The following is a 72,089-nucleotide window of genomic DNA, read 5'->3' on the forward strand; positions in this document are numbered from 1 at the left end:
TAGGAATCCAAGACCACAAATTAAGATAGTCACTTTCTTTCTCGCACAAAATCTTTGAGGCACACTAGAAACTAATCTTCTCACAAATATCAAATCTCTCTCTCACACAGAATCATAATGGAAGGAAAACTTTTCTCAAAAAATACTATCAATGAATGAAATCGAACAAAAATCAATGACAGAAATATCTCTCATAGAAGAGAAGGAATGAACTCATGAGATCTCACTAAGAACTCTCAATCGCTCAATCTCTCACACTCTCTCCTATGGATCACAATGCCTCATCGGAAGGCAAGGGAGCTCTGATATCATGAGAAAATATGAGGGGAGAGGAGAAGAGTGGAGATGAGGAGAGCGGGCACAGCTAGAGCACACACCACAAATGACTAACTATACACTAGATTTAGTTGAAATTGTAGAATATAAACAAGGCCTTTTAGGGTTAGGGTTAGGGCATCTAACCCTTTCCTTTATAGCACTCTATGCATTAGTGCTATGCACAATATCAAAAACACAATGTTGAGATGATCTCTCAACAAGACTTGATGAATGATGGAGGAAAGAAAAGGAGAAAGGATCCTATGGTGCAACTGATGAAAATGCAGTGATTTCATATCCTTCTTTACAAATCATATTAAGAGTTTCATTTAGTATAATTTCATTTACAAGTGGCAAGCTCTACAATACAGAGACTGTATCAATGTTATGGTCTTAGTAATTGATTTTGCGAGCATTGTTTCTTTAAAGAGTAGAATGAAATACAGTCCATGCACTGGTATAATTATTAGATTACCATCTTAGTGCACATAACATATGTGTGCACTACTTTAGACAATGCTAGAAAAACTCTCCATTTCTATATTTTAGATGACAAGACACATGAAACCCTCTTTGTGCAACATTGCTTTCTCTTACATGACTAGTGGCTTAAATATCAGGGTCTTGCACTAAAACTTCAGTAGGTGTGGTTGGATGGATGTGTAGCCCAGTTCAAAGCCAAGCATCCTTTCTACTTTGTTGCTAGGAATTTTAGTGTAACTAGATTAGAAATGTTATGGAGATTTTTAGCTTTAGGCCATGGGAAAGGAAAAAATGATGGAATTGGAGCTGTGATTAAGAGAGAGATTATACATGAACAACTAAAACCAAATAGATGGACTTTGAAGTGTGTGGCTAATGTCATGAATTTTCTAAGGGCGAGGTTTTGTGGCAGTGAAGTAAATATAGTATTTTGGGAAATCAAAGAGGATGAAGTACAGAGCGATAATCAATGGGAATGAAAGTGTGTGCGGAGTTCATGCTCTATGCATTTTGTTAATGGATATTTAGCTACAAATAAATGTGCCTTGAGATATAGGAAGCTATCTTTCTTTTATGATCCATCTATACAAGGAAAATGTGAGAAAATGCAATAATAAAAAGTTGGGAGTATCATACTATTGTCCACATGGGTGATGGTGAAGGATCTAATGATAGTTCCAATGATGGACAGGGTGTTGATAGCCCATGTATGCTGATCACCTAGATGCCATGAGTGATGCATTGTGTTTGAGAGATCTTTGTTGTTAATGTGTCAAGAAATGGGAAGAAAGGTGAACACTTATATCATTAAGTGCTACAAGGAAAAGGAAAGAATACCTAGGGTGCTGTTGGATAATTAGGGCAACATCTTGCTACTAGATCACTAGTAGTTACAGGATACTACTATGAGATAGGAGTCCATGAAGATGTGTGGGAGATTCTTGTCAAACCAACCTCCAATTCTCATGTATGCACAAAATTATGGGCCATCAATTTTCAAATGGAGCCCATATTAGGAGAGGAAAATCTATTCAAGCTATCACTTAAGGTTGAAGTAAATATAACAGCATGCCTTTCATCAATTAGCTCAGTGTATATTGTTACAAATATCTTCTAACCAAACAAAACTTCTTCGATTTTGCAACATCATAGATTAGAAGTTCCACAACTATAGCTGCAACATGATGTGTCTTTGACTTTGGCTAGAATGAATGTCCAATAGTTTTGAATCTATGATGCTTTGAATATTATTGACAAGTTTTCCAAAAACATGTGTATATCAATGTATAGGCGAGTTGTAGTGAGTAGTTATGGGTATATGATGTCTGGTGTTTCTCAAGTTTTGTGAATGGTTAATATGTGGGTTAGCTAGTTACATTTAGATATGGGTGAGGGCATGCAACTTGTAAGAAACTTGGGCTCTTTGGATCTAGCTAGTGCTCTCTGAAAAAAGAACTTCTAAACTTGCAAAATATTATTGTGTATAGGACTTTTTTCTTTTCACCGCTGCATTTCAAGAAGTTCACATTTGTTTATGATACTTCTAAGTATTTTACATTACTTTGAACCACTTTACAAAACCTTGAAGAACTTAGGACCACTTTATTATTCTTGGAAAGAAATATAAAGAACTTATAAGCAACAAAAGGTACTTTACAATACCATAATCAATCGTAAATATTTTCTTAAAGTACTCTAAAGCACTTTATGATTGCTTATAAAGTACTTTGTAGAATATAGAAAGTTCTTCACAAGTAATACAGATACTTTACATGCATATAAAGTATTTTAGAAGTCTTAATAGAACATCACCAAGCTATACGAGTCCTTTACAAGTATTATGAAGCTTATAAAGTACTTTAGAGAACTAAAAAGTATGTATAAGTACTATAAAGTGCTTATACATTACTTACAAAAATAATGAAGAACTTTAAAGCATGTTTTTGTACTTTACATCACAATATATATAAGGCATTTAAGTACTTTAAAGTAGCTTTTAGTACTTTACTATATCTTGAAGTACTTTGTAGTGCTTGTCTTTATATTGACAAGGCACCACATTACATAAATACAGTATAAGGAGGGGTACATAAATTGCTCTTCACCTCCTCCTCTTTCTTTTGGCTACCATACTCCATGTGCCACCATTCTTATAAGGCTTAATCTTTCCTCCTTGGAGCATAGACTCCTCTACAAATTGATCTTTAACATTGGTATAGCCCATTAAAGGAGCTCATTGATGTCGATTCCATATGATCAAGTGATCATTTAGACACTTAAACAACCATGGCCCAAGCTCTTCTGTCATGAATATTTTAGTTGTGCATGAGGTTGACCCTCCATCTTTGGTACTATCACATATGTGCCAAGACTATTTTAGCTGCACTTGTACAAAATTTCATCCACGAGTAGAACCTTGGACTTGTTGAATGGTGGGTATAACTTTCAAAAAATTCTAAGGTGCCTAAAGAAGACTGGTTTCCTTTATGGAAATCTAAAATCTACTACAAACAAGCTTCTTGTGCTATCCAACCAAACAAGCAACCTATAGCTCTTGGAAAGCATTTTCTCAACTTATTTTCTGCATTGGCAAGCATACCAGTGCTCCAACATCGCTATAGCCAAGAACACATCCGCATCCTTCTACACATAATGCTTCATGCTACCTTCATTATGATAGCATCTATGTCATCTAAGATAAAATCAAGAGGACCACCACTCCTAGGGTCAAACGTCATCATTAACACATTGCTCATGTCAATGATGAGAGGCTGGCTTTTCCTTCCAATCATCCTCTCTAAACTTTGGAGGCGTCACATACTTTGGTGGCACCCTATCAATCTCTCTCTCTTGAATTTTTGGGACCTAGGCTTGTGCCTTTTTTGGGCATCTTAGCCCTACATAAATGAAAAATATTAGCAAACAACATGCTTCATAATGTACAATTATTGCATAAAAAGAACTATACTTTCATTACAAAAAGAGATAGCACAACAAGACACAAAAAATTTCATTCCAATAGGTTCCCATGATATTCTAGCAAGATAGGTGGGAGGCAAATTAAGGTAAGGTGAGAGTTGGCCCCCCATTCCAATACACATCACAATTTAGCATAAGGTACTTTACCAATTAACCTAGACATTACATAACTTTAACGCAGCATCACCACGCCTTTGCAATCTTTCATGTGCCTTCCTTAAGTTTCCCTACTTCCTCTTTTCTCTCCCAGTCTCTCTTAGAGTATGCCCTCTCTCTCTCTATCTCTCTTCCTTGCTAGTCCCTCCCTCTCTCAACTCTCTTCCTATACTTCCTTCCCTCCTTGCTCCTCCCTTCCTCCGTGTTCGAAGTATGTGATGTTTGCCTTAAGGAGTGACCAGCTGATACTCTCCTCTTGAAATAGTGATGAATAGTAGGAAAGCTCGTTTAAAAATTTATTGTTGGATTCCTTCTCTCCCCTTGCTACTCCTTCCTTATTGTGATCACCCCTTTTTCTCTCTCTCTCACTCCTTCTCCCTTGCTATGCTAGGTTGATTTGCCAAAATTGATTACATGACACAGGCTTATTGCAGTCATAGCCTTGATGCAAAGCTTATTGACTTGAATAAATTCCGTAGTGATCAAAGACAAAATATTGGCATGCCAAAGATCTTTGCCTTTGAATGAGATGATGATCTTCTCCAAAGAAAGAAAGATGAAGGTTGTCTTGAATGGATAGAGGATGGATCTTGCACGAATCCAGAGGCAGAAGGGAGGTGATGGGGTAACTGAAGCACAGAAAGTCGAGGAGGATTCATGAGGTACTAGCATGGGAGGCCATGGGGAGGCTAGAGCATAGAGAGGGGACGGGCTTCTTGAGGTACTCAACAAGGAGTCATCACACAAGCCACACTAAGCCCACCATTAGCACCTACTCCATCTTAGGTCTCGTCTGGATTGTAATAGCTCTTCTTGAGCTCTAGAGTCCCCTATCCTAGCTAACCTCTTCAATGCATTGATGGTCTCTCTGATTTTACCCATTCATCATGCTCCTTGGCCCTGTCTTTTCTTACTTGCATTAGACCTTTTCAGGTGCTCTTCACTACTCTAGCCAAGAAACTTCAACGGGTCTTTGTCCTATGAAAAATTCCTCCCAAATATGACTAATCTTTACCTGTACACTCCTAAGACCAAAGAGTTTTGGATCAAGAGATGGATGGCCTTGAAGAGACATGGAGGTAGGAGAATGCCAAGCTAACTAGGAATGGAATGGAAATATGGAAAGCATAATGGAAAGGCAAAATGGAAAGCAAATGAGAGAACAAGTGCTATAGGCAATGATAACCAAAATATTCACATGATATAAATCTTGATGTTGACTGATGTGTAAAGACTCAAGACAAGTACAACACTATATAGTGTGATACTAGACTCTAGAAAGCCATTGTGTATATGGGATAACTTCCAATATGACACGTGGCATGTTTAGGACTCACTAGACTATAAAACACCCTCTAGCCACCTAGAACACTCATTTTTTAACTCACTTTGGCTTCATATTCCAACACCCCCCCATGAAGGCGCAAAGTGAAAGACTACTGGAATGGAACCAAGAACAGAACATGATAATGACGATCATCAAATTGTGCATGCCAGTCTCTAGAACTAGGGTCTAGAACTAGACATGGCTCCCACACACTCTCAGAGGCAAGTGAGCATGGCTCAAAGGCTAGTGAGCATAACATAGAAAGCTCATCTAGCATGGCTCATAGGCTCATCATCCATGGATGCATGACCAACTCAGAGGTCTACGAGACCAATGCACCAACATCCTGGAACTCTCAAGCCAGGCCTGATAAACAAATAGACCTATCAAAGCCAATACATATGGCTCACACAATACCATCCAAGGCTGAGTACCTTATAGACTCAATGAAAACAAAATACTCAATACATATCACTTTAGGTGGACTACCTAGGGCAGAGGACCCCACAATAACATCAAGCATGTAGTAATAAAAAATAGATCTCTTATGATAAGAGATGTCCTCCAAGTAGCCACTACATGTGTGCACATCCCTACGAGATGATGACGATGTCGATGAAGGGCTAGGTAGGAATGCCCCAAAAGATGTGTCGGTGAAGTCCATGGGGTAGCTAAATGGAGCACTCACATGGTGACTCTCAAAATGGCTAAGGGAGAGTCACCGATGTCGAAGTAGAGGTCGGAGGTGTCACGAGCACTTGGAGAGTCGATCAAAAGTGGAGCGCGAGCACCAAGGGCAATTGGGGCGGTAATCAAAGAAGTCGGGCAGTGTTTAGAGCTCACATCAAGCTCGGAGGAGCTTCACTTGTTGACGAGATGTGGAGCAAGTGGCGGGCAGAGAAGAGCTGGAGATAGGTAGAATTTGTAGGCAGAAGACTCTTTGGAGCAGAATGGTGGGCATAGGAGCAGCAGCTTGACAGCAATCTCGAGGGTAGCGTGAGCAGCAGATCTAAAGCTCTATGGGTAGCACGAGCAACGTGGGCAACATGGAGCAGGGAGCTAGAGCTGATTGCAGGGAGCTAGAGCTGATTGTAGGTGTATAGTCTAGCGGACACGCTGTATGGGTAGGCGGGCAGACTGGTATGGCATGGGACTACACAAAAACAATCCGTACGAACTATACAGCCTACTTGTAGGGGGTTGTATGGCATGTTTGCAAGTTGATGGAGCAGCTGATGGTGAGGCATGGGTAGAAGAGGGAGTGCTTAAGGAAGGAGAGGAGGAGAGGAGCTCAAGGTGGAGAGGCAAAGAAGAAGAGGACCTTCCAATGAGGAGGAGGGAAGGTAGCTTCATGGCTACTCTCTTACCTCAACCTCTTAGAGGTGGCTTTGATACCATATGAAGAGACATGGAAGTAGAAGAATGCTAAGCTACTAGGAACACAATGGAAATATGAAAGCATAATGGAAAGCAAATGAGAGAACAAGTGCTAGGCAATGATAACCAAAATACTCACATGATATAAAGCTTGATGTTGACTGATATGTAAAGACTCAAGACAAGTATAACACTATATAGTGTGACACTAGACTCTAGAAAGCCATAGTGTATATGGGATAACTCCAGTATGACACGTGGCATGTCTAGGACTCACTAGACTATAAAACACCCCCTAGACACCTAAAACACTCATTTTTTGACTCACTTTGGCTTGATATTCCCACAGGCCTCCCCATTCCAGAGTCACATTGGAGTGTGACAGGTTTATGGTCACAGAGGGAGAAAGTAGGATTAATCTAATTAGTCAGAGAGGAGACCTCCCTTAAAGGTCCTAGGAGAGAGAAATTCTATCTAGCTTGGCCTCTCTTCTATTGAGACTTATTTGGCTCTTGCACCAAGTGAAAATGTCTTCTCTAGCCATGTCAACCAATTGTAGCTGCTCCTTGACATTCTCCTAGGCATCTCTTTCTGAACCTTTGACAACTAAGACTTTTTCTTGCCATCTTTCCTTGCTAATTCGACCATGTTAAAATCACCAAGGAGAATTCCTCTTTCACAAATTGCATCTAGTGAATCCTAGGTGATCTTTTCTTGGGAGGTATGAATGCTTTATATAGCTTCCAAAACAAGTGCATAAAGGCACACTTATGGAACTGGGAAATGAGAAAGTTGTGGTATACCATGCTCATACAAACAATGTTCCTTTACAAGTGCCCAACCTGGGCACCTGGGCTCTCTAGGGCCTACTGGAACCGAATAGATACTTTGCATAAACGATTTCTCATAGGGGAGTTAGGGGTGAAGGCACAAACACCGTATCCCATCCCATTGGCTAAGAGAGGTATGATACTTCTCGAAGGGGAGGCATTGTGCCAATTCATGGCATCCCTCAACAAAGTTGGAAAGGTGGACACCAATAGGATACCACACAAAGAAATGGAAGCTATGTGAATCGCTGGATGGCACAATGAGGGGATGAAATGGATGGAATTATGGGGTATAACCGCTACTGATATCTCCAAAGATGCATGGGAAATCAGGGAGCTAGTGATGCAGAGAATGCTACAGAAGCTATGGCAAGAACCGCGGGCAAAAATGCAGTTTTATAAGCAAGAAATCAATTCGATGGACAACTACGGAATGCAGAAACACCTTTGGGAAGACATATCAATATTTAAAAGACATTTAATCTGTAAAATTAGAGCCAACTCACATGATCTTGAGGTGGAGAGGGGAAGATGGGCAAGACCCAGGGTACCAAGAGAGGAAAGAGTATGTAAAATCTTCCCCACATAAGAAGTATAAAATGAGTAGCATGTACTCCTAACATGTCGAGCATATGCACAAATCAGAGAATGTTATAAGGGCAATAGAAGCAACCTGAAATCCCTACTGGACTGGCCAGCCAAAGAGCTAGGCAACTACATAAAGGAAATTTTAGAATATTGCAACAAAGTACTTGGCCTAGCACACAGGCTAGCACAACAAGTACTCATTACATAGCACATTTATGCTTTTATTTATGCTATTTTCTTTCAATGGATGTAAACAATCACTACTTGTTGATAGTGATCACTATCCCATAGATCCTGAAGGCTCTCACAAGGACGTTAATACAATCATATCATATCATCTCTCTCTCTCTCTCTCTCTCTCTCTCTCTCTCTCTCTCTCTCTCTCTCTCTCTGTGTGCGCGTGCTTGTGGGTGCATGTGTGTGTATGTGTGTGCATCTCTAGCCAACATCGAATCATTCTCCCTCTCCATGATTCTCTCTCTTTCTCTCTCTCTCTCTCTCTCTCTCTCTCTCTCTCCCCTACACGATGTGTATGTACTACTTTTTCCAATACATTTCATTGTCTTACAAATGCAACTAGAAAAATCATGCGCATGCCCATCTTGAAGCAACTAGCAAGCACTAGATAGAAGTCCATGCTACATGCTTGAAAACAATATTGCAATACTTGGAGGTGCATACCAAAAATTATAATGTACAGTTGCAACCAACATTACAATTATGTTTCTTCTTCCTATTGCATATGTTGTCTTGTATGAGATAGTATTGAATATAGACAACTCCCTTTAGTAACAATAGCTATATTCACTAAAGGGAGTTGTATATATTCACTATTTTCATAACCTCTCTTTTATATGTTGTCTATATTCACTATTTTCATAACCTCTTTTTTATATGTTGTCTATATTCACTATTGTCTCTTAACAAATAAGACCTGTCTCTTAGCATAACCTCTCTCTCTCTCTCTCTCTCTCTCTCTCTCTCTCTCTCTCTCTCTCTCTCTCTCTCTCTCTCTCTCCCTCCCTCCCTCCCTTCCTCCCCCCCCCCCTCTCTCTCTCTCTCTCTCTCTCTCTCTCTCCCAATTTGTATGTTTATTTTAATAAGACCACTCTCTCTCTCTCTCTCTCTCTCTCTCTCTCTCTCTCTCTCTCTCTCCCCCAATTTGTATGTTTATTTTAATGATCCCCTACATGATGTGTATGTACTACATTTTCCAATACATTTCATTGTCTCACAAACGCAAACAGAAAAATCATGCGCATGCCCATCTTGAAGCAACTAGCAAGCACTAGATAGAAGTCCATGCTAGTTGCTTTTAAACAATATTGTAGTACTTGGAGGCGCATTTTAAAAAATAATAATTTACAATTCCAAACAACATTACAATTATGTTTCTTCTTCCATGGGTTGCACATGGAAGGGATTTTTGGATACAAAATCCTAAAGTGTTTCTGCATAGGTTGCTAACTCTCATAGATTGGGCAATAGGCTTGATAGGAGAACTGTATCCATGGGGTCCCCCATAAAAGTGGGGGGGATTATGTACGTGTTTGCTGGATTTTGATCCATCTTCTCCACACTGCACAAACAACACTACTGAAGAGTCGAAGTGTTGTTAGTCGATGTCAGTCAAGCATTTCCAAACTTTGGGCTTCCTTCCTTTTCCGTTCGCATGCCTCGCTCCTCTTCCTGCATCGGTAGCCTGTGTGGTACATCTACTCAGGCTATACTCAAAGACAAAGAGGGGTGTGTGGCTAGTGGCTTGGCGACATTCTCTCTTTAGGAGGCCGAACAATCTGTGCAGATTGCCCTACTCTACCAAGCTCTAAATAGCCACATCAAATTGCCTCCCCACCTCCTGTAGGAACTCGACCACACCAAGTCTCAAGAGGACCCAATGACTCCCTAGCTCAAACCCCTTGATAGCAAGGCACCTTAACTCTTTAGCCTCCTATGCAGCAGCACCCCATTCAAATAATAAATAACTAGCCTCCTCAAATTTGGGGGCAACTGTTCACGACCACAAGCTCGATGAGAGTACAAAAGGGGAATATTGCATTATCAAATTTGAACAAAGATTCATGCACATGTCAATTTTGAATTTACACATTGCCTCTTAGAAATGGCACCTCAACATGCAGGCACAAGACTCTCTGCCCCTCTTGCACTATGGCATCCGCCAAATCCCCACACCCCGCATTGCAGGATTGTGTCTCCATGTTCAAAGAAGCCCTGTAACAACCTCATCCAAAACACACGTCCACGTTGCATGCCACCTGCCAAAACACCAAAAATCATTCCAGGTCCACTTGTATGTTTTAAACTATGGCAAAGTCGCTACACAATTGCCAAGCAATACCTCGCATGGGCCTATTGTCCCCATCGCGCACTCGTTCCGTGGTGCTGATCTCATCCTCCCCAAAGTCATCTAAGGAGTTTTTTTATCCCTTTTTAGCCCTAGCATTTGGGCCATCATTCTGGGGACTATCTATTTTGGACTGCCTTCTTTTGTTTTGGACAACAATGAAGGATTTGTTTTAGGGGGGGGGTTTCCTTGTCCTCTTGGGAAGCCTTGTATAGCTCCTCCTTAGTCAGATCATACCATGTTGTTTGTGACAATATCATTGTTTCTATTGTTGTCTTCTTCAAAGCTTAGATGGCAATATAGATAGACTCAAGATGGAGGATGAATTTAGGGCAAAAGATATGGATCCTAACAAGCATTGGATACCTTGGCTCATGACAATGGTCTCCATATATAGTGGTATGGTAGGCATGGCTAAGGCATGGCCAAATACACTACATTGATGTGCATAGGCCATCGTCCATGTATCCATAACACCTTTACTAGTCCACTGCCCACTAAAGAAGACTTTTACATGTGCAATATATACACGTGGAAGAATAATAAATACTCCAAGGAATATTATAGGCCTCCCTATTGCACCCCTGACCATCTCCTTAACCATCAATGGGCACAAAAGTGACCCTTCTAGCGTCTAAGCTAGGATTCCTAACAAAGATACATGCACCAATGGCTTCTCCTCATAATGGGGGCCTTACAAATGTCCACCATAGATCAATGTCAAATACATGTTAAGCAGTGGGCATTGAGTATACTAACAGAGTCTTTTCATTCTCATGTTCCCTAGCCAAAATCTTCTCAATCCCATGATTGTTGCATGGCTTTTTTTTGGAATACTTAGCACACCCCAAATATCGTTCTTTATGAAGAGAAGTCACACAGCCAACTACAAGACAGAAAAAATTTCCCAAATGTTAAACTTTGTGACAAGTGGTTCCACTATAACAAACTTCTCCATCTTGACCTTAGGAGATAAGAGTTGGCCATGCAATCACAACATGGCAATACCTATGCATGCAAGCTTGTGGTAGGCTAATAAGTCATAGGGGGTTTTGCATTTCTAGTGCGATGGTAGTCAGACAGTTCTTTCTCGTGGGTTATATGAAGTGGTTCTCAATGATAGTCGTGTGTAGGAGCCACAATCATGTTAGTGTGTTGTTATGAGATAGTTGCTACAGTTGGGCTGGTAGATGATTGATAGATGGACATGAGACTAGTTCAAAGAATAAGATGTATCGAAAGCTTCTTTTTGTAATTGATGCTTTCATATATTATCAAAGAGGGATCAATTTAGACCATGTGTTTGAATTTTGGTTCAAATTATCCAACAGTTAAATTAAAGCAATACAAGGGTTGCATCCCTTACAAAGATATGGAGGAGAACGATCAAATGAAGTAAAGGAGATGTAATGCTATGGATCTACACTACTTGAAATTTAGGCGAGTTTCACATGTATCCACCAGGCGCAGGCAAAAGTGCTAGCAGCCAATCGAAATCCTTGCCATGAGACTACCTATTTCATATAGGTCGGCCTAAGATGCATGGAAAAATGAGCTAGATGCGACTTGCGCCCAGAAGGGAGATAAAACTCGACTGGCACATCTAGCTCACCCAACAATGTGTTTGTCATAAGCAATCCAATGGCAAGACTTGAACCCAGGTCCCCCTCGCAAATAGCACTAGCACCTTACCAACTAGAGCAGCTCTCACTAGTGTTCAAAAACAACTCATTTATGAATTTATTGAAGCTCCGTCTGCCTGGTGTGAAGCAAGCTATGCCTGGACGTCTGGTTTGAGGTTTTGAAGGGGCGGGCATGGAATTTTTTCTTGCTGGTTGTCCACGGATGCATGTGAAACCACCCTTAGGATGGAAACATATAATTTCCTAGCTTGATCAATGAGAGCCGACTTCATTGCTACTATTTTGAAGGTAAATACCAAAGGTAGATAAGAATCCACTAGATGTCCTTCTCTTACCCTCGCTAGGGTGGTACCTCCATCCCATAGTTGTACATAGTAGTAGAATTTTACTTGAAATATGAGCCTTGTCCCTTGGGCTTAGACACTAATCTTCACTAATGCATTCCCCTAAAGCTACAAGTAAATGCAAAGATGGTGGTGGAATCACAAAATCCCCTACATTCATGTTGTTGCACATTCATGTCGTTGCACATTCATGTCGTTGCACTCATATGAGTTTAGAAAAAACTGTTCACCTTGAGTTCATTTTACAATCACAATTTCGTAATTGCTCGTTTGGATGCATACACTATTGTAGTGTGATTGCATCCAACACAACTTCAAGCCCCCATGTGGTTGTCCTTTGAAAGTAAGATAAAGGATTGTTTCGGGGATTATAGGGGGGTGTGGGGTTGTGCTTGGCAAAATTGACCTTAAGACAAACTAATCAATGAACTCAAGGTTTCTTAAAGAGGAGGGGGACAATGTGGACCACGTAAGAGCCTATGAGGATGAAGGATTATTAAAAAGGACAATTAAAGCTTAAGGAAATTATGCATTCTAGAGGAGGGTGATAATGTGGGCCATGTAAGAGCCTATGAGGATCTAGGATTATTAAAAGTCCAAGACAAGGAAATGATGCATTTTAGAGGTGCTCGTGTGAGGGGTGTTTGATTTCGAAAATCTATGAAGGATGGGGGAGGAGAAGCGTCTGGATGGGTTGATCTTTGGATCTAGCGGGGACATAGAGAGAGAGAGAGAGAGAGAGAGAGAGAGAGAGAGAGAGTGGTAGGGAAATATTAGGTGGAAGGAAAAAGATAAAAGGGAAAATATGAGCCACAAGCGAGGGGTTGATATTTTTAAAATGGCCAAAGAAAAGGGGAGAAAAGGGAGGAAGCTCTGATTGGCAATGGAAGCAAGGCTTGGATAAGGTTGTCGATAACACTTGAAAGTAAAACATAGAAATATTGCATTTCTTTCATCTACACTTGTTTGTGTATATAACTTTGCTTAGTCCTCCATCTGCATCATTCCATTTCGTTGAGCTTACACTCGCCTTAGATTTCCCAAGTTCTCTCCCATGGCTTCCATCGCTACTGCCTCCCTCTCCTCCTCCTCCCTCGCTGGCCAAATCTCCCTCAAACCCCAGAATGAGCTCGCTTCCAAGATCGGTAGCCTCGGTGAAGCCCGTATCTCCATGAGAAAATCCATCTCCAAGGTCTCCGATAGCCCCTGGTATGGCCCCGACCGCGTCAAATACCTCGGCCCCTTCTCTGGCGAGGCCCCTAGCTACCTCACTGGTGAGTTCCCCGGTGACTACGGCTGGGACACCGCTGGGCTCTCTGCTGACCCCGAGACCTTCGCCAAGAACCGTGAGCTTGAGGTCATCCACTGCAGATGGGCTATGCTCGGAGCTTTGGGCTGCGTCACCCCCGAGCTTCTGTCCAAGAATGGAGTCAAGTTTGGCGAGGCTGTGTGGTTCAAGGCTGGTGCCCAGATCTTCGCCGAAGGCGGGCTTGACTACCTCGGTAACCCCAGCTTGATCCACGCCCAGAGCATCCTTGCTATCTGGGCTTGCCAGGTTATTTTGATGGGTGCCGTCGAGGGCTACAGAGTTGCCGGAGGCCCTCTTGGGGAGGTCACTGACCCCATCTACCCTGGTGGCAGCTTCGACCCCTTGGGCCTGGCTGACGACCCAGAGGCTTTTGCCGAGTTGAAGGTGAAGGAGATTAAGAATGGCCGCCTTGCCATGTTCTCCATGTTCGGCTTCTTCGTCCAGGCCATCGTCACCGGAAAGGGACCGATTGAGAACTTGTCTGATCACTTGGCTGACCCAGTTGCCAACAACGCTTGGGCTTATGCCACAAACTTCGTTCCCGGAAAGTGAGGCTGTGAGGCCTGCATTGTGCGAATTCATGTTCGTAACTCTTGTAATTCTTTAACGTTGCACTGCGGTGAACGTTTTTACTGTTGTATGGACGTCCTTTTGCGTCAGAATTCTCTTGGCTAGCTCTGTCTATCTCTGGCTTCATGAAGTCTCTGTTTCTTGCTCACTTTGGAAGCCTGCGTACTCGTTGAAAGCTGTGAAATGCAAGCGTTTATCTCATTGTACATTTCGTTGTACGGTACGTCGCCTCGTTAATCAAATCGGCATATATAGTTCTTTTTCTGCAATTCGATTAAACTTAGTGTGTGAGGAAGGCAAACATAAAAATTCTAATCCTTTATAAAGCTCTTTCCACATGATTTCTCAAGTTATTCTCATTATATATATCGTTTGATACATCTTTCATTTAGTCACCTCATTTGTAAATGAAATACATCAAGTGCAATTAAAATGACGTAGCGTTTATCTATGTAAGAAAAATGCCAAATGTGTTGGAAATCTTACTAATGTTGGAGATTTAAGATAAATAGTAACAATTTAGAAAAATGAAAATGTAAAATATTATGTTCATAGCTTCCAAATTTGATCTTTGGCAATTGTCATCTAACAACTTCATTTTTTAACTCGGGCCAATGCATACGTTTGTCCTTTGAAGCATAGTGCGCAACTCACCAAATCCTCCTCACCACCAAACATTGCCAGAAGAGATGAGTCTCGGAGCGTATTTACATAAAGTACAAACTTGGGAAAATTGTCTTCACTAAGATTGGTGTGAATAGCTTACAAGGAACCATGCCCCATAAATGGAAGTTGAATCTATTTAAAGGAATATGTGCATGAAGTACAAACTTGAGAAATATGTCTTCACTAAGTCTAATTGTTGTGAACAGCTTACAAGTAACCATGCCCCATAAATGGAAGTTGAATCTTTTCAAAGGAAAAGTTTGACACGTGCCCTTGATACACCTTTCCCATAAAGAGAGAAATCATAAGAGATTATCTTCTCCATTTAGTCTTGGAAGGGCAGCAAATTGAGAATCCATAGGGGAAGTCATGTCAAGGAGGTTGGCACTTCTTTACCCTCTCTAGTCACCCATCCCTTGAAATCTTTGCTCTTCATCAACATTTGGGTTTATGTTGATCAATCTAAAACCATGAGAATATTTATAGATTCCCTCATTGAGGCACCCTTGGGGTTTTTCCTTCTAAAATAGCTCTAGCACAAAATCCCAATTTGCTAAATAGCAATCGACTCTTGCTACAAGTAATGTATGTAGCAAATTTCTCTTTTAGGCAACTTACCCAACACCATATAAACCTTCGGTACCCAAAAGCTTGGTACCAATCTAGTTTGATACCAATGTCTAGCATTCCATCTTAGTCCTTAAGACTTGAAGTTATCAAATGCACTCCATACACTATCCCATCCAAATGACTTATCAATCAGAGTCACTGTTTACAAAGGATACATACACTTGACACCTTCACGCTCCTTCTATACATTAGGTGATTAGTTTGAGTTATTTCTCTTGAGATAATCGTCCGCGGACTTCGTGTGTAGCTCTTTTCATAACTACACATTCTTGAAAATTCATAGTCCATGATTTGCTCTTGAAGGTTAAGGTCATCCCCTTAATCCCTTAGAGTAGCCCTCCTCGCGATACTCTTCATGAGCTTCCCAAACATTCCTTCCATAGTCTCTATGCCTCCTAACATGAGAATGGAGAGGCATAGTAACAAGGCGTCACTTTATTACACCACAAGAATATATTCAATTAGTGGAGCTAGCAAAGGTTGTCCTTTTGGTCAAAAAGGGTGTTACCACATCAAACTTGCGAAAACCAAGTTACCTCTCTAATTGAGGAGAAAGGCTCTGGGCATGAGTAGGGTCCTTAAGAGTAAGATTTTGCAGGATATAGGAATCAATTTGGGGACCATTATCTGGTAGGGTATTTACAATTTGACTGGTTCTATTTTGCTCACTTCACTAGTCAAGGCAAGCGCACACATGTAGGTTCTAGTAAACAAGACTATCAAGCAGTATTAAAACAAGGTGGGGATCCCACTATGGCCCTACCTTTTGGAGTGTCATTATAAGTCCAAGTGTAAGTAGCTCGATAAATATTTTGAATAACTTGTGAAAGGAAACGATAGGTGTCAACTGCAAGGAAAGGAAAAGAGAAAAAGCAAGTGAAGGTGAAGGAATATCAGGAAGGGTAGATGAGTGAAAGAGAGGAGAGAAAAGAGGTGAAAAGGTGTATGTGTGTGTCGGGGGGGGAGGGGGGGGTGGATGGGCCATTAAATAAAAGTGGGGACGTGCCTATTTTGGCAAGAGTAATATAAATGTGGTGTCATACAAAGACAAAGAGAGCCTCCATCTTTAGAGAGAAATACCTAACAAAAGACAAAACCTTTAGGATAAAAGACAAAAACATTTAGGACCTCCACAAGCAAACAAAAACCTTAAACCCTAAACACATTAGAAGCCCTTAAACTTCTACTAACCCACATTTAAGCCTCATACTAGCCAGAATTTGCAAGGTCAAATTGACCAAATGAACTAACTTCAAAACTATGGCCCTTGATTAGCAACTCACTAACCATCATCCCTTAGGACCCTTGGAGGGCCAAAAATCCCAAAAAAACATATATATTATTTTAGGCTCATGCTTTTTTGGTAAAAATGCTATCATGTAATGTTACATGTAATAAACACGATATTTGGCCTTATGTAATTGCACTTCTTTCTATTCCTTGCGATTGAACGATTTCAAACATGGTGTAGCTGTACTTAAACATGGTGTATCTCCTTTCATGCATGGCAATCATTTTTTTAACCTACTATAAATTTCCTTCTTGTTTTGCATTAAAGTATGTCCCCTTCCAAGCTCTCTTTCTTGTGCAAACTTGTGCAAAAAGGTTGCAAGACAAGAAAGGTGCAAATAGCTTTGTATTCCAAGAGCAATTACAGGCAAACATTGCAAGAAGGGAGAAGCTTTGAACATGATTCCATGTTACCTCGAGAACGACAATGTTTGTAAACATATTGGTTGTAAACAAATTAAATTTTACCTTGGAAATTTTTGAAATTCAATGGTCGAGAGAACTTTTACTGATTGGGAACCCTTACCTATAAATGTTGTCTAGGCCTAATCAAAATGTGGAATATGCTATCCTGTGCTTATCTCAATATTATTAGCCAATTCCATTCTTTTGATTTGATTAAAGAACTCTAGCGTTGACATTGTTCACAACACTAGACCAAACAATGAAATAATATGAACTGTTGTTATTTAAGAAGAAATTGCTCCAAGCTAACGACAAGAAGAAGCAAAATAGAACGTTGTAGTCATAATTGCTCCAAGCTAGCCACAAAAAAAAGCAAGGTCATGGCATATTATAAGTTATTATATACACTCTCCAAATAGATGTTATTATATACACTCTCCAAATAGATGTTATAAGGTCATGGCATATTATAAGTTATTATATACTCTCCAAATAGATGTTTCCTAAGATATTGCTTATGCATCGATGGTTATATTGTGATGCAAAATTTTGATATCTTTTATTTGACACTGGTATCGCTCGTATGTACGCTTGATAGGATTGTGAGGATCAAGCGACAGCCTTCTTGCTATCACTTTAGTTTATTTTCCAAGATATCACAAGGGATTAAGAGGATGAGTGGAATGAATCATTGTATATACCATGTGTATGAAATGATAAATACCTTGGTATGGGGTGAGAGTATTTCTGAGTAAGCTATTATGGGATTTTAGAAATAAGAAGAGTGAGTCATGTAAAGAGGTAGGCCCGTTGTAAGTGCTCAATAAAATAAGAAAGATCACATGCCAAGCACGTGGAGGGCATGTGGAGAAGTGTGGAAGAGTGTGGTTCAAGAAGGAAGCCTTCTAAAAATCCTATGTGGAATAGGGAGGATGTGGACATTTGGAAAACGGACGGTCCCTATAGGCTCCCACAAAGGAAGGCTCTTGACTTTCTCAATTTTCAAAGAGACATATTTTTTGAGAAAGGACACTTGTCAAAATATGATCAAAAGGAAAATGGACGATGACCCATGCCCTTATGTCACTAAGGTGTAAAAATATCTATTGGCTCAAAATGTAACAAGGTAAAGGAGGGCAAGAATTGCTCTATAAATGGAGACTGTCTCCCCCTTCTCAAGTATCTCATTCTTCTTCCGAGTCTAATGTTTGAGACAGTTTTACTGGTCTATAGTAAGGCTGTGATAACTCTTTGCTCAGTCATCTAAATTTAACTCTTCTTATATGGATGTGAAGATCTCTTATAGCTCTATAATTATATGATAGTAATCCTTTGCAACATCTTTTTCTGATGTATCAATTCATCTCTATGCACTTCTAGTTTTCTCTCTCCCGATTGAATCACCTTTTGGTATGAATCACCTAGCTAGTCCTCTATATGGTGGGTCATTAATGATAAACCTCATGATTAGCCTCTTTTTTTAATCTATTGAGATTTAAAAACACATCAACCTATTAAAGAGAAGCACAAAAGGAAGATCTTAATGCTCTAGGGAGGAAAGGAAGCATGGGAAAAGCTGAATACAAGATACAGAGATAATTGAGAAGGGGGAGAGAGGCTCCTTCTATAGAGAAATTCTCACCCTCCTTTACCTTGTTAGATTTCCAGCCTATAGATATTTTTACCCCTTAGTGCATATAGGGGCATGGCTCACCTTTCACTTTCCTTTTGGGCACATTTTGACAAGTGTCCCATCTCCAAAAGCACATGGCTCTTGAAAATTGAAAAAGTCAAGAGTCTTTGTGAATCCATAGGGACCCTCTCTTTTCCAAACATCCACATCCTCCCTATTCCACATAGGAATTCTAGAAGAATTCCTTCTTGATCCATACTTCTCCACATGCTTAGCATGTGATCTTTCTTATTTAACATGACTCACTCTTTTTATTTCTAAAACCCCATAATATCTTGCTCACAAATAACTCTCACCCCAAACCAAGGTATTTATCATTTCATACACATGGTATTTACAATGAATCATTCCACTCATCCTCTCAAACCCTTACAATATCTTGAAAAAGAAAATACACCGATAGCTAGAAGGCTGACCCTCACAATCCTATCAAGCATAGATAACAATATCAAATTGTGTCACAATACCATACCCATGGTTATAGCTATATTATAGAGGTCTTTATTGCATGTATCAAATTAAATGGACCCCTCCAAGAGTCTCCCAAAATGGGTGATTCAACCCCATTGACAAAGAGCCTTGCATGCACTATACATAGTGAATTAGCCACACAAGCACATCATTGCATGTGTGGATTCATAAACCAAGTAATGGTTATTAGTTATCCATATGGGGTGGCTATGGTCCCTCCTCTCCTTCCTCTTGCCCATCACCTGGTAAATCCTCCATCTCATGAGTACTCCCCCTTGATCTTGCACATCTTGCATTTGCTCTCAATGAGATGAAAGAATGGTAGGAGTGTACACTTTTGTACCCTCACAAAGCTAGAGAGTACCATTTGGCACCCTCTACGGAGGAGCTTTTATATGTCAATAGATTCTTGATGCTGGAATCATTTGCATCAAGTGAGGCATACCGCTCAATCAAATTCACTCCTTTTGCACATCCCCACTTCCCCTTCCCCCAAGGTCTCAAAGTTTTGCTGATGCAATGTTTCGTTTTATGAGGTTTTGGCATAGGGGTTCTATGTTGTGTATAGGGGTTGTATGTTGTGTGGCTTGGGTTGCTTCATTTGTGTTGTGTGGGAAGAATAATGCTTGCTTTGAGGTAGATATTCATGGGGGTTGTGTGAGAGACATGTATGACTCAAGATTTTATACAACTACATAAGACTAGAATATCTCCAATCTTATAGAACAAGCGAAAGGGAGTTTTTAAGCAACTTTAGACAAAATTACAAGTAAATAAGAAAAAATAAAAAATAACAACTTGTTAAGCAAAGCTACACTTAGGTACTCTTCAGTATCCAAGGTTTCAAAAGATTCTAGAATCTCTTGGGTAAATGTGGTGCTTATTAGGCTTTGAAATACCAACTTAATGACAAAAACTTTGAAAGCAAAAATAAAAAAACAAAGCAAAAAGTAAGAATAAGAAATGGAGAGAGAGAGAGAGAGAGAGAGAATTAAATTAGGTTAAATTTCTAGCACAACACAACCTAACCCCCAAAAAAGAACAACAACAAATACTAATGCAAGAAAACAAATGAAACACCAATGCAAACACAAGGAAACAATTATTCTCACAATTCTTTAATTAGTGTGTTTTCAACTTTATTATTTTTAATCTAAAATAATAATAAATAATAAAATAGGGGAGGGAAAATATACAAACATACATACGCACAATCAAGTTGAGACTTTGGTACTCAAGATAGATCCCAAGGGTGCAAGTATACAGAGAATTATACATACATACATGCGCACAAGCAAGTTGAGGCTTTGGAACTCCAAGTAGATCCAAAGGGTGCAAGTATACAGAGAATTAAGTCCAAGCAAAACGGTTCAATAGAGCCAACTCGAACAGAACGTAAGTACATATGTATGTATAATTCATTTATTATATTTCTAATCCTATTTATTATATTTTTATAATTTAAAATTTAAAATAATCAAACAAAAAAGAACTAATTAAAAAAAGGTGATAATAATTGGATGGTGTGTGTGTGTGTGTGTACACACATACATATACATAAATGTATGTATATATATGTAATGTATGTAAACACACACACACATGCACGCGCGCATGCACACACACGCATATCTAAGAGTAGATCTCCAAAAATAGAACAAACCCAAGAACTAAAAAGAAAATGGGCTATGAAGCTCACCACTTTGGATTTTGATTCTACGTTCTTCAAGGATCCTAAGCATACCCAATGCCTCATGGATATATAGGAGTGCTGATCACTTCCAGTGTAGAGCCTCCCGTCACAAAATGCAGGCTGTCAATCCGTATTCATTTCCCCAAATTGGGAAGGCCTGTCATCAACAAGCTTGTAATAGCTAATATGTTTTACGGAGCCCATGCCACATCAACTGCAATTGCAACCACAAAGGCGACACACCACAGATGCCCCGAATCAATTTTGGATCAAACACGTTAAACTGCACCCTCCTTAAAGAATCAAGCAGCAACCCAGTAGTCACCGCCGGTAACAGAACAGGAATTGCTGCTGACGGGATTGTCCTCGCCAACTCGCGAGCTTTACACAGATGAGCATTTGCCACTGTCGCCACTTCATGCACTGCATCAGCTAAGGCTTCACTATATTTCCTGCGATAGATGTCTTCCTGTGACACCCCATGCTTTGCTGCAATTTCTATTGGAATATATGTCCGACGGGATAGGCTATGGTGATGACTGGCCTTCAGTAGCAGCGCAAGACCCTCAGCTTTCCCGACATGAGAAGCAGCATGGTCAGCGGCAGTTGTTCGTATTCCTGCAGCCTCGAGAGTAAGATAAAGCAGAGCTGAGGCTGTATTCTCTGCATATTTTTCAACAACTGATACAGTCATCGGTGCTCCCACCATCTCAAGATCAGAGCTTCTGGCATCTATCACGCGTGAGAACCAGAGCTTGCTCAGGCGATGCTCTTTCACGATGGCACTCAATGCTAGTACGACAGGATGCTCCACGGTCTTGCTTTTATAGATTCCATCCAAAGCCTCTCGCCACCATGTGAGTCGCATCAATGCCAAGTTTGGGTCTCTACTACTTTCTAGAGCACGAGCTACCTCAACATTGAATGCACGTAATGAAATTGCAGCTGTGCGCAGCCCCACTGGTAGATAAAGGGATGTTAGGTAATGCTCATAATCATATGTCCGGACCTGTTGGACACAGTAAGACAAGGCATTCCGAAGTCCCCCAGCAGCTGCATTGTTGGACATGTATTCTCTTTTACGAATGTGAGAACCCCTGCACAAACCGGGAAACTCTACTCAGTGATAACTCTGTCAAGTCACAAAGGCTTTTTTTACATACGCACTGTGCTTTGCTGCTATCAATAAGTTTAACATGCAACCCTGGCAGAGAGGTTGCAATTGGTACTTCAGTGACTCTCACAATAATGATATGGAACAAGTAGTTTAGTACTTCAACTAAGTTGGGTGCTTAGTGTCCCTAATAAAAAAAGCTAACATGTAACTGATTATGTTGCTTCATTGTGATTCTGATGGCTACTCATCTTACGTCATCAATGACGTAGCAAAGCGCAGATTTAGGTATGAAAATCAGGTCGCCACATTTAAAATTTCAGACAGAAAACAAAAAATCTACCCAGCAGAGCAACTTTAGCATGAAAATAGCTTCATTAGCAGAAAATCAAACTGGGAAATTTTCACTTTGATGACACTGGTGCTTCTCCTTAGAACGACCATTCTTTCCTCTTTTCGCTTTCTACTCAAATTTGAGTCTACAAGCCTCATTTGTCCAATTAACCACGTTTGTTCTCAATGCATGTGTATCAAAGCAAAAGAATGGAAGGTAAATCCCATACATTCTTGTTTATTTTCAGGAGCAACCTCAGTCTCATGCAGTAATAAGGGGGATATCAAGCAGGGAGACCTTGCACTCCAGAGCTACATGGAACTAAAATCAAAAAAATGGCTCATTGTCTCAATACAATTTTTGTCCCAGGTATCTTAGCAATCACTCCATTTGCTCAAGAGCACCATTGGATCTCTTCTTCTGCCCGAGTATTGGGGCTTGTGTGACTTGTAATACTTGCATCAGCCTCTTCAAGGACACGTTAAATTCACACACTATATCTCATGGGCATCTGCAGCCCATGGCATGGCTGTCCACATGGAAGCTCTGCAGCCCTGCAGCCCAGGTACAGTAGGTCAGCCAGCAGTACAGACCAGGACAGGGTGTCAGCAGAACATGCCAGCACCAGCCTCCGTAGGTTGGAACAACAGTACAGTAGCCATTCCAGAACTGCCACATGGATGCGCAGCAGGCAGGACACGAGCAGCAACGACCTCGCTCCTCTACAGCAAGAGCACCGGAGGGAGAGAATGGTGCGCCTGATGGCAGCAAGAGAAGCAGTGAAATGGGCTGCATAATTCGAGAGAGAGTAGGAAGAGAAGAAAAGGATGAGAAGGAAGATGGGGAGTTATGATGGTGTCAGGTCCATGAGATGAGTGCACAAAGTGCACTGAAAATGGCTGTGTGGAATTGCAATCACACCCTTTGGTCCAATCCGAGAGGGTTCCTGGAGATGTACACTGACAGAGACATGATCTCCTACACCGAGACACATGAGAGCCCAGAGAGAGGACTTCCCATAGTGATGGGATATACACAGGAGTGAGCCCATAGGATTGAGATGAGGGGAGAGAGTGAGATACGAGGTTCTAGGGGTGCGGCCATCTTTTCAGATCACACCTGAGACCACTCATATCTATGGCACAGAGAGAGGACCATGCAAGACATATGTGGGTACATGTCCAACTACCAGATGCACGATCGATCTTTATTGCAGTGTGCTACTCCCCCCAGACACATCATCCTATGCACGTGAGGTCACCACAGAGGGACGTAGCCCATATGAGATGATATAGGATAACATCACAAAGTTCTCTAGGCAGGGAGATAACCCTCCTCCTTGGTGACTTCAATGCGCGCACAAGAGATAGACAGGTGGGCTTACTTGATTTACATCATAGTACCGGAGCTAGATGCAGTAGAGCTCAAGATAGTGAGGCACTTAGCAGATGCACCACATATGACAGGGTATAGGCAACATCTATTAGAGTTGGGTGCAGTCCATGATTTGATCATATATAACAGTCTCCAGAGATGGCCATCATCTGGCAGGCTCACTTGTTTCCCAGAGTAGTATAGTGGATTACCTGTTGGATCCCTTTGTAGTGCCTCCTCCACCACTCGGTGCTAATCACTCATACCTAGCCTTCTCTATATCTACTACTATGCGAGTTGGAGTGAGGGCCCATCCCACGTCTAGATCCACTTTGGCCGTGCCCTCGGTGAGCCACCTTAGACCTAGCCTGAGAGCTCCTAGCCATACTTGGAGATGATGTAGACCTCGCCCAGGCCTCGGACACTCTTACCTCAGTTGTACAACACACTGCCACCAGATCTTTCCCCGCGACTCGATCTGCACATGTCCAAGTTGGGAAGATGCCTCAAAACCCTTGGTTCGACGAAGAGTACAAAGAGATGAGAGCTCATCTCACACATGAGCGAGCATTAGGCCCTCTGACCTCTACTGAGGCACAATGGATCTCACGACGACTTGATATATCGTAAGAAGCAAGCTTTCCTCACACACAGGTTGGATGAGGTGAGCATATCATTTCGAGAGGGATACCCTACCATTGGTTGGGAGCTTCATCAGAGGGCGAAGCCGCCTATTCTCATCACAAATTCAAATATTTGGCACACATACGCATGCTCTCTCTATGACGTCCCGATGCAGACACAATCTGATATGTCCTCTATGCCCAGGCCCACCACGTGTCATTTGTTCACTACACAGAATGCACGTGGTGCACTCCGTCTGCTCCATAACGGAGAGCACAAGATGATGAAGGATTGCACCAGGCGCACGATCCGCAGAAAGTTTGAAGGCGCAGGTTAACTGCATGGGATAACAAAAATCACATATATTGTTGTCTTTTTAGGCACATACCCTAGACTAGTGATTGAACCATACAACCAAGAGCCACACCCACCCATACTTCATCACGCATCGGGCCGGCTCTCTTCACCCCGTAAGCGTTTACCTCCTTTTAAGGAGTAGGGGCTTTGCAGTTGATTGCTTTAGGCCCAATCAAGTTGATTCGATGGGTTCAATTTTCCATCTCCCACATCATGGTTTCAGAGCAAGGGAGTTCAGCTACATAGAGGCCCAACTCAGCCTCTAGACAACCCAGTAAGAAGTATTTTAAGGGATCTGAAGACGACCTTAGCGAAGGATTTGTGAAAGAAAAGATCAAGGAGTTTCAGTCTTTGAAGCGAAAGCGTTGATTTTAGCATCTATTCGAGGAGATGATGACCAAGCAAGTTTCAACGGCACTAAAAGAAAAGGGAGATCAAGAGATTTCTCTCACTTCTCCATCAAAAGACCTCTCTAAGCATCCACATACTTCAAGGAAGTGTTCCCGAGTCCTGCATTGCACCTGAAGTGTCATACTTCAAGAAAAAGAGGAAGCCTCACAAGAGACGAAGCCGAAAGCACGCAAGGAGATCTCCCAGTTCAAGCCCATCTTCTTCTAGTTCTTCTTCTTCTTCTTCTTCTTCCACTTCCTCTTCCTCTTCCTCATCTTCTTCTATATCCCGAGGACGCTCTCGTCATAAGCGCAGAAGGAGATCGAGTTGTCGAAGCAGATACTTCAAGGAAGGTGGTAAGTCGGTCAAGTTCACTACTTTTAACGGAAAGTATTAAGCCACTAAAAATGCTTTGCAGTTCATCCGCCAGTTTGATATAGCTTTCAAAACGAGGCACTATCGCGAGAAGTCCAAGTTAAAGATTGTAAGTCTTCATCTGACAAATAGTGTCATTACTTGGTGGAGAGCTCTTCTAGTTGCAGAATAGGCTTTAAGAAGCAGTTTTTTCCCAAGAATTTCTATGATGATGCTCATACAGCCTGGGAAAGCGTGTGCATGGCAGCCTCTGACACCATCGACACAAATAATCAAAAGTTTTGGACAGCTTATCTTCAAATCACGCCCTTCTAAGAAATTTCAAAAGGACAAAGCTTTGGAGTGGGATTGCTTCCCAACATACGAACTCAAGTAAGCATTGATCCAAAGAAGACGAAGCTCCGATCCGAGATTTGATGCATTCAACTTCCGTGGTTGAACTGCTAAGGGATGACCTCCTTCACACTATGGCAGAAAAGGAGAAGGGTGTGGATACTAGTAAGAGGGTTGTAACACCAACCCAAGGTTCAAAGAGATTTCAACCTCAAAAGCCGAGGGGGCCATTCAAGCCCTTCAAAGGGAAGTCAGAGTTTACTCCAAAACAAATTGAGGCCTTTCAAAAGGAGGGCAAGTGTTTCCATTGTGGAAACGAAGGGCATATGGCTGCCCCATGCCCCGAAAGGCCTGTGGGTCCAAGGGAGCAGAAAACGCCAAAAGAACCGCCAAAGCTTGTGGCCCAGATATGTTGGACAGAACCACATAATAGGAAACTGAGAGCTTTGCCTCGCATGGGGTCAAGTAAGAGATCAGAATGCTTTAATTCTTTTTTATCCAAGAGCTACCGATAATTTCATCTCAGAAGATCTAGCTTTGAGGCTAGGAATTAAGACGGAAGAATTGGGATTATCTTTGGATGCAGAACATGTTTTTACAGGGGACCCAGTCAAAGTCACACCGTTGATTGGAAAGCTCAGAATTCATGTACGGGACTACGTGGACCACGAAGAGTTTTATGTTTCACCTCTCAAGCATTATGATGCTATTTTGGGTATGCCGTGGTTCCATAGAAAGGAGGTAGTTCTTGATTCTAAAGCAAGAACTCTCAGTTTTGTGCATTGGAATAAGCAAAAAAAGATTTTGGCCAAGGGAAAAGGCGAGACTATTCCATTGTATCAAATATTTCCATTGCTAAATCAATAAAATCTGTAATTTCTGCGTATATGGTCTTTGTTAAAGAGAAAGAGAGTGAACCTCAAGTGGAAGTACGTCCTTTAGAAAAAGAAAATTTTCAGTTTCTAAAACCTTTCAAACATTGTTTTTCGAATTCTCTACCAGGAGAGCTTCCTCCAGAACGGCTTAAAGATCATGTTATAAGGAGCTGAGCCCCTGAATCAGCCGCCTTATCGTGTGAGCGCAGCCCAGACTGAAGAAATTATGGCACAGTACAGGATTTGCTCTCCAAAGGGCTTATGAGGCCCAGTTCCTCACCCTTTTGTTCACCACTGGTCTTAGTTCAAAAGAAAGATGCCTCTTATCGTATGTGTGTGGATTATAGAGCTCTTGATAAAATGACAGTCAAGAGCAGGTTTCCAATCCCTCGCATAGATGATATTTTGGACAAACTAAAAGAGGCCACGATTTTCAGCCGTATTGATTTAAAAAGCGGATATCATCAGATAAGCATCCACCCACAAGATGTCTGTAAGACAGCCTTCTGGACCACTTTTGGACTTTGAGTTTTTGGTGATGCCTTATACACCAGCCACTTTCAATCGTATGATGGACAGAATTTTCAGATCTTCCAGGCACTTTACAGGTACTTTCTTTGATGATATTTTGGTCTTTTCTAAGAAGAAGAGCACAAAGAGCACTTGGCTACTGTTTCAAGAACTCAAAAATCATAAGCTTTTTATTAATGCCAAAAAGAGTAGATTCCTTCTTGAAGAGATTCGTTATTTTGGACACATTATTTCCAAGGAAGGGATTCGGACGGATCCAGCCAAGAGTAAAGCTATACAGGAATGGCCAGAGCTCACCTCGGTACATGAAGTACGCAGCTTTCTTGGGCTTCGTTCCTATTACAAACGCTTCATCAGACACTTTGTCACACACCCCCCTGCACTCCGGTGCAATGTGACACATTGGCTACATCGACAAATGCGTAATAGTTCACTAATAGGAGATTTTGCCGTATGCTGTGAGCCCTTTGTGAGCCCTTGTCCAGGGACAGTCAGGCAAAAGCTACGTAGGTCAATCTCTAAGCCTTAGGTCAAGTCAGAAAGTCATTCTTGCTCAATGGTACCCCCTGGAGAATAGTAGGTTAGTGTAAGTCCATCTTAGGTTTAGTTAGGACACGTGTTAGCCATGATAGGAGCCCCAGAAGAGGCCCCCAAAGGCAGCACGTAAGATGAGGAGGAATAGGGGAGGCACCTGTGCAGGCAGCCTCCAAAGAACGGCTCCAAAACAAGGCCTTGGGCCTGTTTTTATAGGCCAAACCCAGCAGCCCAGTCGGCTATAACCGACCAGCTGGGTCGGCAGCCCTCAGTGCCTTCAGCCACTCCTAGACAGACATTCCTCCACAGGGTTTGGGCACTACTCCACTAGAGATTACCAAGGCTGGCACTAGAGTCATCCAAACGTCTAGCAGAGAGAGGGGTCGATACAATCTAGCAGAGAGCACGGTCGATACAATCTTGTATACACACATGTTCACGTGGTTTGCCAGTCATGGTATTCAGATGGACAGGCTTCCCCCCTTTCAGTTCAATATGGATACACCACACGAGTCGATTCCACGAGATGAGATTAACCGTATCATATGGTTAGACCTCCTTCAGCTCCAGTACTTCTCAACCTTGGAGAGGGAGGGGGGGCACCAAGAGTTCTCCACCAAGTTCCAATTGTTCTATCACGATCACTTCTTGACAGCATTGGAGAATAGACTCACCATCAACCCTAGTACCTCGAGGACAGAGGAGTCTCACATGCACTGAGGATGGCCATTGGATAGATGCAAGTCTTGTCCCATCAGCATAGGATTGAGACAAGTAGGGCTGCACGCATACCCAGAGAGCAGCAGATCTGCAGATTATGCACGTTGGGGGAGATTGAGACAGAGGAGCATTTTCTATGTATCTGCCCTGCATACTATGAGATCCGGGGACGATACCAATCTCATGGTTGATCCACCAGCTCTGCATTGAGCTCTATCTGATTAAGATGCTATTGCAACAAATTAGAAAGCAGCATGAGGCGACACTGCCACATGTCATTAAGGCAGACCAAGCACAGAGGCATGTCATAGATTTTTATGCATGAGTCATATATCAGGTGGAGGAGGAGGAGCTAGCTGATATGAGGGCAGTATATATCAACAGAGGCCGACTTGACACTACCAAGTGAGGGACACACACAACATGGAGAGTGACCAGAGTACATACGATCGAGGTCCGGCCTATCTCATCTCTCCTCAGAGGAGACCGCCGGAGACAAGTGGATCTAGAGATCAAGGAGACCATGTTTCCCCACCACAGCGTGAGATAGCTCGACAAATACAGATCTGGGATATCCTCGCAGCCCACCAAAGAGTTAGCACATTTCAACTTATGAGTCTCAGCTTTAAGCTCTCAATTTTCAGTTTTCAGTTTTCAATTGTATTTGAGTTTTGTGCGAGCTCTTGAGCTCTTTAGCTTCGTATTGCACTCAGCAAGGGCCTAGCACCCTGTGCTTCAGCGCTTCAAGGCTTGGATGAATTACTTTTGCTTCTCTCTCTCTCTCTCTCTCTCTCTCTCTCTCTCTCTCCCCAATATATTACGAGACCCAAGGCCACTTTTACTACCTCTTTAGAGACAGCTTAGGGCTACTCTTCAATTTCCTCGCCTTTCCAAACCAAAGGTGTTTGGCCCCTTTCATCCATGAGGCAATTTTTATTTTTTTTTCAAAGAAAGGAACCTTGTATTAATGCTTGAAAGATTTCATACAAAGACAACAGCCCCGAAGGTGCTGAGTATGAAAAAACCGGAAAAGGCTGAAAGAAAGAAAACCGACCTTTTCCAAAGAAGCCCAGCTCACTGCCTAGGGGATCTCTTGAACTGGGGCTAATAGCCAAGTGGGGGGACTATATAGCCAGCGAATCCCTCGCGGAGTGAAGATGTAGAAAACACCTGCAAGCCAAGCCTTGCAGAAACAAGCACGCCTTTCAATAGTCGCCCTAGAGCCTCGAGTCCCACGCTCCCAGGTGTGTGAAAATCTACACTTTTTCGAAAATGCAAATGTGTGCAATGCATGCAGAATTTGAATGCCGATTGGCCCTCCAATGGGGAAGAGCGCCCTCGTGAGAGTACTTGTTTCTATTTCGACCTACATGCAAGGTGGGAGAGAGTTGACGGATGAATGCAATGTGGTAGAGAGAATGCAACATGAGATTCACAATGAAAAGGGTGATACCCTTTCGTTAATGTCCCTTGAGATCACTCAAGTTCCATCATCCCATTTACACCTACCCTTAGCTTATGACCCATGCATCTACCATTCAATGCACCTTAATGCACCCTTCCCTTCCTATTGCCCCTAGGACCTAAACATGTGTGTGCACATTTTTATTAATAGAATAAGTATCACTTGTCCAAATTCGATGCCGTCTGAAGCAGTGGCTCCAGCTCGACTAGTCCTATCTACTCAGATGATCCACCGCCATAACAAATCGGTCGGTGTCCATCATAAATACAAATACATGTTACACCATTGGCGTATAACATAATAATAATGTTTTAATGTCTACTAATCACAGATTAGTGATTTCTCTTGTCATGACACTCCCTCCTGCTTGAATGGGCAGAAGTCCTCTTCTGGATCCTCTCGTCTCTTTCTCTTGCGTACGCTTTTCTCTTTTACTTCTGCATTTGCATCTCCTCTTCATATTCTGCAAATAATCTTCTCTTGGTAGTACACGATCTCTTCTGAATCCAAACTTAAATCTCTATCTTCAAGTTCTGGTTCCTCTTAATGCTGAATATTCAAAATGCAGAAGTACCACTGTAGTGCCTCTTCAGTATCTCTTCATGTTCAGAATCCTCTTATGAATACTTAGCTGCTGAAATCTCTTTACAGTAACCTGCTTAATAAGCTTAAACACATTCTCAACAAATTGGTCAGTATTAAAACGATTCTCTCACCCAAATGTTTTCATTGAACTAGGTAGACCTTGGCTATGGATGATTTTGCGATGAAGAGCTACTTCGTCTATAGAAACTATAGACCTTCAATCTCTTTTTCCAACTCTTCTATTTCAGCCCTATTTATCTTATCAGACGCTCTACACGGAGGAGAAAAATATTTATTCTCTGTCCATACTCTACAATGAATATGCCTACTCTCTATTCAGTTCACACATCCATACACCAGTGTTGGCTGAATGGATAGCAGTTACTCTTGGTTCTATGTTCATCGTAGAGTCTTAAGACGAGGAAGTAGAAGCCTCACCCTCCTGCTTGGATGCTTTGCCTTTCCCTTTTACAGAATTGGTTTTGACAATTTTGGCTAATAGAGGACATTCATGCCACAGATGCCCTGGCTTATGTTTCTTACATCCGAAACATTTTCCCTCCTTAATTAACTTTTTCTTCTCATCGTCAGTCATGGAAGGAAATGGTATCCATCTAGGACGTGATTGGCTGTTAACATTTTATACAATAGCTTTCTCATTTCCTTTGTTGAAGGGTTTACGCGGATCCAATTTCCTCTCGGCTATTTCAGCCAGCTTAGTGAGGTCCTTAAGCGTGGTCGAGTTAAACATTTCAACCTCGTACCTTACTTTTGGGCTTAAAGCTGCTAAATACTTCTTTCTTCTATCTTCCTCACTCTTTTCGGGTAACTCTAGAGAGAGTTTCCAAAATCTGGCTGTAAAATCTGCATTACTCTCATTATCGAACTACCTAAACCCCTCCCAACGAAAGGGTAGGTTCTCTTCATGCCTCGGTGGCATGAAAGTGGCTTTCAGTTGCCCCACGAATTCAGCCCATTCATGAATAGGCTCTTTTCCTGTTTGTGACAAGGACCACCACATTAGAGCATCCTTCTGCAGATGCAATGTGGCAAGAGCAAGCTTCTCTTGCTCGGTCTTGTCTTGATGGGCAAAGTATAGCTCAAAATGGCGAATCCAATTGAGGATTTTGTCAGCCTCCCTTGCCCCATCATATTTGGGAAACTCAATTCTCTCTCGTGGTTGGAATTTGGACCTCTTAGAAGGGGTAGGGAGTCCACCTTGACAAGTCCATCTAAAGTCTCCTACCAATCCGTGTGGTGTAGGAAAAGAAAGGCACCTCATCTATCATCTTAGCTAGGCTGCCCTTGGAGGGCCAGAACCACTCTCCCAGGTTCCACTAGACCTCCCTCACGGGTCTACCCTCCCACAGCCAGAGGCGCCATCTAGAGGCATCCTGCTCTGAGATACTGGGAGGATCAATGTGCCACTCCTTCCCCAAGCATCCTACCACTCTGATCATCTGCCAGTGTATCCCATCGGTCCTCCCAGTGAGGGGCTGAAGTAGGCCTCCAGGTCCTACACGGAAGAAGCCGGGGTGTGTGCTGCCGCGCTGCATCAAAATCTTCAAGGGAACACCAGTACGGGAAAAGTGCCCAAACCATCTGCTGTCTCTCCAAATGTGAAGTCCTTCCTACTAGGACTCAAGAATGGCTAAGTCGATCTCGCCCATCCGCTGCCCTGCACCTCTAAGATGCGCTAGGGCGTCAAGCCTCGCCTCTGCCTCCATAGGTAGTCTGCTCCAGCGACTAAAAGACCCTGCTGGACCACTGTCCCACTGTGCCCAGCCAATGTGAGTCCGCTGCCAGAGCATACGTCCCTCTTGATCTCTGACCTCCGGGTGCCACATAAGGAGTTGGCGCTCAAACTCCTCTCTGCATCTGGACGGAGCACGGATGAGACTCCCTACTAGTCTCTACCAAACCCTGTGAAGACTCCTCATCAGGGGGGAGCCCTTCCCCGTAAGGGGGGCCTCTGAGAAGATCCATCTATGTGAAGGCTGCCACTATCCCCCAATGCGTGGGGTGTTCCTCAGAAGCCCTCTCTGTAAGAGGAGCTTCCAAGGCTCAGCACCTAGGGTGAGGCCACGAACTACCAACTTGCCCAGAAGGGCCCTGCTCTGCATCTCCGAATCAATGATACCCAAGCCTCCCAGGGCCTGCGGCATGATCACTGTCTACCAAGCTACTCGGGCCCTAGTGTTCCTCGTGCCGTCTAAACCTGCCCAAAGGAAGTTCCGTACCAACCGTCGAAGCTGCCCAATGCATCCTCTATGAAAGCACCAACAGGAGGTAATATACCAAGTAGTGGCAAGAAGGACCTGGTTTGCCACTAAGGCACGACCTGCCAGTGAGAGTTTGGCCGAGCTCCAATAGAGAAGCTTGCGCCGAGCACTCTCAAGGACCGGGGCAATCTACTGCTCTGCTGTGATGTCAATACCCACCTAGCATCCGAGGTATCTCGCTGTCTGGCCCCGCGGTATCCATCTGAACCAAAGTCACTCCCCCACTCACGGATCTCCTGTGAGTGGATCTCCTGTGCTCAAAGCCCGTGAAGAAGCCTATGGATTTCGTCCCCTTGATCTGTGCCCCCGAGGCCTCACAACAGATAGCCGAGGCACCTCGACTCTCTCTAGACTCGTTGTGGTGCCCTCAACATACAAGGCCGTGTCATCTGCAAACTCTGAGGCAAGGAGCTCCTTCTCCTGCCTTATTAGGAGCCTCAACCCTCTAGGACCCGCCACCTGTTATCTCAGATAGTAGCCCAGAGCCTCCGCTACAAACAAGAAGAGAAAGGGAGCTAGTGGGCAGCCCTGGCGGACCGAGCGAGAGAGAGGAAAGGCCTCGCCTGTGTGTCCTCCGATAATCATCTGACTAGAGCTCCCTACATATAGCGCTGAAACTCCTCTAACCCATCTATCTGAGAAACCCAATCTCCTCACAGTTTCCTCCAGGAAAGACTAATCCACCTTGTCGTAGCCTTCTCAAAGTCCAAGAGAAGGATGGCTAGTGGCTATGACTCCTCCCTGGACCAATCCACTGCCTCCCAGAACGTGAAGATATTGTCCAGGATGCTGCCCTCCTAGACAAACCTAGTTTGTGTGTCATGGATGATGTCGGTAAGATGAGGCCGTAACCGCAAACTCAAGACCTTGGCAAGGCGTAACCGCAAACTCAAGACCTTGGCAAGGATCTTGTATGCAGTATCAAGCAGAGTGATCGGCCTCCACTATCGGATATCTGACCTATCTTCCCCTTTCTGAATCAAACAGATCCACCCCCTGCACAAGGACTAAGGGAGAAGGCCTGTGTCTAAAATCTCCTGGCAAGCTAAACGGAAAGGGGTGGAGATGATCTCCCAGAAGTTCCGGAAGAAGGCCGGAGTCAAGCCATCCTCCCTCGGGCACTTATGGGTTCCATGAGGCAATTAGACATTGAGAGCGCCTACTCCGAGCATAGAGGCAGGGATGAGATTGTTGGAAAGGTCACCTCCCCATCTGTAAGCCCCCATATGAGGAGAGCATGGGGGGGGTGAACCTAGCATGGCTGCTATGTGGGCAGAAGAAAAGAGAGAGGGAGGGGGCTGCCACATGGGCAGCAGCTCACAGGCAAGAGAGAAGAGGTGGCTGCCACATGGACAACAGCAAGGCTCATGTAGACAGCACTGTTCAAGACACACCTGGAAGAGCTTCAAAGGCTGCCTCAGATGGCAAGACTGTGCAGGATGGATGGCGAGGGCAACAGCCCCTGGATCTAGGCCTGGCCAAAGGCACCACATGGCAAAGAGGCTCTAGGCAGCAGGCGACACATGGCAGGGTATCCCGGACAGATGGCACAGCATGGCGAGGGCTTGTAGGCAGGTACACAGGCTGCAAACAGGGCTGATACATGGTGTGAGATGGCGGGGGAGCCTGCAGGAGCAGCCGGCCTTGTAGAGGACTAGTCTACCCGGTTGGATCAAGGGGCTGCAAGAAGGGGCTTGACCCTGTATATATAGGGGGCATGTGCCCTAGTTTTGTGGGCCAACAGGCCCTTGTTTTGAGCCCCAGAAGGGGTGCATTTAATGGGCCAGAGGCGGCAGGTTGACCGACCAATAGGTCGGCCATTTTAGGTCTGCCGGGTCGGTTGGTTGGCCAGCCCTCTAGACCTATAAAAGGGAGGGCCTTGTGCTCTCATTCATCATCACTTAGAGAAGCCTTTGAGGAGCAGAAAGGAGCAGCACCAGCAGCAGCAGTTGGGCCTCATCCTGGAGGTGAACCTGGCTGGAGACCTGCAGACTTAGCTCACTCAGAGGGCTGCCCACCTAGGCTGGTTTGCAGACAGCAAGGTGGAAGAGATCTGGACGGAAAGTCTACTCACGCTCGAGGTGGAGCAAGCGGGCTCGAGTCTAGAGATAGCTGGCAGATAGGAGAAGGACCTTGTGGTAAGATCAGAGGACCACGTCATTGGTGGGACTCCGGATCTATCTCTTTTGTATTGTGTCCATAGCTTTGGACGGAAATATATTATTTTGGCGTCACTTCCTCACATCCAAATGGCCGAGACGTCAATAGAGCCATGGGTCATTCTGAAGGATCTATACGAGACAGACAACACATCTCATATCTTGCTTCTTCAACATCAGCTCTACAACCTCGATATGGATGAGGGAGATTCGGTACATGAACACTTGACGAAGGTCAAGGTGATGAGGGATCAACTGGCATCAGTGAGTCAGAAGGTGGACTCGTGCCATTTGGCCTTGATGGTACTCAGGAGGCTACCTCGGAGTTTCAAAAGCTTTGTTACGATTGTGACAACAGGACAGAGGACCAAACCTCTGACTTTTGAGGAGTTGGGTCCATTACTCCTACAAGAAGAAGCTAGGGAGAAGCTCTACAACAACGATAAAGATGACAAGGCATTGCTAGTGAAGGATTACATTGGCAAAGGAAAGGGCAAGCCTAACAGTGGCAAATCCAAGAAAAACAACTCTGATGAGGAGGACACGTCCAAGAGGAAGCAAAAGAAGAAGTGCTTCTATTGTGACACACCAGGACATTTTGCGAAGGACTGCAGAAAGAACAAGGCGGATCAAAAAAACAAAAGGAAGGAGTCCGACTCATATTCAGAGGCTGACACAAAAGCCAAAGCAAATGTGGTAATTGAAGGGCTGTTCTTGGTGACATCTCCGTGTGTTACTGAGGTCAGATATGCTGACCTAGAAACCACAGTGATGATGTCTGACATTGAGATGTGGATCGACGAGGAGTCAGATGCCTTTGTGAAGGTGAAGGATAGCATGGAGTGCTTGGTATCTTCCAGATGCGTGGTTGTTGATACTGACACGAGGGTGGATTCCCATGGAGTGCCGTGGGGTTTCATGTTCAGATGGATGTTGTACTTCAGAAGGAGACAATATAGGATTACACAGGCTATTTGTATGTGCCTCGATGACGTGCATGTTTTGCTTTCAGAGCAAGCACACAAGCAGTACAACGATCTCTAGTATGTACATGATGTTCTTCATTTGATCCTTTATAGCATGCTGTGGAGAGACTACTCTCTTCATTTGTCTCAGATAATGCCAGATTGGAAGCAATTGACCTTCTTTGAAGGCAAAAGGGAAAGTGTGGGTGCTTCTTCAAATCTCGAACACACATTGCTGAAAGGTAAAGGTGTACTAAAGCTAGAAGAGTACCTCCATGAGAGCTCAACAAGAGTTCATGATCCAGGTTATCTGGAGATATTCATTGGTTGCGGACCTTGCCAAAGAAAGGACGAGTTGAAACAAACCATCGAAGCATGGTACCTGGAAGACTATTATGAGGGGGACAACTGGAAGATCATGACGGCTGGATTGCTCGAGATCGAAGGCAGGAACGTGACTGAAGGTGGTGGTGCCAAGAGGTGCTACCAAAGATGGACCTGTGTACCAGGATGGTGTGCAGAAGCGGAACCAGATGGTAGAGCAAGAGCCACTGAATGAAAAGCCAAGAAAAGATTTCAACATCGAAGTGTTCTCGAGGACTACTACCAGGGAGTCATTGGAGCATCGTCATCGACGTGTTGGCATTGGACCGAGATGTGTCGGTGAGAGGGGGTGTTGGAAAGGTCACCTCCCCATCTATAAGCCCCCATATGAGGAGAGCATGGGGGGGGTGAACCTAGGGTTTGAGAGACTGACACATAAGCAGCAGCATGGCTGCCATGTGGGTAGAAGAAAAGAGAGAGGGAGCGGTTTGCCACATGGGCAGCACCTCACAGCCAAGAGAGAAGAGGTGTCTGCCACATGGACAGCAGCAAGGCTGTCATGTGGACCGCACTGTTCAAGACATACCTAGAGGAGCTTCATAGGCTGCCTCAGATGGCAAGACTGCAGGATAGATGGCGAGGGCAACAGCCCCTGGATCTAGGTCTGGCCGGAGGCATCACATGGCAAAGAGGCTCTAGTTTTGAGCCCCAAAAGGGGCGCATTTAATGGGCCAGACGTTTGTGATTCCACACCCCAAACCACACTGTGTGAGCTCCTAGGCTATTCTATCAATCTTCCGCTGTGCGTACCCGCTGCTGGTCGTTTTCTAACAGAGGTGCACTGGTAAACTCTTCTCCGAGCATAATCACAGAGTTTTTCCAGCCAGACCACACAGGTTATCACCACGCGGGCCTGCAGGAGCGAGGGTCGGAAACAACAACTCGATAGACTCGACAGAGGATGGACACACAGATTGCACTTGAAGACATCCCTTCCATATTCAGGGTTGTGTTACAGCCGACTCGGGTCACCGTAGCCTTGGTCTGATGCAAAGCGTCTATCAGGAGACCCCATCGAGTGGCGCCCACAGATAGTCAACAGCACTCTCTGACCTATGCTACCACTATCCCACGGGGCGCTGGGTCCATGATATTGTTTTCGATTTTTCTTTGTACTCTGATGACATATGATGATAGCAATGGTGGGGAGGGTCATACTGATATGAACATTATGTTATGACTCAGTATTGAGATTCCTCTGATTATTTAGCATGTAGCATTCAGTATAAGTAATGGTGCTCGTTTTGGTAGCTCCACCCTTCAACTTGTTTATATCTAGTTTCTCACATTCTCATAGACCCATCGATCTTCCGAAGACTTTAATAAACTCTCTCTATTTCTATCTCTATCTCTATCTCTCTCTCTCTATAGATAGCATTCCAAACGTCCACACTGAGCAGTTATGTTGGGCATAGTCGGTGAGAGAGTATACCAAGCATCTTGCTTGTTACATTGGTATTAGAGATTTTATTTTTTAAAAGCCCCGAGATTGTGAGGAGAAGCAAGGAGGCTAGAAAGTGAAAGCACGACATACAAACGACAGGAAGCATCTCTATTATCATTGTCATGTGCACATCCACGATAGGCAGCATTGCCCCCATTTGCAGCCTCCAAATAGTGCAGCCATTACAGCTTCCCTTCCATCAAGATCTTCACAACCTCAAGAGCCATCACAGCAGTCTCACAAGTGGCAGAAATTCAGTTGAAGGGAGACTCTGCATTTTTTATGGTGGCAGTTCAGAGGATTTATTGGATGTGTCGCTCACCGCTAAGCTCCATCTTCCATTAGCGCAGTCATGCAATAGTGCTTCAACTTGACAGTGTATTTAGGCAACAGCTAATACCAGAGAGATAGCCCAGGACGTTGAGCTCTGCATCAACGGGATGGCAAAGAAGTGAAACTTCATTATCACCTAATTAAGCCCAGCAGACGTCACATTACGTGCAGCACAACTTACTGACCACTGAGCAGTAATCAGTTGGCAGGACCGCAACATTTTAGTACAAGACACAGGCAGGAGGCTCGGGTGCCCAACCTGACCCACCAAAAGTAAGTCACTGGTCTATCGATGACCCAGCAGCAGCCATGGGTACACACAGTCCTTGGACAAGGTTCTTCAGCTTTGCCCTTTGTTCCAATTTCAGAGGAAGGAGATGTCATGGGTATCTGCAGCACATGACATCACTGTCCACATGCACCCCTGCAGCCCACAACAGCAGGTACAGCACATCATCCAGCAGTGCAGAACACGGATAGGCTGGGGTCAGCGTGTACAGCATCAAAAAGGGCCCTTCAAACACAATGTGGCAGGGTTGGCAGCCTCACAGTACAGTCAGGAGAGTCTGTGGCAGTCTGCAGGCCACAGACTGAGCCACCCAAGCTATTCCTATATAAAGGGGCATTTCCATCCCATTTGCAGATCAGTCGCAGTAGCAGCAGAAGCTTCATCAGCTCCCACAGTACATCGGCTGGCTGCATTATAGCAATCATGGGATACAAAGAATTGAGCAAAGTTAAGCAGTTATGGGGGCAGTTTGAGGGTGCGCATTCAACTAGCTATGCAACACTTCTGAACAAGAAGTCTTCGGTAAGAAAGGAAACGTCTACGTCAAAGACTGCAGGGAATCATACGAGGGTGGAGAACACTGCAGCGATCAAAAAGATAGATTTGGGGTATTGTTTAGTGCAAGAAGGTTTGAGAAGGAAGATGCACAAAAGATCATACTCCAATGTGTGCTAGTCTGTGTTGGGAGACGATGATGATGGCTGCAAAGGAGGGGCAGGGACTGCTTAGAAATCCGTTGGTGCTTGGATTGGAAGAGCGAGGCATGCTCTAGAAAGCGGTCTGCAGTCGTTTGTCCCCCCCCCCCCCTCTCTCTCTCTCTCTCTCTCTCTCTCTCTCTCTCTCTCTCGCGTTTTCTATGTAATGATAATGGTGGACATGAGGACAAAAAGCTTGATCTATGCTTATTTCTGAAATCAAGCGCACGCATCTTGGCCCCTTTCTTGCTGCTCCGAATCCTCTCTCTGTGGATGGGAGTTTAGATGGTTTTGCGGAGAGAGAGAGACCGCAAGCTGCTGAACGAATCGCAGAGGAAGGAAACGAAGACCTTACTTGGTATGAGAAATCACCATCCAAGAAACGTTCGCGATGGGTGGTTGTAGAGTAGCGGTGGAAGAGAAGAAATGAATCCATGAAGCAGAGAGGATGAGCAGCTCAGCTAAAGGCGTGCAAGAAAAGCTCCAAGGAAAAGTGGCTCGGAGATAATGCTTTCTCGATTGAGGCACACGAGAGAAGACAAGAGAAGAAAAAGGCCCTTTACACACCAAAGAGGGCTTGCCCATCATAAATGGGGGAGCCAATAGGATGCTCCATTGGTGTGGATGGGCACAAATAGTTCCTCAGCACCCGCGCAATCAAAAGCAGCAACAAACCATGGAAGAGAAATCTCTTATCATGGGCACAAGGTGGCACTTGACTCAGCTTTTGGACTCCCCTAAATTTTTGTTGTGTGTAAAGGGGGGCGGGTGCAATCAAAAGCAACAACAAACCATGGAAGAGAAATCTCTTATCATGGGCACAAGGTGGCACTTGACTCAGCTTTTGGACTCCCCTAAATTTTTGTTGTATGTAAAGGGGGGCGCCCATCCACACCAATGGAGCATCCTATTGGCTCCCCCATTTATGATGGGCAAGCCCTCTTTGGTGTGTAAAGGGCCTTTTTCTTCTCTTGTCTTCTCTCGTGTGCCTCAATCGAGAAAGCATTATCTCCGAGCCACTTTTCCTTGGAGCTTTTCTTGCACGCCTTTAGTTGAGCTGCTCATCCTCTCTGCTTCATGGATTCATTTCTTCTCTTCCACCGCTACTCTACAACCAGCCCATCGCGAAAGTTTCTTGGATGGTAATTTCTCATACCAAGAAAGGTCTTCGTTTCCTTCCTCTGCGATTCGTTCAGCAACTTGCGGTCTCTCTCTCTCCGCAAAACCATCTAAACTCCCATCCACAGAGAGAGGATTCGGAGCAACAAGAAAGGGGCCAAGATGAGTGCGCTTGATTTCAGAAATAAGCATAGATCAAGCTTTTTGTCCTCATGTCCAACATTATCATTGCATAGAAAACGAGAGAGAGAGAGAGAGAGAGAGAGAGAGAGGAGTACAAACGACACAGACCGCTTTCTAGAGCATGCCTCGCTCTTCCAATCCAAGCACCAACGGATTTCTAAGCAGTCCCTGCCCCTCCTTTGCAGCCATCATCATCGTCTCCCAACACAGACGGATTTCTAAGCAGTCCCTGCCCCTCCTTTGCAGCCAACAATACCACCCTCGTATGATTCCCTGCAGTCTTTGACGTAAGCTGCTCCATATTGCTAAGTAGTAGAGGTAGCATAAGTTACCAGATCAATCTATATGTTCGACAGGTTTGGAAGCCCAAGCGTGCAGGGGAGCAGGAAAGCGGGATTCCGTCGTGAGGCGACCTAGTTTCGATGTCTGTAGTCATCACAGTTCATATTGTCGTTAGTCAACGGGCGCATGATTCAGAAGGTCGATGCCGTAGCAAACGCTCAATTTTTGTATCGTTGTTGTTTGGCAAGCTAATAGCATATAGATGTTTCTTTATTCCGCCAGAGCAAAGCCTCATCAAGAGAAGAAAGCATACGTCAATCCCCAACACAACAACGTGTTGCGGCTAGTGAAAACGTTTGCGATCTATTTTGCACCATACAACACAGCATACTCTTGCCTACATAGACAATGACAGTGTATACGAACCTACATTTCTGAGCCTCTCAATCCGTGTACGCTCGGTCTTTTTCTCCGTTGCAGGCAACGCACAAGTATATATGAAGCAAGTGTGGGTAACATAATATGGTGTCTCTTTTTTATTCGCACTCATAGCAAGGATAGTAGGATTTGACGTAGTTTGTAAAGATGTCTGTGCTTTTGGGTCTTTGCCACTACTTGGATTCACATAGCAATTTAACCATGTGAGTTCATGTAATGAACTAACTAGAGTACCCCACACTTACATGACAGCAACCATGATCACGCTCCTCAAAAAGGAAGATAGCACGGACAATAGTAATAAAGCAAACAACAACGTCTAGCCTGCTCATATCTCCCCTTGTTAAGCACTTGTCCCAAACGATTTAAAGACGTCCAACTCCAATGCGCTTCCCATGATAAAGATCAGTAGCCTTTTGTCATAGTTTGTTGATTATTGGTTCGCCTATGAAGGCAAAGTCCTTGCGAAGTACGAGATGTTTAGGGCACAAGATGCTCCATATGCTACGTACATGCATGTCAACTTAACAGACAACGACTACTGCCAAACAATCACCTTGCATGTGCCACACGCATACGTATTCCAACTAAGGGACATTCTTGACGTGGATAATTTTTAGAGAAAGAGGGGCCGACTGTCACGAAGAAGAGCCCCGATGAATGCGGCACATCCCAATGTCATTGCACCTAGACTCCACTACTAGCATATTGAAAGGCAAGCCGTTTGATGGAGCTCTCTCTTTTGTTCCAGAGACAAGCATCAACAAGTACGTACCGTCGGTGTCCTAGCAAATGGAGACTGGGAATGTGTCTTTCACCTCAGTCATGAGGACAGTCGCTTTTGCCATGGTGAAAGTCGACCTAGGTGGGCCATTGTCTGATCAAATTATAGTAGCTGATGATCATAATGCCAAGGACCCCGTGCAACAATAAGTCTCCAACCCCAATCAGTTGTTGCGAAAGCCAGATGTCATTATCCTCACTGGATCTCATTTCTTCACCCGTTGGCATTGCAGCAGCTATCTTTTATTAATGACGGAAGGCAAACACTCACATGCATAGTGTAGGATTTCAATGATTCAGGAATTGTCATGTACGTGGTGAAGAATATCTCTTATATGTGTGCTTGCCACACAATGGCCATATTTGATTTCACCATCCTTGCTAACGTTCTGGAAGAAAGGCTTCATGCTACTCTCGATGATGCCTTCATCCAACAAGTGTCAGATCTAGGGTACGATCAGAAGGTGGTACTCAAATACGTTTTGCTTTAGCATGTTATTTTTACGCAAATAAGTATGCTACATGTTTGACCTTTTCATTGCCATGTGTATAGATGCATGGAGTACTATAGTTCACTAGCCTCAACGGCCCGCTGATGGAGTTTCAATGTGCTACATGTATAGGCTCTTGCGTGAGCCATGACCCTGCATGCCATTTCTGCTACACATGTGGTAGCCTGCAGACTATTGTATGCATTCCTTCTCTAAAAGGTGGTGGTGTGCTTCGTGATGGTTCCGATGTTGATGTGAGCTCCATGGCACTCACGCGAAGAAAACCTTGGGCTTGCGTTGTGCATTCATGGACTATCACAACCATAGCGTGGTAGCTACTACTAGTAGCCTGCTAATGGACCGTCGCCCCTGCGGTCATTTCACAATAAATAGCTTCGGGTTCGTCACGGCATTTGAGCTCGATGCATAGACATACACTGTGCATACAAAAGCATTCGAGCAGATAGCTTGATGATCCATTTCATTGTAAATACTCTGCTATACTTACGCAAGATTGTACATACACTAGGATGGAAATAAAACCTCTTGTAGTACATTGTCATTTGGCTTTTGTTCTACCTTTACTGCCTAGGTAAAGGCCAAGAAGATTGTATATATTACTGCAATGAAATAAATGCTTTTACATTCAATGTTACTTCCCTTCTTATGGAGTCGCATTGCTAATGGTGATATTTGATCGTGCGAGGGTTTACATATATATACACATATATATATATATACATATATTTGAGCATTACATATATATATATATACACATACATACATACACACATATACATACATACATACATATATATAGATGTATGTATGTATGTATGTATGTCTCTCGCACTCTCTCTCACTTCAACACAACCACCAATGGAGTACAGCGCTAGCAATGTCCCTTTCCACACAACCACACCATCAGTGACTAGTGCCCACCTTGTTCTAAACCGTGCCCCCACCCATTTAAGATGGGACATATGTATTGACCTTAGCACATATAAGGTGATATGGAACCAAGAAATCATGGAAGGCAATCCAAATGGTTCCGATGTGCTTGAATGCATGCAGATGCTAATGAAGGCATGTACATATAGCTCTTTGCTCAATACTCTGTATAGCAGCATCTCCACATCTGCTTCAGAAGAAGCGACACCCTGGCACAACCTCAAAACAAAGCATGGGGGTAGTACTGCCATGACCTTAACCAAGGATAACATCGCATCCCTCCTCAAGGAGTCTTCAATGTCAAGGGCATTGGTCTAGGACTACTTGACCCGTTTCTCAGTAATGCTTGAGACATCCTTCACTGTACTGGTGCACGATGGCATGGTGGTAGTACAAACAATAGAATTCAATGCTAGCAATGGGAAAGGCAACCACACAGTGCTACTGAATGATTAGGCCTACCGTGCACTAATTGCCCCTGATCTCCAACCACTGTAAGAGAAGTGAGGGGACATCAGCTGGCCGAAGGAAGGTGAACGTCAAATTGCCAACCTTGTGCATATGTTCCCTAACTTGACTGCAAATGAGCTTTCATTTCTTTACAACACAACTAGCGCGGCATTCATCATTCCATCAAGAGCATCCAAAGTAAGATTTACAGAATGAGGGTGCAACCCTTTGGAGACACAGCCCATGGCTCGTCCATGGGAATAACAAGCATAGGTAAGAGCAATCGAGCATGCCCACCCCCAACGGAGACAAGGAAATGCAAAAGGAGTAGGTCCCCTTGAATGATTTACAACAACAAAATTGCGGACAGCTTGCGATTCCCATGTGCTTGAGGGAACTCTAACATTAGATTCCAACTTAAAAAAGGCACCACCCACTTGCATGGCCCTACTGGTGGAGCTGGACACTCATCTCATCAAGACCGCATCGAGCGGACGATGCATTTGTAGTAGTTGTGTTTCTCAAATGAAGAAACATAGAGCACCGAAGTTCTTCTCGGGGAACATGCCAATGTCCATGCAAACAAAATACATGTCCATGCTGAACAGGGTGGAGGAACGTCCGGTTGTTACGATAAGGCTACATGGCAACGTCATCAATGTTTTTTGCAGATGTAGATAAGGTGCAAAAAGTCTTACCGCAGTTCATTTCAGAGAATGCAACAGTCCTGGTGGCAATCAAGCGAAAACTTCCAAACAAATACCCTAGTACATGGCATATACACAAGCTAGCAAGTTATGGACTTCCAAGACAGGCCAATCACTGTTGCTCCTTCCAAAGGCTTCCCACCGTTGAGCATATTCAGGGACAAGCATTGCAAGGAAATGGGATTCTCCACACTGTTTTATGTTGCCCACACATCATCCCAGACCAGACCAATTACACTGTTTTATGTTGCCCACACATCATCCCAGACCGGACCAATTACCAAGACATTGTGAAGTGGAAACTGACAAACCAGGACATACGTTTTGCGGCCTGTGTCGACAACCTATTCTTCAAAACAATGATAGGTGTTGTCGTCGACTGTTCTCGACACAAACATTAATGAGAAGCTCCTCTAGTATAAGATTGGATATCGTGACTTTACATGTTTGCGCACATCTGCAGACTACTACAAACTGCACCTAAAGGAAAAACTATTTGCAATGCTCAGGTAGACCAACGCTCCCACTTTCTTTGTCACTTTCCCAGCTGCAGAGCAACTATGGGAACCGTTTCTCGATTGCTTGGTTTCAGTGCATCCGAAAGAAGTTATGGTCTGCCAAGATGGAAAGAGAGATCAGGTCCGAAATTCGATCCGATTAGGCCCTAGAAACAAATGCACGCTACTACATACAATAGGTTCCGAGCACTTAAATCTTTATTAAAGAAAGACCACTCCATATTGGGTCCCCTCACAAACTACTTCTTCGTGACTAAGTTCGAAAATAGGGGCAGCCAACACAACCACGGGCGGCTATGGTGTAAAGGCACACCAATTTTTGGGTCCGGCATGGACGATAACATTACGCCTACATTGACCGATACATCATGACAGACCTCTCCCACTTTGACCTTCAAGAAAAAGAAATACAAACCCACAAGCATAGTAAAACATTAAAAAAGAAATCCAAACCCACAAGCATAGGAAAACATTAAAAAAGAAATACAAACCCACTTTGACCTTGTGAAAAAAGAAATACAAACCCACAAGCATAGGAAAACATTAAAAAAGCAAGGCAGATCTTGTAGGTTCAGCTTCCCACAACCCCCAATGATCAGGACCCAAATATTGCATCCATTGACGATGTGGACACAAGGATTGCCAAGAAAGACCTAGGAAAATTTCAAAAATCCTAGATGAGCCACGCATGATGACGCTTGTTCCAACACATTCTTTGAACATATTGGGATATCGCAATATGAGTACATTATTGCATTACGAAGTAGCATCTCTTGCCCCACAGTGTTCCTTAAAAGAGACCCTTGTTGGAACACTGAAAGGAAAGAGTAGAGTGGACACAAAATCAGAATACTTGCTTATGGAATGAAGAAGAGTGAGGTCCTTAAGTAGGCACCTCATACAAGCTCACTGACATCATTGATGACCTCAGAGCTCCATAATCATCTCCTCAATCTGCTCCTCAATTCTCTCAATCATCCTATGTGGCTTTTCCACCACCTAACTATGCTTGTGGGCACCTAACTGTGCCTCTAGCACTCACACATAGAAACATAAGGTGTGCCTGAGGCATACACCTTGAGATATCCCAACAAACCCCCCCTCAAGGGAATGCCTCAGGCTATGTCAAGGATACATCTAGTCTCATAGTTTCTGATGCCATCTCATGGTGGTCAAGGATAAATCTATGGCTAGGTTCTCATGCTAGCAAGGGTTCCCTTGGGTGTAAGGTAAACAAAAAGGGATACAAAAAGACCTTCCAATGGTTATCTCCCCTACATGTACATGCACACAATGTCTGCAGGAGGTACCATGGAACAAAACATACACATGGCCTACATCATAAGGTGACCAGAGGTGTTTACAAAACACACAAAACACAATAGTTTATTTCATTCATTTTGGAGGACTATCCAGGCTGAGTACCTTGACATAAAAAGAGAGATCTGGAGCATACATAGAGATGTGTTTAAAATGCATAATCTTCAACGGATGCCTCATCTTGTGGAGGCTCATTAACTGTAAGTAGATTTGCATTTTCTGTCTTTGCTTTGGCTCTGCAAAACTTCTCATTATGGTTGTTCTTGCCACAGTGCTTGCATGGATTAACTTTGAAGCAGTCCTTTGAAAGGTGATTTGTCTTTCCACAGTGATTGCAAGGAGTATACTTGCCCTTCTGGAATTTCATAACATAAGCAGTGTCATTGCCTTTCCTTAGCTCCATATGCCTTTCTTCTTCTTGGAGAGCAGAGATAATGCCTTCAAGGTTAGGATTGGGAAGATTCTTCAAAGTGCTAACAATGTGATCAAAACTTTCAGGCATACTCTTAAGTAACACTGCCATAGCATCATCAGGGGTGATAGGAGAGTTGATAGAAGCTAATTGAGTCATAAGACTCCGCATATAGTTGACATGAGCTACTAAAGTAGTATCACTTGCCATCTTTAATTCAAAGAAAGAGATTTTAAGTGATAGTTTAGAGATGTGAGAGCTTGCACCAAAAATCATGTCTAGCTTCTGCCAAGCTTCCGAAGGAGACTCCAAGTCAGAGATATGGTGTATATAATCATCACCCAAAGCAAGAGCAATGATACCATATGCCTTTTCTTCTCTTGCTGGATCCCTTGCCGGTCGTGTCGGAGTTGAAGATTGTCCAGCATTGGAGGCCGTAGAAGAAGCGGTAGGAGTAGGTTTGACAAGTCCCCATAAGTTCTCCCGCATCAATGCAAATTTCACCTTCATTTGCCATGTATGGAAGCCCTTTCCATTGAACTTCTCAAGATTAAATATGGTAGCCATGAGAGGGTCTAACCCTGATATTGGGCAGTGTCTATCTCTCTTACAAGGCAAAAATAACTGAAAGACTTCCAAAATATGAGCACTTGATGTAGCAAATAGTAGTGACTAGATTTCAAACAATGATGCTTCTTCTTACATGCTTCATAGAAGTGGGTGAAATAAACACTTTCCAATCAAAACCAGGTCTAGCAAGTCCAAACAAAACTGAAGCAACACTTGTAGTGAAGTTATTGAAAACTTCAAAAGACCAGAAATGCTAGAGTAGCATTTTATGTAGCATCATTTTCAAAAGCTTGTCAAAACTGTCAAAACTAGAGAGCTGAACTTGGAGGGCTTATAGCACACTCTTCAAAGCAAAAGAAAGGGGGCTTTTTGAGGCAAAAGAAAGCTGGTATACCACAGTAGAACCTCTGGGAAGAAGAGGTGAAAAAACGCGTCAGGTCGCCTTCTCCTTCTTCAACAAAATCGACTGGTTTTTCTCTGTTTTCTCCTTCAATATGCAGCCATTGCTGCTCAGATTTCAGCACAAGGTAGCTCTAAGTATGGAGAAGCTTGCCCTGAAAGGAATTAGAGAAAGAAGGAGCAGGCGCAGAGAAAACGCAGTAAGAAGAATCGACGAAATTCGTACAATGGCGACCAGCAGAGCTTGAAATTCTTCAATTCCTTGCAGCCCGAAATTCGCCCCAACAAGAGGGATCTACAGCTAGAAGGGCGTGGGAAATGGAAGAAGAAACATAATTGTAATGTATGCTCCATCACAACATGAGGCAACTCGTCAATGTGCCAACAACGATCTATAGTAGAAATACAAAAGAAGATATATAAAGTAATATTATATTTTGTCAATATCATGAAACTAAAAAATTAACTTGATAATCTTTCAACAATATTTGATATTAATATAAAAGTATAGCTTCAAAAAAAACATCCATGTGTAATAGTAATAGTAATAGTAATAGTAATAGTAATAGTAACAGTAGCAATAGCACAACAACTTAGTGTTAGGATTCGTGGTAATTTGGGTCATTGTAATGGCTTTAAGTTTAGGTTTTTGTCTCTTTGTGAGGGTCTTAAGGGACTTTGTCACTTTGTGTAAATTAAGGTTTTGACTTTACATGAGTGAATTATTTTGTCATTTAGCTTGTATGTATGACACTACCTTTATTGAATATTATTTAAATGCCAAAATAGCCATGTCCCCACTCATATTTAGTGGCCTGTCCCCTTTTTCACCTCTTTTGTCTCCTTTCTTTTCACTCATCACCTTTCCCCATATTCATTCACCTTCACGTACTATGTTCTCTTTCCCTTCCTTCCAATTTACACCATCTTTTTCCCTTTTACAAGTTATTGGAAATATTTATCCGCTACTTTATACTTACACGTATAATAACATTTCAAAATGTAGGGCCTTAGTGGGATTTTCACCTTGTTTTAAAGTCAGTAGCTTCCCTCATTAGAGAATCCCGAGATTGCCACCATACAAATCCTATTAGGATGGGATAGGTACCAAGCCTCATAGTGAACTACAGATGTGTCTGATGGCATAGGTGCCATGGCGACTTCATAATGAACCACCGGTATGTGTGCGTGTAGTAGCATCTTGATAGAACTGGGAGAGAGAGAGCAGGAAGCAAGAGAGAGAGTGCTAAATGGAAACTATGCAATAGAATAGAGAGTAAAGCAATACAAACGGGGGATAAGGTTTTGTCTAAGTGACAAACCTTATCCTTCACTAACCATAGTTAGTGAACTAACTATGGTTAGGGGTAAAAACCTCTAAAGTAGGGAAAAGTGCCCCTAACCGACTTATTGAATTTACATTGGTCACTGCCTAGAATTTATCAATAATCCTAATACCCCCTTGTAGTGCCAATGTCATGTACAAGGAAATGATCAATCACCAAACGGAGATAAGTTCAAGGCACTATGAAATGCCTCAAACTTCTCACGTGGAAGTGCTTTGGTGAAGATGTCTGCAACGTTGTCATGTGTTGACACATAGATCATACTGATCTCTCCTGCATGCAACTTCTCTCTAACATAGTGATAGTGAACCTCAATGTGCTTCGTGCGAGCATGAAACACAAGATTCTTTGCCACTGCTATAGCACTCTGACTATCAATGAGAGAATTGGAGAAGGACCCTCCAATGAAAGATGAAGATCAACAAGCAAACGATGCAGCCAAACACATTCAACAGTCGCTATGAAAGCTGCCCTGTACTCAGCTTCACATGAGGAAGTAGCCATAGTAGATTGCTTGTTGCACATCCAAGAAATGCAAGCTTTGCCCAAAAAGAAACAATTACCACTTGTGGACTGCCTAGTGTCATAGTCTCCAGCCCAATCTGAATCACTGTAAGCATGCATTTGCAAGTCACCCCCCTGGGAAACATCAAGCCATAAGACTTTATGCCAATGTGTTTTACAGCCTGCCAATGTGTTCTCTTTGGGCTGTGCATATACCTACTAACCTGAGATACTGTAAACTGAAGATCGAGCCGTGTATTGCATAGATATATGAGGCATCCAACCGCCTACTGTAGAGTGTGGCATCTACAGATTCTCTTGCATCATACATTATAAACCTCAGCCCTGGCTCCATGGGAGTAGCTATAGGCTTGCAATCTTGCATCTTGAATCTATCCAAGAGTTTTTTAGCATACTTGGATTGAGACATAATGATAACACGTCTCTCTTGAATGAATTGGATCCCCAAATAATAATGTAACATGCCCAAATCTGACATGTCAAAAGTGGCTCTCAATTCACCCTTGAAATCTGCAATTTTATCACCATTTGGCCCTGTGAGCAGTAGGTCATCTACATAAAGAATGATGACTAAGATTTCCCCCCCATCCTTCTTGATGTAGAGGGTGCTTTCAGTTGGACTATTGCTGAAACCTTTGTTGGACAGAAAGGCATCTATCTTTGCATACCAATCATGAGGAGCTTGTTTCAGACCATATAAAGCTTTATTAAGCTTGCATACCTTTCATGCATCATTTGATACCACAAAGCCTGGAGGTGGTTTCACATACACCTCTTCCAACAAGTCTCCATTTAAAAATGTCGTCTTTATGTCCAACTGATGGACTTTTCAATCCAAATGTGCAGCCATGCCAATAACAGTTCTTATGGTTGTCATCCTAGATGTAGGAGCAAATGTCTCCTCATAATCAATGCCCTTTTGCTAAGAATATCCTTTGGTAACCAGCCTTGCTTTGTACCTATCAATGGACCCATGAGGTTCCGTTTGACCTTGAAAACCCATTTTGTACCGATGGCATGCTTACTTGGTGGCAAATCCACAATAGTCGAAGTCTGATTTTTCTCTATGGATTGCAACTCATTGTGCATGGCTTGCATCCAATGCACATTATCCTTTGCTTCTTCAAAAGAGACAGACTTCTCTTTATGAAGAAGAGTCCCTACATAAGCTGTCTCAACTAAAAGAGCCCCCCCTGCATGCCTCACTGCACTTCATCCACACCCTAAGATGGTACTAAATTAGTCGGTGGCTGAATCTAGACATGTGGATCTGGAGGAGGTTGCTGTGAATTCTGAGTTTTAGTGGGGGAACCAAATGCTATAGGAAGCATCCCCTCAAACACATCATTTGAAGAAGTTGGAATCTGAAATTTAGCATGTGTATGTATGTGCTAAATTTTCAGGGAATATAACATCTCTACTAGCAAAAATCTTGCGTGTAGCAGGATTGTAGAGACGATAGCATTGCTTTGTGAACTATATCCCACAAAAATTCATTTGAGTGCCTTATTTGACAACTTGTGTCTAAACTCCATAGGCACATGGGCATATGCAACACAACCAAAAACTCTGAAATGGTCCACTGAAGGCTTTCTCCCATGCCATGCCTCATAGCGAGTGATTGTCTTCAAAGACTTTGTAAGAGCCCAATTTAAAATATAGTTGGCACACATGAGGCCTTCAAGCCAAAAACTATGAGGCAACTTCTTACTTGTGAGTATGCATCTATACATCTCCATGGCAATGAGATTCTTTTGCTCAGCTTTGCCATTCTATTGAGGTGTAAGCCTCACTGTAAGCTAATGCATGATGCCTTTCTCCTTCAAAAATGCCTCAAATTCATGAGACATATACTCTCCCCCTCGATCTGTGCGAAGTGTCTGCACCTTGAGTCCTGTCTCATTCTCAACCATAGCCACAAAGTGTTTGAAATGCATAAACACTTCTGATTTTGCCTCGAGACCATAGACCCAAGTGTAGTGGTAAAGTCATCTATGAATGTAACAAAATAGAGATAACCCCCAAAAGCAGGTGTCCTCATGCAACCGCAGGCATCACTATGAATAAGTTGTAATTTCCGTGTAGCTTTCACTGCACCATCCTGCTTGAAGGGAAGTCTATGCATCTTGGCAAGGATGCAACCTTCACATGCATGAGAAGGAGGCGACTCCAAAGGATGCAATGCATCAACCATATCATGCATTTGAAGTGTCATTAAGCTGCCATAGCTCATGTGCCCATACCTGGCATGCCATAACTCCACATTCTACATCGCAGCAGTGGGACTGCTAACTGATAATACAAGATCGGATCTTTTTTCATATAGATCAAGCTGAAAAAGACCCCAATACAAAGTGCCAGACAACATCAAAGCATAGTCATTCTCTTTGTCTTTGACTGCACCCTTGTCATCATAAAAAACAACCTGAAATCCTCCTCTATTGAGTGAAGACACTAAAAGCAAATTCTTCTTTAGCCCTGGCACATAGAGAACATCTGAAATTCTGAAATCTGTGCCATTAGTTGGATGTGAGAATAATGTCTCCCACACCACATACTAAATAAGAACAATTATTTGCACAAGTCACCTTCTTTTTGGTGGGTGGAGGATGTAGAGATACAAACAGACTCTTCTTGGAAGTGATGTGCTTTGAAGCACCACTGTCAAAATACCAAGTATGGAGTGTCTCATTAACACTAAGAGAGCATGCATCCTTTGAAGGATCATAGCTGTTGCAAGTCAAAAAAGCATATGGGTCATCATCATTATGGCTGTAGCATCTGAACTACCCGCTGAAAAATCTGAAGTGCAAGAGAAAAAGGCATAGTGCTCTTTCACAAAGTTGGCTGCAACATCTCCCCCATCATGAGAATGTGTAGATGATGCATCTGACACAACCATACATGTGTCCCTTTTCTTCTCTTTGGCTATGTGCTTCTTGCATTCTCCAATATAATGACCTAGCTTCTTGCAATAATGACAAATGCCCTTCTTTTTCTTCTTATTTGCATCACTCTTTGCCTTATAAGAAGGCTATCCAGAATCAGCTTTATGCTGATGTGTGGGCTGATTGGCATGTGGCTTTTGCTGACCTTTACCCTTGGGCTTGAATTTGCACCCCCTCAATGATAAATTCAGTGAGGTGTGGAAACTAAGATAGGACTCAAGAAGAGAGTTCAGAGTGGTGGTGATCATCTCTGAATCTAGAATGACTTCATCAATATTCAACAATTATTCCCTCAAGTCCTGAAGCTTTGATAGGTGAGAATTCATGGAATCTCCCTCCTCCATATGCGTATGGGAAAGTTCTTGCTTCAAAAAGAAAACCCTGGCATCATTTCTTGCTGCTACAAACATACTCTCTAGTATCTCCCAAGCTGCCATAGATGTCTTGCATGACCGAATATGAGGTATAATGAACCTCTTGACAGAAAGAGAAATTACTGAAAGAGCTTGTGCATATCTAGAGTCCCATCTTTTCTACTTTGCTATGGGAGCTCCTGATGTTACGGAAATTATATTTATGATATATCTTGTTTTGGACATTACTATTTTTAGTCGAGTGTGACTATGGCAAAGTACTCCATAGGAGCGCACCGGACGCGGCGGTGGTCCTAGTGGATACTTTGTGTGGTTAGTTGGGGATGCCTGGTTAGCTTGTGTTTTGCCATACTAGATGATCAGTATTATGGGTGATTCCATGTTAATACTGATGTTGCTAGTGTTATTGGTATTGTGCTTGATTATTGTGCTTTGAGCATGGTTATGTTGGGATCGGTTGATTCGGTGATTCATTCAATCGATTGTTAATAACCAATGTAATTGGCGGCTTGAGTACAGGTGATGGAACTCATCAGTGAGGATTGGAGTTAGTGTGAGGGTACCAATCGAGGTGTCGCACAGCGCATTATATATGGCCATGGGCCAATTTTGTATTTGTTTAATTATTACAAGTTTGAGCAATATATTTTGTTGAGGATATAAATCATTTTGGGCCCTAAGATGGCTATGTAAAGCAAATCCCTCATTTTTGGATGAGGGGGATAATTTTGGCTCCTTGGTGCTTTTATGAAAAATCATAAATAGTCTAGATGAGGAAGCGTGAGCTACTCATCTAGGGGGGGAGATTGTACCCATTCTGCTGTCGTTTTCATGGTCTGATTGTGTTCTCTTTCTCCAATTAATTAAGTGGTGAATTTGTGTGAAGATAATTACCTTCTGGTTTCAATGGTATCAGAGCCTGGTTCACGCTCTTATGAAGAAAAGAAAGTTTGAAGCTTCCTCATGTGGATTCAAAAAGAAAGCCCATGGAAAGAAAAAAAAAAAGATCATGAAGCTTTTAGAGGGTCACCGTCTTGTGTGCGCAGACTCTAGAGCCAGAGAAGCAGAGTACTTGGGATGCACTGACTCACTGAGCACTGCAGTGAGCATTCCAATGCCCATGCCCCCATCAATACTTCTGTGTGCCCACCTACAGCCTGCAATAGTTAAGAGGAGCCTAGAGCCCTCCATAGTCTGCAGCTCTTCTTGCGCAGCTCCTCGGTTAGCCACGAAGTCACCTCGGGACTCGAGGGTCTCTTGGTCTACGTGCGCCCATTTGCATCTCCAAAAAAAAAATCCGCACCGGCCCACGTTCGTGCAGTCAGTAGCTTCTAGAGACCATGGGACTTGGGAGTTCCCTCTGTTCGAGCCTGTCTGTAGAGTGCAGAGTCTGGCACCTACAGTCTTTGGCAACAAGCTCATCAATGCAACACTGGGAGGTGCACCAATCGAAAATCTCTGCCTGTAGGACTATGAGCCGCCGCAACCTGCTAGCCATGTGAATTTTCTATATATATATATATATATATATCGCCTCTGAGTCTATGCGCAGAGCAGACAAGCATTCGAGCAGTCCCATAATCTCTTTTCCTCCATGTCCTACTCCTATATCCGGACGCCCACGTCAATGAAGTTTTAAATCACTGCCTCTCTACCCGATTGTCGCTCCGTGATTTTCCGACTCAGGAGCAATCTCTGTGAGTAGTTTTACACGTGCAACGTTTTCTTTTTCTTTTTCAAGTCAAAGTTTTCCTTTGACCATATATATGGAGCAAGGGTAAAGGACCTAAGGTTCAAAAAGGCCTCTAAGGAATTTGTTTTTTTTTTTTTAAAGAGAGAAGAGGAAATTCAACAAGATGATCAAAGCTCAATAAGGCGAAGACCATTGCCAAATCTGAGAAGCTCAAATCAAGAAGGCGATTGGAACCACGAATCACCGAGCGATTAATTGGAAATCAGTCGAGTGCAAGAGCAAAGATGACTACAAGCGAGATCATCGGTCACATATCTCCCACTCTACTCTTTTCTACCTCCAATCAAAGAGCAAGATAAGTGATTTCTTTTGCTTTATATTTCATACACTTAGTATTTTCCACCATCCATTTCTTGCCATACACTCGAAATGCACTTTTTCATCCGTTTAATTCTCATACACTTAGTATCTTTATTTTTCTCTGCTCCGCTTTATTTGTACTTATCGCAATATCATGGCACATCAGCCACAACCACCCATGCTCCAAGAGCAGATGCACTTCAGGCATAGTTGGCCGATGAGCGTGAGCATAGGGAGAGATTGGAAAAGAAAATCAATGGTAAGAAAAGGAAGAGACATTCATCTGACGATGATTCTGATGATGATACTATTATCAGGACAGTCGAAGCCACACTGAGAGCACAAAATTCGAGGAAGAACAGTAAATAAGTAGAAAAGCTTTTTCATTTCAAAATTTTGATGAAAAGAAAGAAGCACGCACTGTCTTGTCTTGGATCATCAGTCAGCTAGATGATTATTTTTCGGGGGAGAAATTCTCTGAAAAAGATAAGATTAAATGTGCTGCAAATCATTTGGTAGAGAGTGCTGCACTTTGGTGGAACATCACTAAGCATAGTAAAAGGCGACCAAAATCTTGGGAGTCTTTTCAAAAGCTCATCAAGCAAGATTTCCTTCCCTCACATTTCAAAGCAAAAGCTAGACAACAATGGGACACTTTCAAGCAATTCGACAAGGAAATGATCTCCACATATACTGATAGATTTTGGCAAACATTGATCCAATTACAGTCTTTAGAGAAAATTTATGAGCGCGATCAACGCAGGAAGTATGTGGCAGGTCTAAAGTCTAAGTTGAGAGCGAAGATTAACATGTTTCATCCTCGCTCACTGAGCTCAGCAATTTCTCTTGCAATGAATTGTGAAAGGAAGAATGGGATCCCAAAAGAAGGAAAAGATGTACCCTTCCATAAGAAAAAGAGATTTGATAAAAAGCCCTTCTTTAAATCTAAAAATGGTTTTGTACCACAGAAGACAGATTCTTCTTCAAAGCCAAACGGTGGGACTATTCTGAAGAAAGAAATAAGGTGTTTCAAGTGCAACAAGCTGGGACACATAGCCACTAAGTGTCCTGAAAGAAAGAAGACCCCGACAGCAAAAGTGCACATGATTGACAACGAAGCAGCCAAGCAAGAGGGAGGTCAGTATAATTGTCATGCTCTTCTAAAGATAAAAGGACTCATTAATGGCAAAGAGGTTGTTATTTTGCATGGTGATGGTAGTACACATGATTTCATTTCGGAAAGAACCTTAGCAAAGCTAGACCTAGAGTCTTTCCCATCTAACTATAAGGTCAAAGCTACTTTTACCAAAACAAAGTACAATTGTACTAGAGAAGTCAAGAATCTTGAAATCTCAATCAAACCCTACAAGGATACACGAGACTTTCTAGTGGCACCCATACAGGGAGTGGACATCATCTTAGGAATGCCACGGAGGCATCAATACAATCCTAAGATAGATTGTGATTCAGATCAGATGTGGATTGATAAGGACAGACAAGAATTATGTCTGAAAAGCTCAATGAAATCTAAGGTCAGTCCTTTACTCAACCACACACAAGCTAAAAGAGCAATTAGAAAACGTGAGAAGACACATCTTATTTTGGTGAATATGGTTATGGCTACTCAGCCAAACACTAAGCCTATGCACCAAAAATTTCTCTCTCAATTTTTTGATTGTTTCTTAAAGGATTTTCCACCTGAACTACCATGTTGTCAACCTGAAGATCATATGATAGAAATCCTACCGGGCAACACTCCACCTTGCAAAGCTCCTTATAGAGTCAACCAACTAGAGTAAAAGGAAATACAAAAGCAAGTGGAGGAACTGATAGAGAGAGGATTGATTAGACCCAGTAGTTCTCCTTATGGAGCACGTATCTTATTAGTCAAAAAGAAAAATGGAACCTACCAAATGTGCATAGACTATCGTGCACTGAACAAAATCACAGTAAAGAACAGATATCCAATCTCTAGGATTGATTATCTTTTGGACAAATTGAAAGGGGCCAAGGTCTTCAGTAAGACAGATCTCAAATCCGGCTATCATCAAGTTTGTATGGTAGAAGAGGATATATACAAGACTGCTTTTAGAACTCAAACGGGACATTATAAGTTCTTAGTTATGCCTTTTGGGCTAACTAATGCTCCAGCTACTTTTAGTAGGATGATGAACTGAATCTTTCTTAAACATCAAGATTTTGTGGTAGTATTTTTTGATGATATTCTGGTGTTTAGCAAAGATGTTGAGGAGCATAAAGAACATCTGAAGCTCGTCTTTTCACGCTTGAAAGAAAATCAATTATACATAAATCCTGAAAAGAGCAGTTTCTTTCAAGATCAAATAGAGTATTTGGGTCACATTGTATCCATCGATGGGATTCAAGTAGATCCAAAGAAGATTGAGTGCATAGTCACTTGGCCTAAACCCCAAGATATACATGAATTGAGATCATTCTTGGGATTGTGTAGCTTTTATAGAAAGTTTGTCAAGAATTTTGCATACATTGCACATCCATTGACAGACCTTCTTAGAAAAGCTAAGCATTTCTTATGGACTGAGCGTCAAGATAAATCTTTTATAGCTTTGAAAGAAGCTCTCACTCAAGCTCCTATGTTGCAATTACCTGATTTCTCTAGACCATTCTTTGTAGTTGTAACCGATGCTAGTGGATATGGAATTGGAGCCATACTTATGCAAGATGGACATCCAATAGCATATGAGAGCCAACAATTAAAACTAGCAAATGAATTATAGCACATATGATAAAGAATTAACCACTGTTGTTCATGCCTTACGAATGTGGAAACATTATTTGATGGGATGTGAGTTTCTTATCAAAATTGATCAGCAAAGTATCAAGCATTTGTTAACTCAGCCACTTATATCCGATAGGCACATCAACTGGGCATCATTTATACAGAGTTTTCAGCCCATGATTTAGTATCAACCTGGAAAGGAAAATGTAGTTGCTGATGCTCTTAGTAGAAAGCCAAATATCAACCACATCACTGCTGTAGAGTCCCAGCCTTTTGAAGGTATGAAGAATTCTTATCAAGGGGATCCAGATTTCTCCGATATATGGAACAAATTAGAAAATAACAATTGGAATCCTATGTTGGACTATTCATGCACTGATGGATACCTCTTTTATCAAAAGAAATTATGCATCACTGGACCCTTTAGACAAATTGTAATGGAGGAAATGCACCAACCACCATCTATGGGACATAGGGGAGTGACTGCCACTTTACAAGTGATAGCAAGAGAATTCCATTGGCCTACTATAAGAAAACATGTGGCTAAGTTTGTAGCTGAGTGTAGCACTTGTCAGAAGATCAAGAGTTACAAAGGCAAGTCCCCAGGATTGCTTATGCCTTTGCCTATTCCTACGCAACCTTGGGAACAAATATCTATGGATTTCATAACAGGTTTTCCTACTACAGCGAATCAAAATGATATGATTTGGACGATAATAGATCGCTTTGGTAAGCAAGCTTATTTCATCCCATGCAAGAAGACTTTAACAGCTCAGCAAGCTGCACATTTATTCATCAAGCATATATTTGTTCATCATGGCTTGCCAAAGATTATAGTGTCTGATCGAGATTCAAAGTTTTGCAGTAACTTTTGGACTGCATTATTTCATAATCTAGGCACTAAATTAGACTTCTCATTAGCTTTTCATCCAGAATCGAATGGACAAACTGAAGTTACAAAAGTACTATTGTGGATATGATAAGAGCTTATGCAGGAACTCAACCAAAGACTTGGGACAAATATATTCATCTCTTACAATTTGCTTATAATAATACTCCTCATTCTGCAACTGGAAGAGCACCCTTTGAGATTATCTATGGGAAGGTTTTACCTATTCCTATCACACGATTGACCCATAGAGTGGAAGCAGCAGATGCATTTACCCATGATTATCAAAATATTCTCAAAGAAGTTCAAGAAGCAATTGCATAGCTCAAGAGAAGTACACAAAACAAGCTAATAAGAAACGGAAACACATGCTTTTTAAAGAAGGCGATTATGTTCTTCTTCGGAGTAAGAAAAGAAGATTGAAGAGTGTTGAGAAATAGCCAGTAATCAAGATGTCACCACGTTTTTATGGACCATTCAAGGTCATTCAAAAAATCAATGATCTAGCTTATAGGCTTCAATTACCTGATAATTGGAAAATACATAATGCTTTCCATATCAGCCTCTTAAAGCCCTTCAAAGGACCTTTACCTATTCATCCCATCTATGAAGAGGCTCCATTGATTGTTGATGAAGAAGAAATTTTAGAACCTGAATGCATTATTGATCAACAACAGACCTCGACCCGAAAAGGAAATGTCTATACTAAATACTTGCTCAAATTTAAGAACCATCCAAGAGACGATGCTCAGTGGATGTTTGAGCAGTTCTTTCGAACTTTTCCAAACCTCCTTAGTTCCTATAATCAAACACGCAACTGAGGTCAGTTGCAATCCAAGCAAGAGGGATGTTACAGAAATTATATTTATGATATATCTTGTTTTGGACATTATTATTTTTAGTTGAGTGTGACTATGGCAAAGTACTCCATAGGAGCACATCGGACACAACGAGGGTCCTAGTGGATACTTTGTGTGGTTAGTTGGGGACGCCTGACTAGCTTGTGTTTTGCCATACTAGATGATCAGTATTGTGGGTGATTCCATGTTAATACTGATGTCGCTAGTGTTATTGGTATTGTGCTTGATTATTGTGCTTTGAGCGCAGTTATGTTGGGATCGGTTGATTCGGTGATTTGTTCAATCGATTGTTAATAACTAATGTAATTGGCGGCTTGAGTACAAGTCATGGAACTCATAGCGAGGATTGAAGTTAGTGTGAGGGTACTGATGGAGGTGTCGCACTGCGCATTATATATGGCCATGGGCCAATTTTGTATTTGTTTAATTATTACAAGTTTAAACAATATATTTTATTGAGGACATAAATCATTTTGGGCCCTAAGATGGCTATATAAAGCAAATCCCTCATTTTTGGATGAGGGGGATAATTTTGGCTCCTTGGTGCTTTTACAAAAAATCATAAATACTCTAGATGAGGAAGCGTGAGCTACTCATCTAGCGGGGGGAGATTGAACCCATTCTACTATCGTTTTCATGGTGTGATTGTGTTCTCTTTCTCTAATTGATTAAGTGGTGAATTTGTGTGAAGATAATTACCTTCTGGTTTTACTTGGAGTGGCTGCTCCAACTACTTGTGCTAAATTTGTGCCTTTACCCCTGCCTTCAGCTGTAGGAGTGACAGGTGTAGCCACTGTATCTGGTCTTGCTTCATCTCCATTGACATAATCCCAAAGATGTCTACCAACCAAGATATTGTGAACCATGAAACTCCACAAGGAGTAGTTGGTGCCATCCACAACTTATCCTCTTATGTGAGTACTCCAAACACCTCATTGGGGTCTTTCTAAGCCATTTTTGCCAGATAATCTCCAAAAATACAGCAAACTGACCACCAAGTAAAATCCCTTCCTGGGATGTAAAATGCATAAGTAAAATTTGCAAAGAAAAATCTGTCCACAGTGACAAATATTATCACAGCCTATCAAAGGCTTAAAATGCACTTCAATTATCCTACAAATGCTCTCAATCTACCAAAAAACATTGCAAAACTTGCCAATGTCTACAATGTCACTCAAAATGACCAAAATTGCCTGCAACAATCCCAAAATGCTTGTACACTGCCAAATTGCATTAGAATGCTAAAAGCCCAATTTCTTTAGGAAAATTGCATCCAAAAGAGGGAAAACTGCCTAAAAGCCCCAAAAATGCAAGAAATTACAGTGTAAAGCAAAAAGCCCCAATTTTTTGCAAGAAATTGCAACTCTAAAAGGGGCAAATTGACTGAAGCCCCAATTTGCAATTTTTCTACAAAAGAACCAAATTCTACTGCCCGTGTGCGCAAATGAGCACACCCACAATCCCAAAATGCACTTGCTTGAATCCACAACCAAACAATGGCTCACTACACATATGCCTAAGAAAAGAAAAAACACCTGCAAGATTCACCCGCAATGAGAACTCTCCAAATGACCAAGGCACACTTTTATGGAAAGACATAGAACAGCCTGTACAGTATAGAATGTATGACTGTACAGACAGCTAACGAGAACTGCATAGCCCAACATGTGCAGAGGTCAGCACAGGTAGAATTGATTAGAATAGTATGGTAATTTGTACTGTTGTATGGCCAAATATGCGTTGATAGAGGAGCTATTACAGCAGGTACATATGGAAGGATTGTCAAGAGCAGTACGGATAGCGCATGGAACAAGTGTACGGACTGATGCATATGTACGATCAACTGTACGGTGGTCTGCTGTCAGTTGTTCCGATGCACGCTCAAGCTGTACGGACGGCTCTGCACAAGTTGTGTATGAATGGCTGACAGAAGTGATTGTACGATTGTACGATAGAGCGGGTGGTATAACGCAAGACCACCATACATCTATATGAACAGCAATGTGAGTTGCATGTTGGAGTAGGTGGTATGGCAAGACGATCATACATCTGTACAGATAGCAACATGAGTTGCTAGTCAACTTGCATGGGCTAAGGCTTGTAGTTGATGCATTGTAGGTATAGAATGTTTGGGAGCTGCGGGAGCTAACAGATGCAAGAGAGGAGATGGTCTAGGACTTTGACCTACTCTAATACCAAATGCTAGAAATAGGAGAGAGAGAGTGTTGAACGTCAACTATGCAATAGAATAGAGAGTAAAGCAATACAAAGGGGGGATAAGGTTTTGTCTAAGTGATAAACCTTATCCTTCACTAACCGTAGTTAGTGATCTAAATGTGGTTAGGGGGGACAACCTCTAAAGGAGGGAAAAGTGCTCCTAACCCATTTATTGACTTTACATTGGTCACTGCCTAGAATTTATCAATAATTCTAACACATCTCTAGGCACGGTTTCCTATCGCTTGATTTTGGCAAGCATTTTTGGATATTTAGAATACCTCTGTGGTGCATACTTGGTGTGTTGATCAGTCTATATTGGGTGTGCCTAGTCATTCACCTCCTGGGTTCTGGAAGGTTGCAATTGGGACTTCCATTAAAACACATGAAAAGGAGGAGTTGCAACAAGCAAGTTTTATGCTTGAGGAGGATGATAATCTACATGTGGAGAGAGTACAAGTGCCAAGGAGTGCTACAACAATGAGTCATGCTCGTGCACGCCGAAGGGATAAAAGAATAGTAAATTGGCGACCAAAGTTGAGTAAAGATTTTGAGGAGACGATTCAGAAGGCTTAGTGTTTGAATGTTGAAGTTCTGTAAGAGAAAATAATTATTCCAAATGAAATGCATCTATTTCATGTGCGAACGGAGAGTTTTTTGCAAAAGGCCTTACATACATAGTGACAATATTAGAGTTTCCACGATGCTCTTGCAAGGACTTCATGCAATGTTCTAGGCTTTGGCTTCTCATCGAAACTAACCAAGTATTAGCAATGGACTTGGTTAAGTTTGGAGACCATACATGATACATTTTTGTTGGCAGTATGTATTTGGAATATGTACGTGGGTGTATTAGTAAAAAATTGGAGACTACTTCACAGAAGCCATACCATAGTTCTGATATATCCACTATGTAATTTTTGAAAGATGTTTCTAGTCCAATGAAGATGTAAGATAACTCTTTGTCTTTGCTTGTACATGTGCAAACCCCTTTGGTCGCTTCTTGTTCAAGTATGGTCTTTTTCTTTTGAGAGTAAAGATTGGTATACATGTAATAGGTAGAGCAAGAAACTATTGCTATCTACCTCTAGAGTTGCAAATTCATAGACAATTTTTGGAGATGGTCAAGTCTTCCAGGTAAACATGTGTTATAATGAAGCAAGATAGACATAAAAACTTACAACTGCTTTGCACCAAACCACTATCCACCAATAATGAAAGAGGTCCTTCCTAGGTAGGTGTAAACATGGCTATACTTTTCACCCAAGAGCAAAGGTTTTGACATCAATTATTGCTACTTTTGTAACATTGATAAATGAACTCAAGTGTTGAATTTGAGAGTTGAACTTTAGGCTTGCTCGAACGCAGTCGTTTGAATTCTGGTAATCCCCCATATGGAGAAGACGATGGAGTGTGGCTAGCCTTTGATTGGATTAGCTATGAAGTGTTTGTTGACTGCTCGGTTAAAGGTAAGGAGGGGGGGTGGTAGTCCTTGTGAAGAGGTTGATAGGGGCAAAGGAGTTATTAGAGAGAATGAGGGTATCTTCTAACTATCTAAGTTACACTTTCAAGTTTTGATTTTAATGTAGTAAACGTTGATGCTTTGAAGTGTTGGAGATATTTGAATGTTAGAGAGTCAAGCAGTTAAGTTGGGTCTTTGGTGTGGTAATTGGACATGATAGAACATAGCGAGGATAGGTCTCACTCTAGAAGGGGTCTGTTGGGTCCTAAGCATGATGTGTGGGAGGGGTTATGCTTGAAGAAGGGCTAAATAGATTGCTTTGAGCTAGATCCGGAGGGGTAAGGGGGTTTTTCTTGGAGCAATGAAAGAAAGGGGATGTATTTTAGAGCTAGAAGGATAGACCCTTGATGTTCCCTATAAAGCTTAATTAGAAGCTTTTGATTAAGGGAGGCATTATGTGAGAAGATTGAAAGTGTATCAGAGAAGTCTCTAGTAGATATATTGGATCCATGTGTGAAATGGATGGCTATAAGAAGTGTGCTAAATACGGCCAAAATGTGGGAGACTCAATTGTGTGCAGTCTGGAGAAGCTTGAAAGAGCAGTTAGTTGCCATCAGGGAGATGTTAAGAGTGACTTTAGAATTGTCTACCAAGGAGCCATATGTGGCTACTATTTTAATGGAGCTAGAGGAAGTCTTGCAGGTTGAAGAGCTGAGGTGGCTCAAATTAAAAGCCGGTATTTATGGCCTTTTCTTGGAGATTCTCCATCTAAGGTATTTTCCAGTCAGTTAAAAGGAAGCAAGTAATGGGGAAATACTACATAAGGGTGATGGATCCTAATGGCAATATAGTCATGAATTTTTGGCATATACCTGAAGTGTTTTGAGGCAAATTGTGACACATTATGGGTTCACCTAGAGTCCAAGATGCTGAATGGAAACAAAAGGTTCTTGATTTGTTAAAGCCTATGGCTCCAAGGGTGTCAGAGGTGCAGAGATATAGTTTGGAAAGACCTCTCACTGAGAAGGAGTTGTGGGAATCTCTCGATAAATCCCTAACTCATTGCACAAAAATTATTAGAGCGCGAAAAAATGAAACAAGTGACAGTTGGAGTTATTATGTTTTTTGCATCTATGCCATGCGTTTAATGCACATGCCATTGTAGGAGACTAAAAAAGGAAAAAGAAAAAGAAAATAAGGATAAGAAAATAGAATAGGTCCTCCGGGACCCAACACTCCATAAAAAGTTTCGTACGGGCCTCTTGAGCTAAGTGATACAATCCCTAGAGTGGCACCAACAAGAGCATACAAACCATGCTGTGCCTAGAAGAACCTGGTTAACCACCACCACTCTGGATGCCAAGTCAAGTTTGGCTGAGCTCCAGAAAAGGAGCTTTCTTCTTATGCTCTCCAACACTGGAGCAAACTATTGTGAAGGAGAGACACCCATCCCAACCTGGCAACCCAAATATCTGACGGAGACACCCCTATGTACCCAAGTGAAACCAATATCATTACCCCAATCTGGGGTGTCATCATCGCAAATCCAAAAACCATTGGATTTATGCCAATTAATGTGTGCACCTACACCTATGCAAAATAAATCCAAGGCTATCCAGAAGGAAGTGAGTGTCTTGGGGGAGGCATCTAAGAAAACAGCCATGTCATCTGCCAACTCACTATTCAAGAGCTCTTCTTCCGAGGGAGAGGAAGCCTCAGCAGCTTGAGATCTAAGGTAGATACTCATAGCTTCCACCACAAATAGAAAAAGAAAAGGGGCAAGAGGACATCCCTGGCGGATTGATCTACAAATCTAAAATGTGTCCCCTCTCACCCCCCCAATAAACACTTGGCTATGGCCTGATCTGTAGAGAGAGGATACTCCTCTAATCCATGCATATGAAAAACCAAAGCAAGATAGAGTACCCTCTAAAAAATCCCAGTCTACTTTGTCGTAAGCTTTCTCAAAGTCCAAGAGTAGAATGGCCCACCTCTGGCGGCTCTACATGGCCCATTCTGAGGCCTCCCAAAATGATTATCGAAAATACTTTTGCCATGCACAAACCCTGTCTGCATGTCATGAATCAAATCTGGAAGAAAAACCTATAGCCACAGACTGATGGCTTTCGCCAGAATCTTGTAAAAAGTGCCCAATAGAGTGATGGGTCTCCATTGTGACACTAGATTCCTATTTACCCCCTTTGGGATGAGATGAATAAGACCATCTCACTCACCACATGCATCTCACCAGAGTCCCACATGCCTTGTAGGGCTGATGTAATGTGATCACCAATCTGCTCCCAAAAAGTAATAAAAAAAGAAGGGGTATGTCCATCCAAACTTGGGCACTTGCCCTTGTGAAGGGCAAGTAATGTAGTCCTGAATTCTGCATCAGTGAAAGGTGCATCAAGAGAAACATACATCTCATCCTTCACCAATACAGGGATACACTGCTAGATAACCTCTTTGGCATCATCTATGGCCTGTGTGCCTGGATCTGCAGTAAAAAGGGATGCAAAAAAATATGAAGCTACATGCATGATGGCATCAGGATCTGACTGTCACACCCGTCTAAGTCAACAAGCTACGAGACACTATTTCTACTATGCATACTCTACTCTCTGATCCAACAATATCTGTATATGAGCCCTTGCTACAGCAAGGCGCTCCTGAATCCAAGCATCTATGGGCCTCTTCTACTCTTCCCTTTAAAGGGACGCTAACTGCTGGCATATACCAATCTCACGTATGAGAATCTCGTGACTCCTGGAATCAGCGACTTTTTCATAATAGTCACTAATTCCAAATAAGGCTACAGCTATTTGAGATGGGCGGGCAACTCCACCCTGTATGTGAGTAACCCAAATCTGTAAAATATCCTCCGTGAGGCTCTCCTCTGCATAAAAAGCATTCGGAATCCTGACACTGGCAGAGCATCCTCTCTGATGAGGCTCAAGAATTTGCAACACCACTGGAAAATGATCTGAGGTGGTAACCCCAGTAGAAATGCATACAGATCCGCCTCTGTCAAGTGCCCAATTGTCTACATAAAATCTATCAATGCGTGCATGGATGGGCATGTGTACTCTCCTGTTCGACCAAGAGTATAGGAGTGACTGTGGCATAACATGAAAGACATCATCAAACCAAGTGTCCCTGCCACTGTATTGAATGAAAGAGAGAGGCCTCCCAGGCTTCCCTCTCTAAAGAATGAATTCCACCCTATCTGCCTCCCTTTTTGTCTGATGGCATCCACCCTGTCTGCCTCCCTTTTTGTCTGATGGCAACTCAACCATGTTGAAATCACGACCAATGATCCAAGAATTTGCAATGGGGGCCCAAGAGAGTAACTCCTTCCAAAAGGAGACTCGCTCCCCTCTATTGTTGGGGGCATACAGATTGAGAAGACCAATCTTATGCCCTCCAATCAAAATAATGATCCATTGAGCTCTAGAGGGGGATATAATACCATGACCAGCAACCAAGGGTAGAATAGAAGGAGAGACCAAAATGCAAGTACCTCCCCTTGTGCCCATAGCAAGCGACCAGAAGGTATGTCCTGAAAGAAGTTTGCCAGACTTAGAGCAATCACTGGCATCCAACTTGTGTTCCTGGATGAAAAGGATATTAATAGCACCTCCAGTGATACTTAGATGAAGTTGATTCCGGATCAACTGCCTACGATGACGGTGTGGAACTCCGCGTAGGCCCTGTATGTTCTAGCTGACTATCCTCATCGATAGGAGGATGTTGGGTGGAAAGTCTTGAGAGTGCTTTCAACGGAAGCAAGAATGGAAGGAGAGAGAGAGACAGAGAGCCACAAGTTTTGGTGGGTGCAGAACCACCCTAATCTTCTTTTTCATTCATTTATATAAGTGTTTGAGTATTGTACATAACCGGGGTAAAGGCACAATGACCTTTAACCCCTACAGCCTCCCACTTAAAGGACAATGTGCCTTTAAGGGAGAACAACCAGTGAGCATACTATCCAATGCCCATCAATACACGACAATACTCAAACTGCTGACTAGGTAGACTCTTCATCAGCATATCTGCAGGGTTATCATCTGTATGAACCTTGACAAGCTCTATGCGCTTGTCCTCAAGTACCTCCCTGACGAAATGGTATCTGACCTCAATGTGTTTGGTCTTTGCATGAAAGACCAGATTTCGTGCTAGATGAATAGCACTCATGGAATCACTATGCAATGTCGGTACACCTGTATGAATCCCCAAATCTCCCACTAGCCGATCAAGCCATATAGCCTCCTTGCAACCCTCTGTGGCTGCAACATACTCAGCCTCTATGGTAGACAAAGCCATGCACTTCTGTGCACGAGACATCCACAACACTGCACCACCTGCAAAGGTGAACACATAACCAGAAGTGGATCTCCTACTATCCACATGCCTTGCATAGTCTGAATCTATGTACCCAAGTACATGCATGTCTCCTTTACCAAAGCAGATGCACATCTCCTTGGTACCCTTCATGTACCTCATGATGCACTTAACTGCCTCCCAATGCCTCTTTCCTGGATTAGCCATATACCGGCTAACAACTCCCACTGCAAATGCAATGTCTGGTCTAGTAGCTATCATAGCATACATAAGACTCCCAACTGCTGATGCATAAGGAACCTTGGCCATCATGGCCCTTTCCTCATTTGATTTGGGACTATCAGTATGACTCAGTTTCACATATGGAGGCAATGGAGTACTCACTGCCTTCCCCCCCTCCATATTGAAACGTTGCAATACTTTTGTAACATACTCTTTTTGTGAAAGCCAAAGGAGTTTCCTACTCCGATCAGATGCGCATACCAAGAATATGACCTGCAAATCCCAAATCCTTCATATCAAAGGCCTCATGCAACTTGGCCTTTGATGCATCTAGCTCATAAGTATTCTTGCTAGCCAATAGCATATCATCCACATATAGTGCCAAGATTATCAGGCTATTATCCTCAGCCCTTTTAGTGTAGAGGCAATGATCAATTTCACTCCTTCTAAAACCCTGGGACCGAATGAAAACATCAAAATTCTGATACCATTCTCTAAGCGCTTGCTTAATACCATTGCTTAATACCATAGAGACTCTTCTTTAGCTTGCAAACTAAATGCTCTTTGCCCTTTTCTTCAAAGCCTTCCGGCTGCACCATGTAAATTTCCTCATGCAAATCCCCATGCAAGAAAGCTGTCTTGACATCCATCTGCATAAGCTCCATATCCTCTGATGCCACTAGTCCAAGCATGCATCTAAGTGTGGTCATCTTCACAACCGGAGAGAATATCTCATCAAAGTCCACACCCTTCTCTTGCTTGAACCCTTTAGCAACCAAACGGGCCTTGTACCTAGGCACATCATCACCTGTGACCATTTTGTAGACCCATTTACATGGCAATGCTTTCTTTCCATGTGGCAAAGAAACCAAGTCCCAAGTCTTATTCTTCATAAGTGAACTCATCTCTGATTGCAAATCTCTGATTGCAAAGCATACTCCCACTTGCGTTGATCCTCACGCATCATAACCTCTTTGTAGCAAGAAGGCTCCCCGTAATCAATAAGCATCACATAGTCTAGCCCTGGAACAAACCTATCAGGCAGTCTATACACTCTAGATGATCTTCTCAAGGTCATTTCAGCTTGCTGTCCCATTTGCATATCAGCCACATTTGGCTCATCATTTCCACCAATAGATGATCCATCATCTACCCTTGATTGTATACCTATGGGAGTACTTGGTGGTACCATTTCTTGCACATTTGGTGCATGGACAGCTTGCTGTCTATCAACATATGCAGGTGGATTCACATCCTGGAAAGTGATTCTCCTCATTTCCACATCCCTCATGGGTGCCTTATGCATCTTCTTCTCATTGAAGACCACATCATGGCTGCGTATGATCTTCTTTGCTTCTGGATCCCAGAGACGATAGCCCATCTCTCAACTTTCACCATAACCCAAAAAGATGCATTTCCTAGACTTAGGATCTAGCTTCTTTCAAAGCTCTTTTGGCACATGTGCATATGCCTGACACCCAAATATACGCAAATGAGAGTAAGAGGGCTTCTTGCCACTCCATGCCTCTTCAGGAATACCACCATCCAAACTCTTACTAGGTGATCTATTGATCACATGCACTGCAGTCTTCATTGCCTCAGCCCAAAAACCACCAGAAAGACTTGCATTGGAAAGCATGCATTGCAACCTTTCTTGAATGGTATGGTTCATCTTTTCTACAACTGGATTTTGCTCTGGAGTACGAGGGGATGTGAGATCCCTCTTAATCCCACGTGTATCACAGAAATGCTGAAAGTCATGAGAGAGATACTCTCCACCATTGTCAGTCTGTAGGCATTTAAGCGTTCTACCTGACTGATTCTCAACCAAGGCCAGCCATTTCTGAAATACCTAGAACACATCACTCTTCCGAGCTATAGCATAAGCCCACACTTTCCTAGTTGCATCATCAATGAATGTCACATAGTATTCAGCCCCGCCTAATGACCGTGTAGGCATGGGACCACATACGTCTGAATGCACCAAATCAAGCATTTCAAACTCTTTCTTTCCCCTTCTTTTATGGGCTGATTTAGTCTGCTTCCCATAGAGACAATGCTCACAGAATTCAAAATCAGAGAAACTCGAATGTGGTACATAACCCAAATGGCATAAGAGTTTCATTCCATTCTGGCTCATGTGTCCCAACTTGCAATGCCACAAAGAAGTGCTTGGCTGCTCGGTTATTGCAACAACATGATCAAATACCCCTGATACATGTAAGGGATACAAAGTCCCACACTTGGCACCCCTGGCCCAAAGCATAGAGCCCTTCTGAATTTTCCAACTCTGAAAGCCAAAAGTGGTGTTAAAACCAGCATCATCTAGCTAACCCACTAAAATAAGACTCTTGGTCAGCTTAGGCACATGTCTCACATGTTTCAAAACAAATGCAGACCCATTTGTAAAAGAAAACTTTATGTCACCTGCTCCCACTATGTCACATGCATAGTCATTTCCAAGATGCACACAACCTGTCTTTCCACTATCATAAGTGGAGAACCATTCCCTATGGGGAGTAACATGGAATGAAGCACCAGAATCCAAAATCCAATCCTGGGAATATGCATCATCTGAAGTGGTAAGCAACTCTGTAGATAAACTAGACATGAAGAGAACGTCACTGTCACTATCATGTGTGACTGCATTGATCTCCTCGATCTTCACTTTTCCTTTGTCCTCCCTTGGACTCTCTTCCTTTTGATTTGCACCCCAATTTGCATTCTTTTTCTTATCCTTTTGCTCTCTTTTCAGCTTGTAGCAATCCTTTTTCATATGGCCCTTCTTGCCACAATGGTAACACTCAATGTTCCGTGCCCTGGATTTGCTACGAGACTTCCCTCTTTCTTGGGACTTCCCCCTGAACTGTGATCTACCCCTTTGCACATTTAAGGCTGCATCCTGCTTGTTACCATCCATAGACTTCCGTCTAATCTCCTCGGCCAACAAGCTACCCACAACATCATCAAATTTCAGTACTCCACTAGGTGTAGAGTTACCGACAACTGTACGGAAGGTATCCCATGAGGATGGCAATGAACATAAGAGAAATATTGCCTTAGTCTCTGCATCAAAATTCATCTTCTGAGCCTGAAGTGGCTGAAAATAATATTGAATTCATTCAAGTGAGAAGCAATGGAGACCCCTTCCTTCATCTGCAGCTCAAACAACCTCTTCATGAGGTAATCTTTATTAGAGGCAGTTTCCTTTTCATAAGTGGCACATAGTTTCTTCCACAAATCTTCCGTAGTCTGCTCATTTACTACTGTGAAATAAAGTGACTCTGCAAGATAAAGTCTAATAGTAGACTTTGCTAATGCATCCAACTCATTCCAATCATCCTCAGACATATTTGCAGGCTTAGCTTCAATCCCTGCCAAGGGTTTAATCTGCTTCTTTTGAATAAGCACATCCCTTATTTGTTCTTTCCACAAAGAAAAGTTTGCCCCATCAAACTTTTTAATGCTGAAAAACTCCTTTTCAGACATGGAAGAGGATGCCATGATGCAAATGAAAAAATCCCAAATGCTAGTGCCTGCAAGAGAGAATCACACCAAATACCAAGTCACCCAAATGTGTATGCCACAATAGAGTGAAATATCACCAAAACTCAAAGCTCAAAGCATCAAAAGATGCATCTGACTCATGTGCATATACTATGCATCCATATGAGCAAATCTGGCCCAAAAGAAAATGCCAATAAGTGCCAAATGACTCAAGCATAAACAGCGTCCATTGGCATATGCATCAATAATATCTCATCCAAGAGAGCATAGCACTATCAGTGCATCACCTGCAATGTGTCAAAGCTGTCCCTCAGCATAAAATAGCATCCATGTGCAAAGCATCCATAAAAATAGCATCCCACAAGGCAATTTGGGCCTATCAGCGCATCCAATAAGGATCGCAATGCGTCCAAATGGCCTATAAATCATCCACTGCAACCCAATGCATACCACGAATGAGCACACACTGCTCAAATTGCAACCAGAGTGATCTGCATAAGTAATGCTCAAGAAATCATAGTCTCACGGTAATGACCGCTACTGAAAATAGAACCTGAGATGCCTCAAAACATTGGTGCCATTGCATAATTGGACTCAGCAAGAAAATCTGCAAATATCTCTCTTCTGCCAAAACTCCAAAATCCCAACCGATGAGTGAGAAATGG

At 42.7% G+C, this 72,089-nt stretch overlaps 2 protein-coding genes across 6 annotated transcripts; one reads left to right on the forward strand and one right to left on the reverse strand.

Annotated features, from left to right (window-relative positions):
• The first annotated feature begins 13,379 nt into the window (after window positions 1-13,379).
• On the forward strand, window positions 13,380-14,384 carry LOC147898648 (chlorophyll a-b binding protein 151, chloroplastic-like). Its single transcript, XM_087379688.1, has one exon. It carries the CDS (start codon window positions 13,465-13,467, stop codon window positions 14,269-14,271), a length of 807 nt encoding a protein of 268 aa, XP_087235814.1. The 5' UTR covers window positions 13,380-13,464; the 3' UTR covers window positions 14,272-14,384.
• A 6,894-nt stretch (window positions 14,385-21,278) lies between these two features.
• On the reverse strand, window positions 21,279-44,300 carry LOC147898649 (Terpenoid synthases superfamily protein). 5 transcript variants are annotated; one of them, XM_087379599.1, is made up of 3 exons: window positions 44,009-44,300; window positions 40,934-41,027; window positions 21,279-22,234 (listed from the first exon to the last, which is right to left on the reverse strand). In XM_087379599.1, exon 3 carries the CDS (start codon window positions 22,204-22,206, stop codon window positions 21,319-21,321), a length of 888 nt encoding a protein of 295 aa, XP_087235725.1. In that variant the 5' UTR covers window positions 22,207-22,234; window positions 40,934-41,027; window positions 44,009-44,300; the 3' UTR covers window positions 21,279-21,318. The 5 variants fall into 5 exon arrangements, with proteins under 5 accessions (XP_087235725.1, XP_087235724.1, XP_087235721.1 ...); XM_087379598.1 differs by lacking the exon at window positions 44,009-44,300 and adding an exon at window positions 41,314-41,394; XM_087379595.1 differs by lacking the exon at window positions 40,934-41,027.
• Window positions 44,301-72,089: the final 27,789 nt, after the last annotated feature.

Source organism: Dipteris shenzhenensis, chromosome 9, assembly GCF_047967505.1.
Source record: "Dipteris shenzhenensis isolate YYH24624 ecotype China chromosome 9, Dip_SZ_1.0, whole genome shotgun sequence".
NCBI classification, from domain to species: Eukaryota; Viridiplantae; Streptophyta; class Polypodiopsida; order Gleicheniales; family Dipteridaceae; genus Dipteris; species Dipteris shenzhenensis.

Bases quoted from the DNA above. Each gene is read 5' to 3' on its own strand.
- LOC147898648 (XM_087379688.1), top strand. From the start codon at position 13,465: ATGGCTTCCATCGCTACTGCCTCCCTCTCCTCCTCCTCCCTCGCTGGC.
- LOC147898649 (XM_087379595.1), bottom strand. From the start codon at position 44,061: ATGTCCCCTCACTTCTCTTACAGTGGTTGGAGATCAGGGGCAATTAGT. The intron at 22,235-44,008 runs GTAGGCCTAATC...CGGTTTGTGCAG, and splicing joins TCAGGGGCAATTAGTGCACG to GGGTTCTCACATTCGTAAAA.